The 51,085-nt window shown below is 42.2% G+C and overlaps 1 protein-coding gene across 6 annotated transcripts; it reads right to left on the reverse strand.

Moving 5' to 3' along the window:
* Nucleotides 1-361: 361 nt before the first annotated feature.
* GSDME (gasdermin E) lies at nucleotides 362-50,025 on the reverse strand. 6 transcript variants are annotated; one of them, XM_075586789.1, is made up of 10 exons: nucleotides 49,914-50,025; nucleotides 46,888-47,122; nucleotides 45,789-45,981; nucleotides 17,581-17,752; nucleotides 15,751-15,871; nucleotides 10,886-11,074; nucleotides 8,208-8,335; nucleotides 7,417-7,612; nucleotides 3,738-3,811; nucleotides 362-2,193 (listed from the first exon to the last, which is right to left on the reverse strand). In XM_075586789.1, exons 2-10 carry the CDS (start codon nucleotides 47,102-47,104, stop codon nucleotides 1,960-1,962), a joined length of 1,524 nt encoding a protein of 507 aa, XP_075442904.1. In that variant the 5' UTR covers nucleotides 47,105-47,122; nucleotides 49,914-50,025; the 3' UTR covers nucleotides 362-1,959. The 6 variants fall into 6 exon arrangements, with proteins under 6 accessions (XP_075442904.1, XP_075442908.1, XP_075442905.1 ...); XM_075586793.1 differs by having other exon boundaries at nucleotides 49,905-49,991; XM_075586790.1 differs by having other exon boundaries at nucleotides 49,833-49,958.
* Nucleotides 50,026-51,085: the final 1,060 nt, after the last annotated feature.

Raw genomic sequence — 51,085 nt, forward strand, 5'->3', positions numbered from 1 at the left:
ACAGTGCAGGGTTCAAAGGATAACCCTGCTTGTGCACAGGTGGTTCAGCCAAAATTATTGGGGCACCTGTGCTGAGAATAGCCTCAAAACCTGCACTGTTAGTGATCCTTGAGGACTGGAGTTGGGAACTTCTGCAGTCTAGTGAACTTGGACTCTAACATCCTCAGCAAGAGAATAAAGTAAGCTGCATTGTCCTACCTGTCTTCACACACCCTGCTGCCAATTGCAGGAGAAAATACAAATATATCAGATTGAAGGCTAAAAACAACAGGCTCTTGCTTGTACACCGTGGAAATGACTCTAGGAAACAATATTAAATTGTATTATAAAATAATGAATATTTTTTTAATATGTAATATTGTTATATATTTTTTTTTTTTACAATTATTGCAATAAATGCAGAATAAAAACATCAGGATTCAAAAGCATAGCCAGTCTGTTCAGTGCTTAAAGGGACCTGTAATACACTACTCTAAACTGCATGGCAAGCTCTTCAGCAGTGATGTAGTTTATGCAACACACTACAGTAGGATTGCTTTATACTATGCATGTTCATTATGAGGGGGTCACAAACATGCCCTGCAGCTTTAAACTAATAAAGTATGGCGAATAGTGATTAATCATTTAAATACATACCCAAGCACAGACTTATTTATTAGGCTCTCCATTTACAAAGAGGCATATTAGTGATGCTTGGTGAATGTGCAACCCTTATAGAAAGGCTTTTATTACTATTAATTATTCAAATTCCCCCAAAGTCGTGCAGAAAACCTCTCCAAATAATTAGAGCTACATCTCTCTGAAGGGCTGTGCTTACTGAATATTTTTAATACCTTTAGATAGTTTGTACTGGTGAGAACAGACAAACCCAGACATCTTTCCTATTTGTGAGAAGCTAGCACTTACAGGGAGAATCACAAAGTACCTTTTTAATGTAAGCCGTGGGTGACCCCTCATAGGCAATGATGTTTCTTTTAAAATGATTTTGTGCGTCTCTAGATAAATACAGATGTAGCCTGTTTAAATTTCCCAGTGGCCGAGATAGAGAAAGCATTTTGCCGCATATCATTCTGTTGTGTAATATTTCCGCAGCTTGCTAGGAGAGACTGCAGCTGAACGGGCTACAACTGCACATTTTCATGGCTTTTAACAGGGACATGACCCAGCGTACCGCAGTGGCGAGGCACTCTGACATTGCTGTGGGGCCTGCATCTTAATGAATTCATTTCTGCATGGATTAAATTAGAGCCGCCATACCCTACATACAAGAATTGTCCTGCTGCTCCCCTGCACTAGCTCAGTGGGAGAAGACAAGCTGCAGAACATGGTAGATGCGCACAGGTGCTGGGAGTTGCGCTGCCGCACTGATTTCTGGGGCTTGATTTCCACCCTGCATAGTGATTGGCAGTTTTTGGCAGCAACAATCACAGATTAGTTGGTGAAAATCTTGCCACATAAGTCTGTGCGTCAGCGAGACTTTGACGCGGTTCTTAAAGGGACCGACTGGGGGAGCTGGGTCACCTTGATGGATTTTATTTATTTTTATTTAAATCAAGCTTGATCTATGCCCTTGGCTTAAAAATTCATTACAAACATCAAGTTAAAGTACACAAAAAAGAAGAAAGTCTGAATTCTCATCTGTACATATGATCACTGTTCAATTTATCAATAAAACTGAAATAAAAAAAAACAATTAATCAACTCTCACCATGTTCCTCACATTAAAAAAAATGCATTTTGCAGAGCTGAAAAAAATAAGCTTTTAAACCTCTTTGCAGCTCAAGCAGATGTTTGTGAAACAAAATATAGCTGCAGTTGGTAACTTTATAAAATGTAGTAAGTGGTTTCTTCTTGTGTATTTTTTATACATTGTTCTAAGGCAAACTAGTACATCATCAAAATGCGATTCAATAACAACTGTATGGGACATGGTGCAGTATTAACAATAAACGTAATAATTCACATCTTTAGGTTCTTTAATGCATGGAAACCTGATATTGCAATGTACAGAATGTGTGGTAGAAAGCCAGGCTCCTTGGTAGTTGCTGCTTTTAGGGTGTGTTCATTCATTTCAAGATTCATGTTTGATGAGGAAAACAGCCTTTGTACAATCTGAAATCTTCCTTGGTCGATAAAATCAGACAGCGACGGGTCTGTCCTTGAACAAAGTCCTTCGTCTGATGCGATGTTTGGCTTAATTAAAACAAAGAGCAGAGCAATACACCATTAATATCTCAGGAGCCTCAAGGTTATGATTTATTGCTTTAAACAAGTACATTTTATAATGCTTTGCAGAAGCATAGTCACACAGCCTGTAAAGTCCAGTTTTTGTTGGATCTAAATAATTAGATGTGCTGATACAGCTGAAAGTGACCATTTGCTATTAGTTCTATGTTTATGTACAGTTTGCAAAAGAGTTCAAAAAATTCAGAATGATAAAAAGGTCAGATGTTAAAAAGAAAATCATGTTAATTCTGAGTGCTTAACTCTAATCACTGGCCAGACAAGTGGGCATAGACATACTGTACCTTTACATGCTTCAATGCTGCTATAACACAGTGGGTAACAACAGGTTAAAGATTAATGGAATTAGTTATGGAATGTTCACATTTACATGTCACCTTTGCACAGAGTCCCCGATGAGTCACCATAAAATGACACACACACACAAAAAAAATGTCTTGCAACTTAAATAAAGCATCTCATTAACAGCATAAATGTGTGGTGTGCAAGACTTCTGTTTTCAATCTGCACTCCAGTAGTGGCTATCTCCAGGGTCCATGAATGAGAAGGTCATATACCAGAAGAACAGCAAGTTCAGTGATTGTAAAATATTTTTTACACTTTGCATCTCGTTAAATACCTTATTGATACCATTTAAATTGTGACCTTTTTACATTCAGAACCAATATAAGAAAATATAAATGATTAGTGGAATATTATTTCTAATAGCCATCCTGTGAAAATAATACATTTCGTTAACCTATACATTGAAACATCTGTATTGCATCAAATATATTTTTGGTTGATATTTATCTAGCCCCCTTCTGGGGACAACTAATTCTATAAGGGGTTAACCACCTTAATGGTTTAGCTGTGTGGGCTCATTCAGATTACTCCTCTCTCCATCATGTGATGTAGGATGACTATGCAGAAGGGATGCCACTCTCTTGTAGGTCTTGTGACCCGTGATGTCAATGTAGGGAGTATAGAAGGTATATATAGCTCCACCCAATGTTCTAGAAACAGGTTCTTCAGAGTTCTGACTGGGATCCTCACTGTGAGTCCTGTAAATAGGTTTGTGTGTATAGTTCCGTGTATAAAGAATTGTCCTGTCACCCTTTGTTGTTTCCAGTTAGGAAACGTACCCTTAAAGAGGCAATCCAAGCCATTTCTCTCTCCCTCTCCCCATTCCCCCTTTTCATTACAGGATTGAAGCAGCCTCTGAAGCGGAACCCCAATCATTTCAGCTCTGGGAACCCCCCGGAGGTACTTTCCTCTTTAGGGGGTGCTGGTAGCCATTCCAGGGTTCAATATATGGCTGCTTTTCAAAGCTCCCGGGTCCTGCATGCTAATAAGAAGCAGTGACGTAATCTGGTTTTACTTTAATGGCGCAGACGAGCGCAATTTAAAATGAGAGATTTCTCTGCTGCAACTTTGCACCACAAAAGTGGTTTGCAAAGCTTGCTACATAGGCCCCAATAAGTGATGAATGATCATCTTAGTAAATTACTTACCAAGGCACACAGCCCAGGCAACAGCTGAAGTTCACAGCAAGTCCCAAGTATCGCCAAACAGGAGTCTGACATCTCTGTGGAACAAACAATGCTATCAGTTTACATAAAGCAGTTCGTATTAAGATACAGTAAAGGTGATTTGGTGCTCAAGCATGGAATCCCATTATTCTGAGTATATGAGGGGGACACTTCTGGGACATGAGATATAAAACCTTTAAAGAGCTCCAGTTGCCCTGAAGGCAGGGGTAAATGCACAAAGACACCCCCCCCTAACCTCATTGGGCTGGCCCCAGGTAAGTACTCACGATTGTGTCACCAGTAGTCTTTCTCAATCTGCGTGCAGTTGCCAGTAGGGAGAAATCCAGTGCAAATGGGTTGGTGCAACGCACAGCAAAAAAAGGGGGTGATGGCAGGTCTGGCAAAAATATTTCTTTATTGGGTGGACATAAAAACAGAAGGCTGCAACCTTCTACGCGTTTTTGTCTGCACGAAACGCGTAGAAGGTTGCAGCCTTCTGTTTTTATGTCCACCCAATAAAGAAATATTTTTGCCAGACCTGCCATCACCCCCTTTTTTTGCTGTGCGTTGCACCAACCCATTTGCATCGTATTAAGATACAGCCTGACTTCGCACAGATCAATGCTAATTGAAGGCGTTAATATTTTTTTTTTTTCTTTTAGATGGGCAGTTTCTGGCTTTCTGAAGTAATTTTCTCTTAGTTAGAATTCCTAACTCATGTACATGCGGACATCACTGGAGACCTTTTTAAAGAGGCAATTCAAGAGACACTTCATATATTAACCATATTTCCTCGATTCTAAGACGCAACTTTTTTCGATTTTCACGTCTGAAATCGGGGTGCGTCTTAGAATCAAAATGCTTAAAAAATATTTTTTTTTTAAAACACTTTGATTCTAAGTGTTTGCTAGGGGGCACTAACCCCCTCCTTCTCACTTACATGTTTCAGGAGAGGTCCCATGTCAGCGGAGGATGAAGCCGGCAGCGGCAGGACAGGTCCCACGTCTGCAGAGGATTTAAGTTGGGCTGCGCGTATAATGCCCGCGACGGGTGATGTCACCCGTTGCCATTAGCGAAAGTTATATTTCGCTTTCCGGCGGCGTCGCAGGCTTACTTGCATTTCAGTGGTTCAAGGGCTGTCACATGAGGCGACAGCCCATGAAAAATCAAATATTGCCAGCTTCCAAAATTCGACGCTCCTTCGCTCCGTCGAATTGTCCCTGTCGCGCTTACTATAAGCGCACGCAGCGGTGCCAATGCATTTGGTTTTGGGCGACGTCGCCCGTCGCTGGCACTATACGCACGGCCTTAGACATCGGGAGGAGCGGCAGGAGAAGACCATCATAGCATGAGACCTGAGCAGAAGGAGAGCGGGAAGTTGACCGGTGTCTGACTTCCGGTGTTACAGCGCGCTCCTCCCCAGCCGTTCCCCTATGCCGCTCTCCTGCTCAGGTCTCATGCTATGATGGTCTTCTCCTGCCGCTGCTGCTGCCGCCACCCCGCCATCTATCTTCCTCTGACATAGGACCTCTCCTGAAACATGGTAAGTGAGAAGTAATTTTCCTCGATTGTAAGTGCCAAATCGATGATGTGTCTTACAAGTCGAGGAAATACGATATATATTTGTTTGTGCTAATATATGCAGCCTTTCATTACCTTTATTGAAAACTAATTACCTAAGCTGACGATCGATCAGCAAAGATCCTGCTTCCCAGGGTTCACTAAATGGCTGCCTTTCAGTTTCACTAAAGCAGCTACAATGTATTTTTAGATTACGAACATAATATCTATGGTTACAGTTTGCTGTTAAAACTGATGGGAATATTGGCAACAAATTATCACAAACAGGAAATTGTTGCAAAGATCTTGCAGTGCTCGGGAGGTTGGCTAAAACCCGCTATAGAAAACACACACACACACACACACACACACACACACACACACACACACACACACACACACGGTTAATTTAAAAAAATGAAATATGATCTAAAACTACAAAATTCATTTATTTAATAATTAAAAAATCATATATGATATTGCAGGAATCACTCCCGACATGTTGTACTTAAGAGTTCTGCAAACCAAAATACAAAAAAATGGCACAATGATACTGAAAACAGAGTTGAACCCTTTCAATGCCAGATGAGCTTGCATCACTGTGCAAATCAGCATGGAAAGATAGCAGAGATATCTATTATTGCATTGAGAATGATATACTCCTACCAGCACTGCAATGTTTTTATGCTTTCACTAAAAACAATAAAACTGTAACAGACAGATATTTTAATAGTTTTTCTTACCAACCAGAGGGGGCAAAAAACCCATCATTAAGGACATTAAAACCAGGGGTATATATGTCCTAAATTTACATTTTCTTTTACACAAATGTGACTTCAAAGACTACAGCGTCTTCGAATGCATTAGAACAGTAGGACTCCTGAATCTCCCACTCATACTGTGCAACTGAAATACTATATTGCCCGTTTGTGCCTCCAATTTCCCCTCTGTAAACAACACTACACACCTTGTTGTGTAGTGTACAAGGGATATGAAAAGGGGACATCAAAAGCAAGGCCACAGTCAGATCGTGCAAGAATAAGGGCACTGAACTGTGCTAGAACAGGGGTGGCCAACTCCAGTCCTCAAGGGCCACCAACTGGTCAAGTTTTCAGGATATTCCTGCTTCAGCACAGGCGGCTCAGTTGAAGATATTCCTGCTTCAGCACAGGTGGCTCAGTTGAAGTTGTGCTGAAGCAAAATGAGCCGTTGGTGGCCCTGGAGGACTGGAGTTGGCTAATCCTGTTCGCAAAGATCAATATGGCAGAGCCCACCAGCTGCTTTTTCTGGCTCTTCTGTTTTGTATCTTATCCGGTTCAGTAGATACACCTGTAGCTTTCTGTTTTCTGCAAGTGCAACCGGTTACCAAAAAAATCTGATTGATCTGTGTAGGAAGGGCTGTAAAGGTGCTCTGTGGTTTTATCTTTCATATGAAAGTATTATTTTACTGTACAGTAAATACTACGATAATTAGCTAATTGAGCAATCCCATTTCTCAACATATTTTGAAGTTAAATAAAGTAAAAGTGCTCAGCCCTGCAACACTCCCAGTTCCATTTTCACAGTTTGTCTTGAAATTGCATTATTTCAGCAATTCACACTGATACTGCCACAGGGGCCTGCAACACATTACTTTGCTGTGGCAACCAATATTTCACCTACAAAACCTACTCGTACTAAAAAAGCTCTCAGTGAAATGGACTGTACCCTGTAAGTAGGAAAATATCCTACCGATTGTCATTAGATTTTTGATCAATGTTTATTATCCCTTACGTTTGCCATACAGATTTTTTTTCAAAGTCACATTTCAGGAAAATATCTGCATGGAGAAAGACATCTCACTGCTGACTAATATCGCAGACAAAATACAGTAGTTGCCCTGTGGGATATACAGTAAACATAAAGCAGAAGTGGGTTTTTTTCTGTGCATGGAGTGGTTTAGACACCAATTAACATCCTGCCAACTTCAGCAGAAAAGAACATATAAAAATGGTTTGTGACTTAATCCAAAACGTTGGGCTGCAAAACAAAAAAAAAAACATTTTGTAAATCAGCTATTTAGCAGGGGGCTTACAGTACAGGACAATTTGCGGTCATTTACCATCCAGAGCGCTGGTGAGAAAGTGTAAGGCCACGAGAAGATCCGTTATAGCTTGATGTTTCTGATCGAGAAGCTTTTCATTTTCCATGTGATATCCGATAAGATGCAGAATGTCCTGTGCTCTCCTTTTCTGAGGAGGCTTTAACTCATCCAAGACTGTCAGATGGGGCTTGTGTGCTGAGCAGATCTCTTCTAACTACCAGAGGCAAGAGTGAAAAATAATCATGTACTGATCATTAGTCTGTGCCGAGGGGAGGGGGGAGTCTTACATCTAAGCTCGGTGTACAGATACGTCTCTGCTTGACAGAGCAGAAGAGTAAAATTAGCTATTTTTTTACATAGAACGAAAGCAATGATAACTGGGAAGGCATTCATTATGCCCCTGAGCAAGTTAAAGCAACATTAGAGTCTATAACATAAAATTCTATTTTGTTGGTCCTGTTATCAAACTCAAGTAAAAATGTGTAATCTCTGCACTATATTCCTATGCAGATAGTGAGACTTGTGATTTCAAGTGCTAAGTACAAACCAAATTTATAGATAACTATTCTGGTTTCAAGTCTTGCAGGCCCCCCTAGGTGCAAATGAGTTACCATTGTTGGGGGTGCTTATACAGTAGTAGGGGGGAGTGCGGGGGGTTATTTTGGTAGTGTTACTTGCATTGCCCATATTCTAGATGTGTGCTGCATGGAGAGCCACAGAGCTATCACACTTTATAGCTTAGGAGACCATTATCTGCTAAGCATGTTTCATTTCAGTTGCCTGGGATATTCAAGGTTGAGTGCTCTTACCACATTTTGTAGCTGAGCAACGGTTTGCCCATCAAATAAGATTTCACATAGTAGTTCATACAAATGTAGACGCTGGACTTCAGGTAGCTTCTCCCACGCTGAAAAATGTTTCTTAAGCTCCAGTATATCTTTCAAAGGGAAAGGAAAAACGGTTATTGATTTATACCCAAATCCATCACCCATAAGTGTTTTTAAATATTTTTGTAATCCGTTTGTAAACATGGGCAGCTCTGACTCGGGACAAGTTTGATTTTCTTCTGGCTACTCCCTTTTGTCTGATATCACCAGTGTTCAAAAAGAGTTTGCACAGGCAAAACTTATTTCTCCCTTGCTTTTCTTGGCTCTCTGATATGGACGGCAGGGATATGGGTAGAGAAAACACTTGATTGACAAACACTCCCATTCAAAGTCCCCCAATGGGGGAAAAAATAAATCGGCCTCATCTTTGATTTAGGCAGGTTTAGATTTGTTTTGAAAAAAGTCAACACGATTTTCTAAATCTTTGCAAAAGGTTGTTTTCTGGACAGCATCAGGAAAGTGTCTCGTGTAATAACACCCCTTAGTAGTGATGGGCGAACCAGTCAAAATCCGTTCCCCAGACCGTTTAGACCAAATCCGTCCTCCGCCACCAAAATCAGTGCCTGGATTGGCTACTAAAAAAGACGAGTGGATTCATTCAAATCTATCAATGAACACAATTCAGATGGATTTTTAAGACTCTGAACTCTCATTGAATCTGAAATATGACACCCAATTGTTAAAATATCCGCAAGATAGTGACTCAATTTAGTAGAGACACCCGGCTGGGAGATATGCTAATTATTGGCCAGTAATGCCCCGATCTTCAGGTATTCTTACTTAATTATTGCTACTATTAATAAAGAAAAATACAGGGCAATATGAAATAAGATCTGGGGTACTGCCTTGGCCTTAACTCAAAAAGACATCCATGCATTTAATGGAGGTGTAATTAATTCAAATTTGAATTATTAAGTGACATCAGGGGCCCAATACATTAGCGTTCCCTCAAGCATTGAGGAGGTTAACAATGCAAGAATGTAGATTTCATCCACAACATAGACTCTCTTTTTGCAGAATGGGAAGTAAACCCTTGTTAAATGAATGCCTGCCTGTAGTTTGTTTTTCCAAAGTACGCTGGTTACCATTCCAGCTGAATGCCTGGTACTGTACAAAGCGTTTTTTAGCCTGTAAATATGATGTGCTGATCAAAAAAGATTTCTAAAAGCTGTGAAAGGGGATGTAGGACTATTTCCACCGTCCCTAAATGTATGCCAGGTTTAATTGGTTTTAAGCAGGAATTCCATTCCCTTATTTAGATCAATTCTCCATTAACCAATTTGAGTTAAAGGGTCAATGCTAATGGCAGTGACATGTATGTGGGGTTATTGATTTGGGTACAAAAGGCATCAAACACCAAGCTGAGACTTGGGAGGGTTTGGTTTCCTCTGGCTGCTTTCTTGTGTCTGTTTAACAAGAGTTTGCCCAAGGTAAAGCTTCCCTCTCTTCCTCTGCCCTTATCTTGATTGGCTCTCTGATAATAACAGGGGGGGTTAGGGGCAGCAGCAGATTCCAAGATCCGCCGCCCCTAAGCACATACATGTGGCGGCCGTCTCCTTGCTGCCGCCCTCCTCCCAAATCGCAGTGTCACCAACACAGAGTGCCATGGTAATGCGACGTCATGACGCTATGGCAACGAGGCGCCTTGTCACATCGGTGACATTGTGGCGTCATTTGGGTGCTACAATTCGGGAGGAGGGCAGCAGCAAGGAGGCGGCCTTCCCATCAGGTCTGTTAGGCCTGGGAGCGCGGCAAATGTATATGGGAGCAGACATTTTTGCCGCCCTAGGGCAGGGCCTAACAGGCCTAATGGGAAATCTGCCACTGGATAGGGTCATTGACAACCTCATTCCCCCCCCCCCCCCACTCCCCAATTCAAGTGCCCCATAGAAATGCAATTTGTAAAAAATAAATTTCCTGAGATACAAAGCAGCCAACATATTTGCTTTTAGCATGGTTAGATTATTTTAAAGTGTCAATCCCATGTAGCAGGTAAAAAAAGAACCGCACACAACATAGAAACGTTCAAAGTACTTCAATCTTTCCAACTACAGTATCTTTAGAAATGATAAAATAAGCATAAAGTAAGCATACTCAAGCTTCATCACACTGATGTAGGTTTAAAAAAAATATTCATAAAAAAGATACACTTTTGTACAGTCATTGATTTTTATAAACAGGACATTCTGCTTTTATTGTACTTGTTTATTAAGAGCCCCCCTTCTATACACACACACACACACACACACACACACACACACTGCATCCCTCCCTATATACACGCACACACACACACACACACCAGCTCCCCTCAATACACAGAAACGCACACACACACCTGTGCAGAGATCTCTGCAGGCAGGGAGGGGGAGGAGTCAGTGCCGGGCAGCTGCCTCTTATCTAATCATCTCTCCTGTCTGAGAGCTGCTATGACAAGTGAAAGCTGATTGATTGGAAATGAAAACTTGGCAAGTTACCGAATACAGAAGAATTTACAATGCATCTGATCTCAGACGCACTATTAGAGAGGGTTGGGGTTTCGCAGAATTTCCAAATCAACCAAAAAAAAGGGTTGGAACCCACCGGTTTAGATGATATACCTTGCTTTAAGAAACACAATGAGACATTACTAGGAACAACTTTTCTATCCACAGACATGTGTCCGACACCGTCCACAACATCCCAGTGGTACACCGATGGCGTGTCATAAAGACGTGGCGCGGGATGCCGATTCCGTTCTGCGGTCTCTTTTTCAAATCCGCCTTGTTTTTCAGGCAACAAACAGAATTCTAATGAGAAAAAACCATTAATAAAAATTAACAAGAGTCAATATTATGTAACCCTCCCTGCCCGGCTTCCTGGGGAGATTACATCAGTGTGATTTGTATATGGTTACTCCGCATGGATTACCTTGAGTCAGGGTTCTGGAATTCAGGCAGCTTGGCCATGAGGCCACATCAGAAGTGCTCGTAAGAAAATCCAAAAATCGGAAGATTGACTCTCCTGGGAATCTGAGATTCCCATTTTGCTGAAGTGTTTCTTCAGGGTGAGCTTCCTTATATATTTTTTGTAAATCCAGATATAAATCAAAATCCTCAGGAGAAGATGAAGGACAAAATGTCAGACCTTTCCCCAACAAACTCATATGGTGAGATGTGAGTTGTTTGTCTGACAGATTGTACATCCCATTGGACGTCAAGATATCCAGGTCTGGGAAAACCTTCTGGAGAGAGGACTTTCTCCCTCCTTGTTCTCCTCGTCTTGATAACTTATTTTTCGCCTTGTGGGTGTTTCCTGGAAATGAAGGGGAGGGATGATCTGTCCTCCATTCCAGATTTTTTGTTCTCGGGACCCAACGATCCTGAAATTTGGGCTCCTTCCTTCTAGCCCATCTCAAGCGTTGGCTCCAGAGAACAAGACTCTAGGGCTAAAAATCTATTAAACACAGATATCTCATTTTTCGTTGCAGTATCCCTCTGTGGTTTTGTACCTGTGTTAGCAACAGCAAAGTTCTTACTATTTGAAGAGGATTTAGAATACAGTAAGTATTCTTGCCTATAGAGTTCTTAGTCAGGGCATTGCTGATTCATGGAGAAACGTCCTGGGACCTTTCTCCATTCATTAGCACCCCTTGGTGACTTAGCATTGGTATCAAACCTGACTTTATTTTGTAATTGACCTATAATTTGTTTTTTCTTGTTTCTGAATATTGATGTGTCTATTGATCTCCCATTCCCTATGGCGATTCAACAAATACTCTACTTTATCTCAAACTTTTTGTTCTTAATATTCATAATATGAGTTTCATATATACTGTACTATACTATACTATACTATACTATACTATACTATACCATACATTCTGCATCAGTCTGTATGGAAGTGGCAGTTCCCAAACAGGCCAAAAGTACTGGATCATGTAAGAAATACCTACCAGGATATCCACTGGGGCCTAGATTAAATCGGATTAATACGAATTATGATCCCGAAGCAACAAGGGGGGCCAGGTCCCACACCTATGTAGAGCAACTAAGCAACTCCATTCGGGTGTTAAGAACGAGCACTGATTCATGCATGTCCGATATAAAATACAGTGCAACGTTGTCACTATGTGTATGAGTGGCCCCTCTGTTTGGGAACACAAATAAATGACGACAGTTGTACTGCTACCTCAAGGGCCAGCCGCCTGAATCCAGCACCCTGAGTCAAGGTAAACCATGTTGAGCTGTCAACCTTTGCACCACGATGTAAGCTCCCATGGAACCGAACAGGGCGGGTTACAACATACTTATTTGTTTACAGCATTGAAACTGGCAGGTACCCTGGTGACGAATCACATTATATTTTTGCTCCGGGACCCCCCAGTTCCCGAGGTACGTACCACTTTAGTTTACGGTATTCTCCTTCCCTCTTGGGAATTCAATACAGCGGCAAAATCTCAAGGGCCAACAGTAAACCGCAATGCCACCTGCTGCCGGCTTCCTATTGGACGGCCGTGTAAATGTCCATGGAGAACACCAGTAACTAAACTGGTAAGTATTTCGGAAACTTAAATGTGTTTCAATGCCGTAAAAAAAATATATATATATAATAATAATAATAAATCTTTAATCAGTGTATGTATTGGCGAAAAGCAGGCTATACCCCAAACATTTATTCTCGTTTCTTTTTTTTGTTCTTACAATTCTTTTAAAATTTAAAAAAAACTGCTTATAAAGCATTTTATATGAACATTTAAAAAAACCAGTAGAACAGGGAGCAGCCATTCTGCAATTTTAGTGATGGTGCAGGAAGTTCCAGGTACAATAGAGATCAATGTAATTTAACATTACGTTTAACTCTCCATAGAGTGCTGCCAGATAATTAAGATGCATTGCATCTTCCTGCCAAAATGCTTAGAACACTGGTAATCTATCACTGCTAAAGAAAGTCAGTCAGTCTTAAATGAAGACTTTATATTAAAATCACACCTTTTTAAACATCCTGCTGTTACCAATTGGTCCCTGTCACACTCAACGTTATAAATAACAACAAGGAATGTGACAGCAGAGACGCAGTGCTACAGTATGATAATAGCAGCTCACAGAGCAAAAACTAGGGACTCCATTGCCTGGCATCATTATCTGATTTTATTGATACAGTATGTAGGCTTTTCATGATACATTAAGCACACACAGTTATTACCTTACATGAAAAGATTTCAATTATAGTTTTTTTTAAATTTTTAATTAGGGTATAGCCTGCTTTTAAAGTGCAATACTGTATAAGTGGTGACAGAATTCTAGAACGCAGAAGAGCATCATCTCTCTTTGCAGAAAGGGTGATGGTGTAATTCCAGGTTTAGAAATGCTGCGTACAGTACAATTATACTCAACCCCTCATTTTATACTGTACAGTGACAGGTATAGAAGCTGGAAATATTACATTTCACATTTTACTGTGTAGCCCACTTGAGCAGAGTAGCGGTGTCTCTTTCCCAACACTCTTGTCAATATCTGTGTGCAGAGAATTTATTTTTCGTGTATAGTATTGACATTTGACCCCCTTCATTTTCCTCCGGGTCTGCAGCATGGAAAGGGTCTGGCAATTGGTACTTGTACAGATAACGCAACACTACAAAACACACTATCATTATAGAACGTAGAATCCTTATTTTGGGTAGTAAGGAAGAGAAGGTGTTCATGGTTTGCCTTTTCTTTTCAGGCGACTTAAAATTGTAGATTTTATTTAATAGGATCTAGTTAAAAACGCTTTTGGCAGGCAAATGGGACCACTAACCATTCTGCAAAAGAGACTTATCTGGAAGTCCTTTATTGGTAGCTAAGGCAGGATGGCTGGGAATGCAAATCAAGTGATGCAAGCTGCTTTTTTCACTTGCAGGGAAAATGACAGAGGAATTCCCTAATGGTTTAGTGGGAGATGTGTCCATCATCTTGATGATACCCTCACTAAAACACAAAGTAGAGTATATGGGAGAAAAATAGAGGCCATATAATATGCATACTATCAGCAACCTCTTCCTCATCTAACACGAAGACACAGGAGGCATCTTGGAGGAACATTAGTGCTTTAAAAAATAAATGTGTGTGTGTGTGTGTGCGTGTGTGTGTGTGTGTGTGCCGATCACGTCCATTTTAAAGTGAAATTTCTTTGTCTTTTGTCACAGAAACTGTATTTGTGATGGTGATGTTTTTAATTAATAATCAAAACACATTCAGTGCCAAAACGCAAAGAAGTTTGACTAAGAACGCGTGTTTTAGATATTTGCACTTCTATATTTATAGTAACTGTGAATTCCGTGTGTGTGTGTTATTGTCTGTTCCTGCCCTCCCCTTTCTCTCCTGACCTTCTCTCTCCTCCCCTCGGCGGAGGTGCGAACACGGGGGGGGTCTGTCTGAGTCTCTTCTCCCCCCTCTCCCCCCCCCCCCCACCCCCCTGTCCGAGTCCCCCGCCCAGAGCAGCCTTCACTCTCTCCCCCAGCGGAGCTGCGTCCTACTGATGGCGCCTTCTTTCGGAGCCAGCCCCCCCCCCCTGGCAGAGGTAAACAGGGGTGTTTGGCAGCTCACTGGGATGCATCGTATTGGGAAGGGATTGAAAGGTACTGTCTGTGGTATGTGTAAAAAGTAAGAATGTCAATGCTGCAGCAATGTCCACGTGGATGTAAATCGGGGCTGAACAGTTAGTAGAAAGTTCTGATTTGTTGTAAATGTTTGCCCTCTTTCCTGGAAGCTTTTATTCGCTCAAACAGGCAGGCAGCCTGGGCTATAATAAGATGGCAGCTACGCAGCTTGTGGGACCACGGCGAGTGATGCACGGATATATTCGTAACAGCATCCCCTGCTCCAGCGTGGCCAAACATGGATGTGGCTATTTTCTACTCCTGCTGGTGGAAGCTGGCAACACTGATGTTGCCGACGGGCTCTTCCGCCAGCAGTGACCTCACTTCCGTCACCACTGACTTCCGTCTCCATCAACTCCATTCGCTGCCACTGAATTTTACTCATGTGGTAGGTGTTGCTAAAGAAGTTTCCCTTCAAAAATGTATAAGAATGTAAACAGTCTCAAGAGCGGCTTGCACAATATATATTGTTTAAGAGGTGGAAAATCTCTACATCACCTCAAAACAATACAGGTTTGTCAGCTACCTGTCCCTACTTACTGTGGTGACTATGGGTTATATGAATTTTAAATGCACAAATAGGACCGCAATATCTACATTGGCAATATTCATTTCAATACATTTGTTACAAAAACACAGTCTGTACAACATGTTGGTAGTTGTACACAGTATGAGTCACAACAAGTATGAGTACAAAGTACCAACAAGATTTCTTCATGGATGTCAATGTGTACAGAGATGTTAAATCCTCACTCGTGTGTACGGCAACTTACCAGGTGACATTACTCTCGTTGATCTTTTGAAAAGGTATAAAAATAATAAAGAAACGTGCGACATTTTACTCACCAAAGTGACCATCGCGTTTTACGTACAGTTCCACAACACCGTAAGCAATAGCAGTTGGAGGAGGGATTTCCAGCACGGTGTTTTCGTCTTTAATGAAGTTTCCATTTTCACTAACTGACACCTGAGAGAAATTGTTGAGTTTTGATGATTTCTTTTTATTCTGTTCAGTGACATTAAAGCAGCAAAACATGTGAACTCTTACAGGGTTTAAAAAAATAATAATATTAGTTCTGTAGTATTAAATACAGTATATAAAAAAATTATTTATTGAACTCTTAACGCCATTTTAATGAGTTTTAATATACTAAACATTCTTTGATTTCTATAGCAGTTTTTAACCCACTTCCCAAGCAGTGCAAGATCTTTGCAACACTTTCCTATTTTTTGACAATTTGTTGCCAATATTCCCAGCCGTAAACTGTACCAATAAAGGTTACCTTAGTAATATATGGATACATTGTAGCTGCTGAGTTACACTGACTGAAGGATTGATTTAAAAGGAAAGGCAGCCATTTTGTTAGGGACACCATCAGGATTTTTACAGAATTATAACAGGAGCAACAAACGATTGTCACATGCTTTACATATAAAAATAATAAGAAAAAAATATAGGAGGAAAGTAGTATTGTTGCTTTAAATATACAGTATATATGTAAAGCCAAAAGCATACATCCCAAATCTACACAACTTCTAAAAGGCAAAATTCTCCGGAGCGGAATCATGTTAAGTTCAGCTCCGGGACCCCCTACTTCTGAAGATACTTACCCGTGAATTAGGTGCTGGTAGCTTCTCTCCTTAGCTACCACAGATCACAATATGTCCTCTGTTCAGGAATCTCAGGCCCTGCGGGCCAATAGGAAGCCGTGACATCATCAACGTGGCTTCCTATTGGCGCATGTGACACGGGAGTTTCACTGTGTGTATGTGTGTTGGGGGGCTGTAGTGTCTGTGTAGAAGGGAGGGAGGGGCTGTAGTGGTATGTGTGAGGGTGGGTGTATAGAGGGAGGTTGCAGAGTGTGTGTGTGTATATATAGAGGGAGGTTGCAGAGCGTGTGTGTGTATAGAGGGAGGTTGCAGAGCGTGTGTGTGTATAAAGGGGGGTTGCAGAGCGTGTGTGTGTGTGTGTGTGGCTTTAGTGTATTTACAATTTGTGTACAGTAAAATAACAAGAAAATGTAGAATATCATGTTCATAAAAACCTACATAAAACTAAACAAAAATGCCTATATTATTTATGGGGGGGGGGAGCCTACATTTGGCCTATAATAGTAATATTCCCCTCAGAACAGGGCATTTCTGGCCAATAAAATTAGCTTTAGAAAATGTAACCCCCTCTATTACTATAATTTTGATATTTTTTTCTTATATAGCTCTGCAGCATACGTAGCTCTGTACACAGATTTTTACAGGCATGAGTTCTTGTTCTGTAGAGTCTAATTTTAGGTGCCTAGAGCACACGGAGATGAACCGGACGCTGGAGTTCAAAGTGGAGTCTCCCACTTACAGTAACTCAATAGAGAAGCCACACAGGTACAGTATTAGTTGCAGCCCAAACATTTTTGCTCTGTATTTATTCCAAGTGTGTGCCCTCTCCATTGACTTACTATATACTAGCTACAATGACCCAGGTTTGAAACACAGGACCCGAGGTAGCACAGAGCACCCGGGTAACTAAAGAATGGTTGTGAGTTCTGGCGTGCCACTATAAACCCCTCTCGTTGATTACAGAGCAGTGACATTATGAATGAGCGGTTTTATCAGTGTAACCAGTTATTCTTGGTACATACATTGAGTTAGTGATCGCTCTGCATGATTGGATCGCCTCCTTACCTTCACCATTTTGGCTTTGATGCCAATTTTACCGCCGTACTTTTCTCCTGTTTGAGTGTGCTCTGCAATTACACATTTTTGTGTGGTCACGATCTTTTCTTTCAGGATACAGAGTACATCATTTTTTCTCTCGTGCAGCTGTTGTATAAATGGATGGTCCAAGTTTATCGCCCTTTAAATAAAGAGGGGGAACAATATTTATGAAAAAAAAAATGTTCTTTATGAAGACAAGCCCTTTGCTTGCAGAGGAGACCACAGCATGTTGCTACATCACGTATTATTATTCATGCAGTGGCTGGTTAGTACCGATGTAGCCAACATTATTGCAGCCCATGGCACTCTGCAGCAGGACATACACAACACATGGCACTCTGCAGCAGGACATACACAACACATGGCACTCTGCAGCAGGACATACACAACACATGGCACTCTGCAGCAGGACATACACAACACATGGCACTCTGCAGCAGGACATACACAACACATGACTGGGACAAGTGGCTTGCAAGGGGCGAGGCTATTGTGTTATTTAACCTGCGGACTGTGTCATGGGTTAAAGAGCGTTGGCTACATATGTACTGTAGGTCACATTTGATTCCAATACATGTTACAATATTACTGTTTGTCATTAAGAACAGTATTATTTATTTCATATTAGGCCTTTATAAGTGCAACCAGAGCAGCCCTAGCTGTGAAAAGCAGCCCAAGATTCAAAGTGGCCCAGTTTTAAGTGGCATGGTCGAGTTTAACAGGGAGTTCAGCAGGAGGGAAACAAGGGGACTACAGAACACCTACGGACCCTCAATCCTGGATGTGAACTATGCTGGAAAGGTGGACATTTTCTATCCCAGAACACACATCTCAGCACTAAACTACTGCTGCCATGATGCTGCTACTATTTATATTTGCTCTGACCTCGCTTCTTTTCAAAGTACACATTTCTTTCTATTAGCCCCATGTCTCCAACTCTATTCATATATCTCCATCTTCTTTACCCCTCAATAAAAAACACCCACACAAATCCTCTATTCACACTCTCTATCTACTCCTTCCTGCTGCTGGGGATCTCCCCTAAGCCTGAAGCCAGACATACACACCTGATCTCACCTACGCCTCCCTGCCATCTCTTCCCCTGTAAATGGTGTTAACCTTTTCATTTAACACCCATCTACAGCACTTATTCCCTCACCTGCTGTCTCTGTAAGTTTCCCCTCAAACCTCTTAGATTGTAAGCTCTTCGGGGCAGGGATTTCCTTTCCCCTTGTCTGATTTTTGCTGCACTTATTGTATTTTTAAAATTCCCTGTACTGTATTCTTTGTGAAGTGCTGAGTACACTTTTGGCGCTATATAAATAAAGACATACAATACAATATAATAAATGTGTCAGACTTTTGTATACATTTTGGCACTCTGTATTAGATCCCATTTTACTCTTTTGAAGAACAAAAATGTAATAGCATTTTCAGGTTTCATGGTACAATTTTGTTGTGTTTGATGTTCATATTGTATTGCCAGCAGCTTCTGAAAATTACTAAAAAGCAAAAAAAAAGTGCCCCCACTGGTGGCAGATGGGATGCACTACACCAGACAAAAATGATCACAATCGCTTGAATTTGGTATGAACTCCAAACCGTTTGTGGCGTTTCTTTTAGGCTTTCCTCAAGAAAAGATTTAGACTGGAAGTTATGATTGGTCTTTAAATAGTCTGAAGAACATATGTGATACAAAAACATCAAGATACACATCTTATACAAATTATTTTAAAAGCACTTAACATAGTACAGTATTACACAAAGAAACTCCATTTACATTCTCCATTGAGACCATATTTATGGAATGCACATAACTCCTGCATCCAATATATCTCCTGGTGTCACCGCTTTTTAGATCTATAAGAGGTTAAAAGATTGCATGGGACACTTCTTCACATGTTCTTACTACTTCAGGGCCAATTGAGCAGCAGAACCTTTAAGAATGAGTTTGTTTTTGTACTAACATGAATTAGGAGGGGGCTGTGAATTACAATGGTATGATTCAGTGGGCCAATCGAGTGCTACTTACAAAGACCGGCCTTTATATCCCTTAACTAAAAGGAATGCTCTGCAATGAACTACAATCGCACAAGGGCGTAATGCGTATTTTTTTCTCTCCATTATTGTGTAGGACGAACAGAATGATCACTGCTAAATCTATTGTGAACCCAAACCAGAGTGATCAACAGTCCAGTCTGTGTTTGTGCTCTGTTTGCACTGTACTCCTGAAAATGGAATAATGGAGATTTAAAAAAAAAAAAAATAAGTAAATGAATTCTTTCACGACTGCTACACAACAAGCAAGTTATTCATTAGAGACAAATGTTAAACACTATGATTTGCAGCCACTGGATGAAAAGCCGATTTAAGCATACTTGCATAATAATAATAATAATACAGTAATATGCAGCACATAGAATTTGGCAGGCACAATGTTTCCCTGTGTAGAGAAGATGGTGGAAGCAGCACTTGTAGGTAGTCTTGTATATATAGATACAGGAACGCGTTTCCTTGTCCCAAAGATCTTAATCTATTTTTCGTTCCCGAGGCACATGGCGATAACGTGATTTACACAATAGAGATGACACAGACATGCATTAGTATAGCATTGGGCCCTTAAACTTTTTTTTTTTTTTTTTACTTTAACAATTTTTTTTTTTGAGAAATAAAAATCCTGCATTAGAGAATGTATATTATTTAAACACTATAACAAGAGAAACTTCATTATATCATAATAATTTTACATGACACCTTTGAGAAGATATTTTAGTAGTGCCACAGCATAACAATGACATACTGTAGTTGTTACAGAAGAAATTAAGTCTTGTAAAAAGTCTACCTTAACACTAAAATGTGTATTTTAAAATTGGTGTAAGGTGAACAGTGTCTATGTCACTTTAACAAATCATAAAAAGACTTGCCCAGTTAAATGGATAACAGTGTAATAAAGGGATATCACTATCTCAATGGTCATAGGTAGGCTGAGGTAGGTTAAGAAAACTTTGCCATTATAATTTGTGATCAGTGAATTTGTTCTCATTATGCCTTGTAGGTTAAATCTTTCTTAGTAATCTATGTTAAAACAACTAAAAGGACAATGCTTCTATGTCCCTAGATCCAGAGAAGGTCTTCAATAGGGTAGAATAGTCCTATCTTTCTTCCACAGTCATGGCCTTTGGTATAAGGGGGAATTTTCAAAATCCCCCCCCCAACCCCCCTACCCCCCTACAAAAACATTTTGTCACCCACGCCGCCTCGCCACTATTTACAAAGAGCCCTTACCAGCACGCCACACACTGCTGCCATCACCCGTCAGGGTTTCAAATTAAGGTTTAAAGTCAGTTTAAAGTCAGGGTTTAATCAAAAGCTTCTGATGACAACGGCAGTCTGCAATAATTAAAAACAATGCAGATTATTCCATTGACAAACTGCCCCCGACGGTTACATAACATGCGCTGACTTACGCCGCCGCCGATAATTTTAGTTCGCCATGCTACTGCCACGAATTTTCTGGTGACGCACAACTCTAGGGCTAAAATGTAGGGAAGGGAAGAGAAAATGATGGATTTTGGACGAATGTTTTCAGCTATGCAAAAAATAAAACTAGGAGGCAAGGCCGACCCCATTGGACCTGTTCTGCAATTAAAATGGATTCTCCCAAAAATCTTATATCTGTTCAGAACTCTCCACATTCAGGTCAGACGACAGGATTTAGAGGTATACAGGAGCGAAGAGGTGCGCTCTACACTGGTTAATAGTGAACCGTGTGAATATATTCTTAAATTCTTAATGAAATTCAAGTGAATAAATCAATAAGTGAAACACAAACTCTAAATGTGTAAATCAATATACGTGATAATTCACTAGTGCATACAATGTAATGCAATATTTGTGAAAAACAAGTGAAAACAGTGAAAAGGATCTGAAAATAAATAATAACAATATATTCATGTACTCGAAACCCTGGAACAAGTTATGTTTCAAATATCCTCCACAGTCAATATCAAAAAGAAGCAGGGGAGCGGGGGATGCATCACCAAAGGAGAAAAAGAGAACTGACAGTATTGCAGGGTAAATTGGACTTGGAGATAGGCGAAACCTCCAATGTTGATACTCACAAATTTAAGGAGTAAAAAGGGTATATCCCAAAACGGTAGCAAACGTGGGTGGATGTGCACTCGATCCAGCAGGACCCAGGGAAAGAAGGACCAGGATTGTACTTAAAATCAATTCATCAATGAAATAGACCACCTGAAATGAAGGCTTACATCAGGGTAGTCTGTTTAAAACATTGTACGATAACAAGAAGATACCACCGTGACTCCCGGGTGTTGGGCGAGTCGTGCTCTCACCCACTCCAAGTCTCCACCACATCCGCTGTCGTCACTTCTGGGTTCCAAGTTCCGGTAGCCCGATGACGCGGATGGTGCTTCTTCCAGCACCGGTCCTCCGTTCTGAGCTTCGCTGCTGCACCAGATGTCGGACTCAGCACGTGTCGCTGTAGTATAACTCCTGACAAAGCGATACTACAGCAAAACGCGCTGAGATTTATTTGGAATAATCACAAACCCAGAATGTCTTGATCTTAGTCGCAAAGGCAGCCTCGCAATTCCTAGCGTCTCTGAATATTACAGAGCTGCACAGATTGCCCCTCTAGCACTCTAACCCAAACTCTGTCCGCTGGGTGAGCATTGAAAATCAGTTTACCAAGCCATGCCCTTTGGACTACTTAATGTGGATTCTAAGTAAACTTAGGGTATTTAATGAGATTATCCTCTTATCTACTTTCTTATCACTTAAGATTTGGGATTCTACTGGATGGATAAAAGGCCTGAGGTCTCCTAACACCACTATGGTACTCCTATTCAACAACCTTATATTTGACCTTGGGTTACTAGGTAAAGATTTGGAATGGTGGCTCACTAATGACATTAGAAGACTTAAGGATATACAGATGCAGCAGCCATTATTCGAACATTTCACGCGGTGTACACCTCGGAATACCCATGTCATGGCGCATGATTTCTTCCAACCGTACCGCGTGTTGACTCGTTTTTATCGAGTGTAGAAAATTGCATTTTAGTGTTCTGGTTTTTAAATACTTCCAAATTGACACAGTAGCACAGTAACTGTACATATTACAATTCATTCATTTCTGCCACGGATACGCGAAGAATTGCACCCAAAGAAATCGGGATCCATGAAATTCAAACAAATCAACCGCGGGAAACACAGGCGTGAATACCGCGTGGAATACAGCAGAGCACACGAAAACGGCCCCGTGAAATGTTCGAATAACGGCCGCTGCAGCGGGTATTACAAGACGGACTGATCAGACCATTCGCTTTCCTGAAAGAATTTTTTTTAAATCCAACTCTGAAATTTACAGTATTTCTCCATATCAGGCATTTCACTCAAAATTCTTTCCCAAAAGGTTTAGCGTATTCTAGTACATACTTTGAATTCATTTGCAGAGGGCGGCAATGTCGCGAGTTCCCCACCAGCAGGGGAATCCTCGCGAGCCGGTCCCGGTCCCCACTGGCGGCACAGCTGACTACACGCTGTCGCGCGTCAGCCGCTGGAGACACCAGAGAATGGTGTTTTTTTGCTTTGACGCGTGACGTGTGTGGCTGTGAGCCAATGGGGAGGGGAGGCTTCGGGAGGAAGAGAGCCTTCGGGGAGCGGGGAGGAGTGTGGAGTGAAAGCAGGTGAGTGCCTGTCTGTGTGTGTGTCTGAGTGCGTGCCTGTCTGTGTGTGTATGTGTCTGAGTGCGTGAGTGCCTGTCTGTGTGTGTGTGTGCCCGAGTGCCTGCCTCTGTCTGTGTGTGTGTGTGTGTGTGTGTGTATGAGTGCGTGAGTGCCTGCCTGTGTGTGCGCGCGTGTGTGTGTATGAGTGCGTGAGTGCCTGCCTGTGTGTGTGTGTGTGCGCGTGTATGAATGAGTGCCTGCGTGTGTGTGTTTAAACTTACCTTCCAGCTCCAGCCCGAGTCCGTGGAGGGAGGGGGGGGGAGAGTAGCGGGTCCCTCCGCTCAAGCCACGCCCCCCCTCCCTGTCAAACCTCCCACCTCCCGCCCACCTCCCGATCAAACCTCCCACCTCCCGCCCACCTCCCGCTCCGGCTCCCGCTCCCTACAGACCGCAGATCGCGGTCTGTGTATCTCAGCGCACCGCCTGTCAGCAGCGCAGGTGCGCTGACTCTGGGAGCGGGGCCTTAGCCTAAGAGCCTTATATTGTTTGCTTATCAGGAACTGTTACCAGAAGCCAAAGAAGCTGACCCATTATGTCAGGCAATGGGAAAATGATTTGGGCAAGCCAACAGACCCAGAGATCTGGAACGACATACAGTATGGGAGGCCACGGCCTCAATTTTCACAGATATTCTAATAAAAAAATAAAATAAAAAAAAAGAATAGTTACAAGTTATTATACCTTTGGTACTTAACCCCTGCTAAACTCAATAAGATATATGGTCAGACATCACCTATGTGCATCAGAGATTGCGGTTAACTCTTCACTTTCTTACATATATGGTGGACATGTCCCATGATTAAGAGGCTCTGGAGACAGATCTATGATATAAGTAGTAACATATTAGGGCTTTCACGGATGCAAGATCCATGGATAGCGCTATGAAAGCAAATCTAGGGTATCCCATATAGAGAGTGTAAACTCATCCATCATATATTTTCAGCCACCAGGTGTAGAATAGCAGCCTCATAGAAAAAAGTAGCACCCTGTCTTCAGATGTTATCAGTAAAATATGGAGATTTTAAATTACAAGAAATTAGCTGCTTGTCTCAAGGATTCCTAGCAGTCTGGGAACCGTGGAAGAGTGCAATGAACATAGCTGATTCAGATACTAGTCTACTCATGATCTAAGTGAACAGGCTACTAGGAGAATATCAAATGCATTACAGGTTTTAATGGGGTATCCTCTGCAAGTATGAGACTATGTACCCCAGATACTTAACTATGAGCCTCCACTTCTTTTCTGGACCAATTCCCCTCCCCCCCTTTATTTTCTGTGCCCCCCCCCCCTTTCGCAATAAAATAAAAAGTTTATATAAAAATTAAAAATAACTAAAAGGAATATGCGCACGTACATGTCATTGAAGAAGAAGCCTGGTCTCCAGTCTAATTATTCTGTGTTCGGTGACCATCTGGGCAAATCAAAAATACTGCAAGTGCCAACAAAAAGTGCATAGTCTTTATAGTGGTGCAAGGTCTAAAAGCATCAAGTGGGGCTTGTATTTACCATGGAAATCAAAAGCTAAAATAATGAAACAAAACACACACACCTGATTTAGCTTAATCTTTTGGCCAAAACATGTTAAGCCTGCAACCATATCAAGGTAAACCCTTTCAGCAGGTACCTATACATATTAGAAGAAAAACATATAGAAATGAACTAAATACTGTGTCAGATTGGGTGTGCATTGGGGCTTTGTTACTGCATTTTTATTGCATATTTGTGGTCACTTTCCCAGTAGTACTCCAGTTGATACAATGAAATACAGTATATAATACTGTGGGACTGGGGTTTAAGCTTGCCAAGATTGTGTATACATGTATGTGTGTATGTATATCTTTTTTTATACAGCTCCATCCATGTACATACTGTAGCGTTTCGCAGCAGTAATACACGTGACAATAACATAACACATACTGTAATGGGAATAAGTGCTTCCGACATGCAAGTAAAAACAGGAAAAGGAGTGCCTGCTCCGAAGAGCTTACAATCTAATACATGATTAAGAGCACACCATTCCGCAGTTATTAACATCAGAAATAGCTGATGCTATAGTGAGCAGTTGCTTGAGGCATATGGCTGATGCCCACACAATGACAACAGACTAATATTTACACTGGGCATATTTCCATTGCTGTAGTGTCCAAACGTGTTATTCATTCACTCTGGTAAACAACCACGCTTCTAAACTGAGCAGAAAAGAACAATTCCTAAAAGGCAATCCTTCATTTTCTTCAGAACATTTAAATCACTATTAAAAATAACCAACTATCCTTAAATGTATTAAAAACAGCATCCCCCCCCCCGCCTAAGAAGCCTATACAAGTTTAACTCATAAATGTTAGTACAGTATCTTTAGCATGTTGTTTTTTGTTGTTGGTTTTTTTCCCCCTCCATTTTACAATGTTCAAAAGCACGCTTTTCTTAAAGCAGCAGTCCAAGCTGCTGTTTCCGCCCCCCCCCCCCTCCCACTTTAATATGTACATCAATACAATCCACACAATGATAGGTAATTAGCCAAGTTGCCGATCGATCAAGATTCGGCTCGGGGGTTCACTAAATGACTGCATCTTTGGTCCTCTTGTCCTGCACTGAACGTTCTGTGGGGAAGATCATGTGTCCAGGCAGTCACTAGATACAATTAGTGCACTGCTAGAGAGAGGGTAGGACTCAAAAAGGGGTGTGCCAGAGCCCGTTTCAGAAGAAGGGAATTGGACTTTGCAAATGGTTGATATAGAAACAAAAAAGGATTCTTACATTATACAGCTGAACCCGCTACAATGCGGATCCGCTTATAACGCAGTGTAATCGTGGCTCCTGTTTGGGGGGGGGAGGGGGTGTGGATGTGCAAACTTTAATAACACATCACGGTATCTTCACCCTATTAGGTGAAGTTTCATTGCATCATAGACGGGCAAAACAAAGTAAATGGATTGGTGTGATTGTAACACTTGTTTACCACAAGGTGGAGTGATACAATTGTATTCTATCTACCTGCATCTCCCACTGTTATAGTGCGTAGATTCAAGCATAAGTGTTAGACACTGGAAAGAAAGAGCCCTAATCGATGCACACTACTCTACTAATGAAAATAAATAAATTTTATTGGAAAGAACTTAACTACAAAAAATAGGACGATTAAAACCTAAATAGGAGCGCTATGATGTAAAGTGAACCTGCCCTGTGTAAGTCATAGTCCTCATACGTATAGTGGTATTAGCCATAGTTATATTCCACGGTCTCAACTAGTGGCTGTCTTAAATGGCCCACAACTTAGTTTAGCTTGCTTATAGATAATTGTTTATATTAATAAGTAAAGGTAAGTTGACTCATGGTAATATATGTGTCATTCTTGTAGCCCAATTCTCAGTGTAAGGAGTAGAAGAAGGCACGTCAGCCGTGCATAAAGTATCACTGCCTATTTAGACCCTTAAGGTTTTCTCAAAGACCCAAGCTTATGCTTGTCTTAGTCCCAAATACAAGGGTTAAGAAACAACCATAACTGCTTGATTGTAACCATAATTGCTTGATTGTAACCAGTATATTGAGTCCTAAAGAAATTTTTCTAAAGATGAACACAGCTTATCAGGTAAGTTCTAGAGCTGGTTAAGTGAGTGCTCAAAGGTCTGTACTCACGATGTGAGTGCTAATAACCATCCAGACCACATGAGATTTCATCTGAGCACTGCCCTGTATGAGTCAAAGCCCCCATGTTTGTAGCGATTTTAGTAATAATCATAATACAGTATTCTGTCTCAACTAGTGGTTGTCTTGCATGGTCCCTGACACACACACTGTCACACAACCTCTGCTGGGGGGTGGGGTGGGGGAAGAGTAGAGAAGGGAGCTGGTTCCTGGCCGGGTGACTCGCACACAGACAGCCGACATCCCAGCTTCTCCAGGCTGCATGAGATCCTCCCCCCTACCCCCTGCTTTCGCAGACTCACCAGCTTCTCCTGCACAACACACAGATCAGCTTCTCCGGGAATGTCCTGCTTTGGGGTGCCACTGCAACGCCCGGTCCAGGGAGAGCTATCCCAACTCTCCCCCTCCGACGGATGTGGAACCCTTGATCTCGGTGGCCATTTTCTTTCTTTCCAGATTGGTTGCTGCTGGGTAATGCAGCCAATCCGGATAGAGGAAATTGCCCACCCCCTCTAGCTGCTGCCCTACTTTTCTCCTGCTCTGGGAGATCAGGGAAATCCAATGGCAAGTTTGACCCTCTCACGGAAGCCCAGGGTGCCATGGAACCCCAGTTGGGAAACGCTGCACTAGACTATAATACACTTTCACTGTCAGTAGAGGAAGTGAAAGGTTTAGGTCAATATTTATTAAGTAGTCTTCTGCCATACCTTTCATGGCTAAAAGAAACCGGACACACTGACTTGATTGGCGTTATTCAAGATGATCATCCGTCGCCCACATTCAATAAATGTCGCTTCAAAAAACGCCTTATCTTCTCATGTTGTCTTTATTTGGCTGAGAAAAATAGTAGCACAACATTTCGGGGGTCAGTATCTCTTCATCAGGTGCACATAGTGAATAGTAACATGGGAGAAAATGAAGGGGCCAATAGGAACCCCTCTGCCTCAAGAGTTGGATGATGACGCCACCCACACTTTGCATAATGTATAAGTCCCATGATTTACATATTACATAAACATAAAATTCAATGAAATGACAAATTCATTCTAATAATAAAAATCAGATACACATTACAATCTCTAATATGATCAGTGATAAATACGCAATAGATACTACTATCATTCAGTATAACATGGTAAATACAGGTAAACCCCGTTATAACGCGCCTCGTTATACCGCGATTCGGTTATAACGCGGTTTTCCCGTGGCTCCCGTTTTTTTTGCACACTGCACACTGCACACACACTGCTCACACTGCACACACTGCTCATTGCTCACACTGCACACACACTGCTCATTGCTCACACTGCACACACACTGCTCATTGCTCACACTGCACATACACTGCTCATTGCTCACACTGCACACACTGACACACTGCTCACACTGCACACACACTGCTCATTGCTCACACTGCACACACTGACACACTGCTCATTGCTCATTGCTCACACTGCACACACTGACACACTGCTCATTGCTCACACTGCACACTGCTCACACACACACACACACACACACACACCCTCCCAATACACATATACATAAATCAGCCTTGCGCTGCGTGCCGGTGGGGGTGGTGCTGCGGTGGACGGGGGTGATGGCTGCGGGAGCCCCCGATGCTGCGGGGGCTGGTGGGATGGCCCGGTGCAGCGCGGGGGGGCAGGTAGGTGGGAGTAGGTTAGCGGTACGGCCCGGGGCGGGGGGTGGGACGTCATTGTGTTGTGGGGGGGTGGCGGGGCCCTGCGCTGCACTGCGCTGCGGCGGAGTGGCAGGACGACCCTGCGCTACGGCGGGGCGAGGGGGCCCGGTCCTGCGAGGGGGGGTGATGGTGCTGGGGGAGGGGAGGTGACGGTGCTGGGGATGGGGGGGTTGGTGCTGCGGGGGTCCAGGCGGCTGATCACCTGTTCCCCGGGCCTCCCTCTCGCGCCGAGCTGATGACTTCCGGCAGACCGGCACTGTCGATAGGGAGACCAGTGCCGGTGCAGTTTTTTTTTTTTTTTAACATATACTGTACTGTATTAAATTAACGGGCACGGCCCTTTGCCCTGGGAGGGAGAGGGAAGGGGCTGGGAGGGAGAGGGAGGGGGTTGGGAGGGAGAGGGAGGGAGGAGGCATGTGGCCCGCATGTAGGGCTTCCGGACACCTCTTCCTTCCTTCCCTCCACACTCCCTCCCGAACAGGCGCGCGGTGGCCATTTTTTTTTAAATTAGCGCGACCCGTTACTAACGCGGTGGTCTCGGGGTGGATCCGAGGACTGCGTTATAACGGGGTTTACCTGTATTAAGGCTAATAGCCATACATCTAATTCCTAACTACACTGACAGAGAACATGTGGGGGAACGAATGTTTATAGTCCACCTCTACAAATTCTTCACAGTGTAGCAATCCTGAAAACGGAATACCATCCCTAATAAAAGTAATGATACTGATCTTATATATAGAGCAAGTAGTCCTACCATATTATGGTTGCAATTCTATAGGGCAGGGGTGCGCAAACTTTGTCTGCGCCCCTCTGCCTGCTCTGCCCCCCCTGCTCGTGCCCCCACCCCATTACCATTTCTCTGGCGTCATCTGACATCATGTTGCCATTTGACCCTACGTTGCCATGGCAGCTGGAGACAAGGTAAGGGACATACAGAGGCCTCGAGCGCTCTCCCGGTATTTAAATTTAAATGTAGTGAGGAAGAGCGTCCGGCCTCTATAAGCGCCGCACCCCCCCAGAAAATGTTGCACCCCCCTGCTATTGGGAATAGACCTAAAGTTCAAAAGACAGTCCCACATTAACCAGCAACATTTAAATCTCTCAGCATGAGATACAATGAAACACTGAACCCCAAAGAGAAAGCTATGATCCAATAGTTGTTCTGTAACAAAAGCTGTGCCAATAAATCACATACTGTAAACTGAAACTTCCAATCGTAATAAGTACTACATATCGTCATACATAACATATCTACTCAACAATTACATCTGAACTAAGTACCTTTCGATAAATGTAATATTTGGCGTTCACATAACTCAATGTGAACAACATCTATGTGATAGTAACAATTACACAATTATTGTACAACAATTTTAATTTTTTAAAGGAAACACCCATGCAGACAGGAAATTGGGGGAATAAGTCTACATTTTTCTTAGAAAAATAAAACTTTTTAAACATCATTTTAAAAATGAGAGAAATTATATTGAGCACAAGCAAAATTGTACTAGTCTTTGATGTGAGCAAATCAATAGACCTAGAGAGCACAGATTATAGGAGGAAGCAAATGTGACTGCTACGTGGTGACAGACCGCTCAGCCAAAAGTATATAATGGCTAGTTGCAAAGGGGAAGGTTAGAATAAACACATTGAAAGTGACCAAGAGGTCACAAAAGATCCCTATAACAATGCACTCGTTGGTCAAAAATAGAAAGGATAGTATATGTAACGAGATACTAATATCCGCGTGGATGGCTGAGCCTTTGTTTGTCTGTGGGTTATCCATTATACCCAGCCATCCACGGGGATATTAGTATCTCGTTACATATACTATCCTTTCTATTTTTGACCAACGAGTGCATTGTTATAGGAAGCAAATGTGAACCAGGAACACAGAAGCAATTACAGCTGTAACTTAGCGGAATTTATTCAAAGTTTGCATGCCCTCCCTAGCTATGTCTGAGGTAGCACTAAATGCGCCTTTTGTACGGGGTCCAGTAAGTTTTCTTAACAGGTATCTGTAATAATTTGGGACTGCCAGGAACCCTAGTGCTGGTGTTTACTGTCCGTGCAGCATTACATACAGTGTTTGCAACCTAGCAATAGCTGTGATGCCTGTCATCTTCATTATCGAAATATGTGCATTAGGGATCCTGGCACACATCCAGCCTGCATCAAGATATATTGCCGACTTATATCCCCAAACCGGAGAAGCTGGGTCACATACTCCAAAGTGACTGTTTTTCATTTACATTTTACCATTCACGGTCATTAAATCCTTTGCCGTTAGTGCTATAGGGCTTTACTAGCACTGAAAAAAGGATAAAATGACAGAGGCAAAAAAAAAGTCTTGTTTGAAGCATCAGTTTCCTGTGCTTGGTTATATATACAGTGTTATTGTTTTGCACTGACAAGTAATAAGGGTCCAGAAAACAGGACCTCTTCAGCCATAACCCCTCGAGCACTAGAGATGCCATCAATGCACTGCTGGCACAAAAGGGGTTAAAACCAAGAGACCCCAATAATGTCTTCTTTCCTTGAACATTAAAAATGTCTTCTGCCAATGTCATACTAGCGATTCAGTGATTGACTACCACAGCCAATACCCATTGTTTTGTGCTTGACCCAGTGGCGTAGCTAGACATGAGTGGGCCCCCGGGCAAATATTTTTTCAGGGCCCCATTAAAAATCAACGTATTCTGTAGATTCAAAATTAAATATACTGCACATAAATATAGATTAAATATAGATTACTCATGTACTCAGCATTTATTTTTAAGTCAGACGTTCCGTTTCCTCACTTTTCGCTCAGCAAACACGCCAATGATGTGATCCATATCGTTTCTTAGAAGACACTCCATCATTCTCAATAGGAGAGTAAACTCAATCCACTTAGTCTTTCCTGTCCCATGATACTTCTCAAATAACCCTTAATAAGTTTTAGTTTGGAAAATGCACGTTCTGCACTTGCAACAGTGACTGGTATCGTTAGAAATAACATGAATACCGTTCAAAGGTCGGGAAAACTGGGCGATAGCGCCGCATTTTAAAATTAGTAGAAGATTGCTAAACTTTCAACTGTAAAGAACGTAGCTAATGCCACTTTTTAAACAAGATCGAAATGAAATCAGCTGAACTGCCAATTGGTCAGTTAGATCTCTACTGTACTTTCCCACTATCTTTTTGGCTCCATTCTCTAATTGTTCATCTGATTCACCAGCAATTGTTTATGATTGTAAAACACTAAAATGTGTCGACAACTTCCTTTAAACCCTTCAAACTTTCAATAAGTTTTTGAACAACAATGTCAAGACATCTATAAAAGACATTAATTCTGAACCTTCTATCAGCATCCAGCCCCAACTCGCCGTCACACTCAAATTAGGCATTTTGTCAAACGTCCGCGAATAATTCTAAATTCCGGTTCAATCCCCCATTTATCATATAAATTTATAGCAGATTGTTTAAATTAGCTAAAGTCATTCCTAAATGATTTTAGCTCCATGTACGCATTCTTGGAGATTTTGCTTGCTTTGGAGAGATCGGCATCTTTTGCTTGTAACATTTTAGATACTGCGTTCAAGTAGTGAAGTATTTTTGATTGTACCACAACAAGAAGTGCAAACTCAAAAGCTTCCAGTATTTTCTTAAGCGACTTTTCTTCATGTATTTCATCGTTAGAATTACTTGTGAGAATGATTTTAGCCAGAGCTTTAAGTATTGCAGAGTATTTGTATCTTATTGCAAGTAGTGAATCGTGTCTTGATGTCCATCTGGTTGGACAGAGTCTTTTTAAGCTATAATTCTTTTCTGGGCTTATGAAAGATTCAAGTAAGGTCCATCTCCTGAAACTTTGTCAAAAATAAACGTAAATTCGCTCCATATTTCTGTAAAACGAGGACATTTCGGGTATGCCAAGAGCCGAATCATTAAGGACAAGATTTAAATTATGTGATGCACGATAAACAAATTGCGCATTTTTCTCCTTACCCCAAATTCTGGCGTGAACTCCAGAATAAACCCCACTCATAACCGCTGCTCCATCGTAGGTTTGCCCTCGACATTTCACTAAATCCAGACCCTTACTATCGATAGAAATAGAACAGGATAATTGTGATGCATCAGAATTGGTCAAAATTCCTCCATGACATGTATAAATAATACTGGATAACATTAGAAAGTCCATGAGTAATATGGCAATTTATCAGGTAAGGGCTAGGAGTCTAGTGGGGTCCACTTGACCTCCACAACTGAAACCCCATAACAGCCCCCCCTAGTAACCAATAAGAAATAAACAGAGGCACCGGTAACCATATGAATATATGTGGGGGCACTAGGGCCCTTTACCTTAGTGCTTGCAGGACTTCTAGATATCCAGGGCGTGCAGTTCATCCAGGTGAGTAGCCAGCAAGAGGAGAGGTGAAGATGTGTAGCACTGCCGCAGTTTCCAACTCCCAGTGAGACCGGAAAAAATGATAAGGTAAGCACTCAAATGAGCAACAGGTCAGGTTTTATTGCAGGGTGGTGCAGCAAAAAGGACAGCAGAGCAACACGAACGCACCTACGCGTTTCGTGCACTAGGCACTTTATCAAGTGTAAAGAACCCTTTCCTGATGGCAAAATCATCTTTCTTCCAATCTCAAGGGATGACACGGTGTCATTTGTACTATCCTAGGGATGAATAGTTTCCTCAAAAATTACTTTGATTAACCATGAATAGATTTATCAATTGTTACATGCCCTTTTAGACGTCTTTTCTAATGTAAACAAATCAAATTTAGCTAGACATTCCTCAGAGCTTCAACCGCCTTTATACATTTGGTGGCTCTTCTCTGCAGTTTTTTCCAGGGTCCTAATGTCTTTATAATGGTGTTAATTGTCCTTTTATGTTGGGTTTCTTACAGATTGAGTGGTGCCCAAAACTGTACTCTAGTAAGACACCTTGAATACAAAGGATTTATACATTGACAATTATTCTGTCTTCCTTTCCATACACAAAACGTTTTATTCATGATAATATCCTATTAGACTTTGCAGCTACTGCCTGACATTGAGCCCTATTGCTAAAAATAATGCTGTCTACAAACATTTTTCCCATCAAGAATTGACCTTATTTTGTTCCATTTAATGTCTTACATTTATCTGTATTAAATCTCATCTGCCATTTACCTGCCCAAAAGTCCAGTCTGTCCAAGTATTTCTGTAAAGAAATTGCATCCTGCTCTAATTTTACTACCTTACATACAGTATAGTAACTGTGATAGCCAAGATGGAAATGTGTGCTCTATATGACAAACTCCAGGTCATTAATACACAAATGAAGAAGCAGTGGTCCCAGTACTGATCCATGAGTTACTCCATTTACAACTTTAGTCTAAATCTGAAAATATTTCATTTATGACAACTCTCTGCTATCTATCCTTCAATTAGTTTTCAAAGCATGTGATAATATTGTCACCCAGACCACTTTTCTGGTTTGTATACAAACCTTGTGTGACACCATATCAAAAGCCTTTGGAAAATCTAAGTAGACTAAATTCCTACTTGCTTACACACAGAAACTAATAAAGAAACTAGCCAAGCTAACGTAAACCGTCTTTGTAAGAATCTCACACAAAACATGGGACATTGTGAAGTGTTTTGGAGATGTATAGGCAGATTACATACATGGGGCAAACAGATTTGCTCATGTTATTTTCTGAGCGGAGAGAGGTGGAAGGGGGGAGAGAGAGAAGGGAAGGGGGGGAGGGAGAGAATGGAGGGAGACACCCAGATACAGACACACATACACAAAGCCTCGATCCAGCCAATGACACGCCAACTCCCTTCATAGCCACGGCCCACGCTCCTGCTCTAAAATTATTGCAGGACAGCCGCACGCATGAGTGCGGTGAGCGCCAGCGGGGACTCAGCCTAAGGCTATGAATGAAGTTAGGTCCTTAAGATACTAGGCTTTAGATGTAACCCATTCAGGTTAATCCACAATAATAAAAACCTAAATAATAATAGCAAGTTTCAAAGTCATGTACACTATTTGGTGTAAAAAAAAAAAAAAAAAATAATTGCACATTTTTGGATCAACCCCCGCCTTGAACAAAATGAATGATAATGTTTTTGTCACGTGGTGCTCACCACAAACAAGACGAGACCCCAGGTACTGAGGTGGGAATAGATATAACGCATCCGACAGGCACGGGGGTACGTCTGGAGTATGGATAGTCCAGATTGTCGGGTCCAGAGTGGAAATGTTAGAGTCGTCATATATACTTGCCAAGGTCAGGGTAGGAGAAGTCTGCAAAGTAGTGGGTACTAGTAGCCGAGGTCGGAGCTGGAGATGTTAGAGTGGTCGTGGTCCAAATGCCGAGGTCAGGGTAGGAGAGTTGCGGAGGGTCGAGGATAGCCGAGGTCAGTAGTCCAGAGAAGCGGTAGTCCAAAGGCAAGCCAGGTCGGTACACAGGAGCAGGACAAGATAGGAAGTCTGAAACACAGGAGAGGTAAGCACAGGGAACAAGAATCTATGCTCAGCCAAAGTGCCAGTGGCACAGCCAAGCATATATAGACAGGACTGTCCAATCCCATGGAGGGGTGGAGCAGAGGAGCGGTCTCAGTGGAGGCAGCGATAGGAGCAGGAGGCAGGCTAAGGTGGTGGAGTTGATTAAGTTCTGTTGTCACGGAGCTCGGGTGCGTCACGTGCGTGCGTCGCGTTCGATGACGGGTGGCACGATGCGGAGGCTACCCCTGCGGCGTCTGGAGACGTCGGAACAGCGCACATGCGTGCCGTCCTGACAAGAGAAGTCCTGCGCGTGCGTGGGAGCGCGCGTGGCTCTGGGATCCTCACAGTTTTTCAGAGCAACATGATTTTACAAAACTGTTCATTGAAAAGAAATAACCTCAAAACTTTAAATTCCTGTTCAAATACTAAATACAGATGCAGCCACCAGTATCCGACCAATTGCCTGGGAAAATACTGGGGCTATATCTCACAGTAAATGCTGCAACATTTCTGTTAGATTCTGCAGCCAGACTAATGGTCCATCGGATTAACACAGCGGGGGTCCCTGCAGTCCCATTCAGTTTGAATATGTATAATCAAACTATTGCAATCCTTGCTCCGTTTGATGGATGGTAAAATCAATTAATTATACAGGTAACAGCTAGAAAACAGTGTATAACCATTTAAGTTGCCTCCTGAAAATGTATTTTTTTTTGGGGGGGGGGTCTAAGACAATTACAGAATACAAGACATGATTTTATGGATATTTGTATTAGGCCTGAATAAACAGAACGAGAAAGTGAAATGCCACCTCGAAAAAGGTCAAAACTTATTGATCTTAAAGCAGCAGTTCAAACTACCGTTTAGAAATGTTTTTTTTTTATTCAATTTACACACTGACAAGTGATTAGCTAAATTGCCGATTGATAGGCGAAGATTCGGCTCGGGGGTTCACTAAATGGCAGTCAGTGCAGCCAAAGAGGACAAAAGAGGCAAAGTTCTGTGTGGAAGATCATGTGACTAGGCAGTCGGTAGATACAATTGGTGCACTGCTAGAGTGGGCAGGGCTCAAAAAGGGGTGTGCCAGAGCCCGTTTCAGAAGAGGAAGGGGATGTGACTTTGTAAATGGTTGCTATAGAAACAAAAAATGCTTGTTACATTATAATACATTAAAAATGTCTTTTTTTAATGCTACAAGTATTTTTTCATAGCACAGAACTGATTAATACTGTATAATAATAAAAAAATAAAAACACGAAGGATATTGCTTGAACTGCAGCTTTAAAATTAAATATTCCAAGAGGTTTACTGTATTTGAAAGTCTGATTGCAAAACAAATTTCCCGAGAATATAAAAACCCCCAAAATAACAGGGTTTTAAAGCACACAGACCTTGGGCGGAAACGGCAGCAATCTGGCAGGAAATAAATCCAGAAATCTCTGAATAGCAACAGGATAAATACAATATCACTTTCAAAAGCATGCGAAGACTTGCATCATCACAACAAACAAAAAAATAATAATAATAGATTTTAGTTTAGTCTTAGTTTATCAATTCTCAATCTATTTTTTTCTAGAAATACAGGACTCTTGAAATTAGAGGTTCGTTTGGAAATATTGCCATTGGGTCATAGAAATACCCGACACTTCTAAGTTAAATCCGGGAATTGACAGAACTTGACATACTTAATTGTCTGCAATCTTTTCAATGCTATAATTTATAGTGACATACAATATATCCTAGGGATGGTGAGGAGGATAAGAACTGTGCCTTTTTTGATTGCAATCTTTGATGTCATAGATGTTTCTTTTCTTCTGGGGGAGGAGGAGCGCAGATGTGCTCAGTGGTATATGTGAATAAAAATAAAAGCAAATATAGTGCAGGAGGTTGATAATGGTTATTTATCACTCTGTTAGCTTTAAGTAGTTGCACTCACAAAACTTCTTGTAATAGTAAGTATGTCAGAGATTCTTCTCTCTGACTGGAGCCCTTGTGATGAATAAATACAATAGATCTCAGGATATCCCTCAGTTGGTATATAAGGTCGACATGAAAAAGAAAAAAGCCACAATAGTGCATACTATTTGACCAAATATATTCAATAAAATGTGTCAAGAGCAGTTAAACTCACATTTCCAATAAAATAAACAGGCGTTGGAGAGAACTGCCGAACATGGAAGGACCCCGTCGGTATACAGCTTCTCTGCGTCTTACACTCTGATTTCCGCATACGTCACTTCCGTGGCAGCGTCACAGGTAAGGGCGAAAGCGCGGTCTGCCTATGGAATCAACTCCGATTTGCCAGTCCTTCAGTTCTCCAGCAACCCTAACTCTACGCGTTTCGCTGGTGCTTCGTCAGGAGTTATCAGAACAGTCCTATTTGAGGAAGTTGAGCCGCTAACTACACTTTGTATATTTAATACTTATTTTACCACTGGTTGGGGCAAATGGAGACAGATATTGGTCCGGGCGATATCGGTCTTCCCGGTCCTCCTTTCATGATGCAGTGTCATGACATCATGTGACGTTGCATTGTTATGGTGATGCATCACCAGGTGATCTGATGTCGGGTCACCAGGACAATGCAACGCTGCAGGAGGAGATGCCACTCCGGTAAGAGACACTTGCAGAGGTCCCATGCTCTTCCCTGAAAATCAGTTTGATTGTTGTGGGGAAGAGCGCGGAGCATCTGTAACCACCATCAAGCCCCCCTTACACTATTCACACCCCAAACAATCTTACCTGCTTGGGGTGAGGTCTCGTCAGTGCTGCTCCGGTCCTGCGCCAGTCCAGGGACTCCGCAGCTCCCTCCAGTTGGGCGGAAGTTGTAACTATGTCAGGGTCTCCTAGACATCCTGCCTAGCCATAGTTCTTTCCTTGTCCACCGGGTGTGCTGCTGCTTTCTGTCTGCTCTGGGGTTCTTCTGTCTTCTTGTTGCTCCTCTCTGTCTTATAGTTCTGCTTCCTGTTAGTACCGTTGCCTTTGTTTTGGTGTCAGACTCCTTATGCCCATGCTTCTGCTGCAGCTCCTGTTCCTGTACATGTTCTGTGTTTGGAGTCCTGTACCTTTATTAAAGGCCCTTGCTAGTGTATCTGGCTTGTCCCTGATCCCTGGTCTCAGTCCCAGCTCCCCTACCCAGTTCCTGTCACCGAACCTCTGCGTGTGCCACGACTATACTGCTTGCTGCCTGCCATCGACCCCAGGGCTGTCTTAACAGCATTATAGGCCCCCAAGCAAAGCAGTGCACTGGGCCCTGCCACCTCTCCGCTACAAGTCGTAATTTTTCTCCTTCTACCGAGTTAGCGGGAGATTTGAATGTTGTGGCGGGTGATCGGAAAATTAGTGTTAAATTCTGGTCTGTGCATAGATTAGCATGGGACCCCTATGCTCGTGGGGCCCCCAGGCAACTGCTCAGCGTGCCCATGTGTTAAGACGGTACTGATCGACCCTTGCATGCCCACGACGATCCGGCTTGCCGCCTGCCACCGACCCCTGCTTGCCCACGACGATCCTGCTTGCCACCTGCCACCGACCCGTTTGCCCACGACGATCCGACTTGCTGCTTACCACCGACCTCAGCCCGTTACCCCAAGAATCTTTGCCTGCTCCCGCTGTTCCGGCTACCGAGGTCCTACCCGCCACAGGCGTCTCCCGTGACAAACTAACTTCCAGCACCGCCAGGAGGAGGGAGAGGAGGCAGTGTCCGTCTGGCTGCATGGGGAACAGCTGGGATAGTTGTCCTATCCCTAGCCGCACTGGCCCACCAGGGCAAGCCCGAATGCCCAATACAATCTAAGAGACACATGTGAGAGACAAATAGATAGCTAGATATACACTGTAGGTGTATTTAATAGTCAAGGGGGCTCCGGCCCATGGACCCAACATTTCCCAGCAGCCCAATCTGCCCCTGATCTAAATCACATGTCCATCTATCAAACTTATTCAAAGACTCAGGTTGTTCATACAACCACAAGTCAGGGATAATGTTATGCGTCTATGACATGCATCTCAATAGCATAATCACATTGGGCATTGCGGGCTGGGCAACGACTCATGTTCATGTTTCATCCATACAGTAGATTAATACAGTCTAGACAACATACTACAGAGATTTAATGTGTATGTAACAAACAGATTACTATGATTTTACAACAGGATTTTTTTTTATGTGAAGATTATCCCTTTTTAAGATTAGAAATAAAAGCTATGTTTAATATTACCACATGAACCAAAACAATAGCTTGTAATGGAAAGATATTGACTTTCATCAGTGAGACTCCATTGAAGTCGGAGGTTAACTCAATATCTATGAGAGTCACAGAAAGTCAGTGATAGTTGACAGGTCAGCATTGAACCTTCTCTGCTCCTACTTGTTTCTCTGACGGGGAAGGATTGTGCATAGATGGATAATGATGTCATAGTGGGGACACTCTTCGATCAATAGATCTCCTGTTTTTTAGTTTTTTGTTTTTACAAAAAGTTTCATTATTCTAGAAGTACCTGTTAGGTTTTATAAAAAATATAGGTTAAATAACATTCAGATCTGTATGATAGCTCCCCATAAAGCAGTATGTATATCATTATCTATACAGCACCGTCTATGTACATAGCGCCTCCCAGCAGCAATACACGTGACATAATATAACACATAATGGGAATAAGCGCTTCAGGCATAAAGGTAACATTAGGAAAAGGAATCTCTGCCCCGAAGATCTTACAATCTAAGTTTAAGGCAACATGATATCCATCAATAGCTGCGTAACCATACTGTAACAATCATTAGAACTTTTTTATAATCACCTTAAATTGCCAATCACATATCTTGGGTATTTTGAGTGCCTGTTGAGGTTTTCAACATAGCCTGGCCAACTACGTAAGAATAATTGATGAGGATTATTTCTGTCACCTGATGCTCTAATACACAGTAATCTGAAGTCCAGAATTTACAAACAGCAGATTTAGCTGGTTCACAAATCTCTCCTTTTTTTAAACACACACACACACACACACACACACACACACACACACACACGATGATCATATACTACACAGTGAAACCCTCCAGTAGTTGCCCATTGTGAATAAATATTGATGTAAAATAATATTCCAACATTGTGAATTCACAAAGTAGCAAGTTTACTTACTAAAGTAATTAAACAAAAGCAGAATGTGTTGTACTTCTTATGCTGATCCGAGCTAAACTTTTAAGCCCTGGCTTGGAAAAGCTATTAAGCCCTTGTGCTGCCAGAGGGGACAGCAACGCAGTGCGAGCCTCGCAGGCAGCAAAGGGGTTAAAATATAAAATGTATTATAGTGCAGAGTAAATGAGTACTTCAGTATTAGGTGATATCAATTGTTAGTCTAAATAAAAAAGGTATTTTAAGACAAGCTTTCAAGAGTTATATTCTATTGCTCAGGTCAGCAATACTGATTTACAAAGATTCAAGGAGTGTAACACAGATGTTAAAAAAAGAGAGCGTGAACAGTCTAAGGGGCCTATTCTAGTAGCTTAAATAAGTGACTTAGAAAAATGTGGCCTCTTCTCGAACAAGTTTTTAAAGTGTACGGTAGCTATTCGGAAAGCTTTGATTACATGCCAAACGCACTCGAGAAGTGCTTCTCCCTGATCGGTAGTGCTCCCGCACAGATAAACCGTGCGGGAGCTCAAACTCGCATTTCTTGTGAAATCGAGCTACCTAATAGCTCCGAGATGCACATCGCTGCTGCAACTCGCAGGTTCTGATCTCGCCACCCGATGGGATCCGCGATGTGACTCTGAAGAAACATTTCTTTTTACCGCATCCGATTGAAGCCAGGGGTCTCCGGAGCTGATACCCATTAATACCGGCTCCTGAAATCCCCTGCTTCAATACTGTGTTATTAAAATCAAATAAAAACAGCACCATCGCCTGTAAGACCTGTCCAAGGAGATGCAGCAGTAGAATCCTACCTCACGGTTTCTGACTTGCGATAACACAAATGTCTGACCATTCGGTAGGGCCATGCAAAGCTGTTCGATTTGGCAGTGATTTTATCAAAGCTACTAGAATAAGCCCCTAAGACAGGAGATGTGGAGAATTAATTGCAGAGTGTAAATAAAGAAAGACAGGGCAGTAAATGTATGGACCATATATCCATCAGCAGTGTGAAGGGGGGAGAAGGGTTTGGAATGAAAATTAAAGAGATAGTGAGAAACACTACATAAAATTCTGATGTGTAAGAAACCCCATATCGGCATTGAGTCCTCTTGTTTTAGTGTCAAAAAGCATTATCATTCTTAGTTCAAATGTTTTCCGTTCGAGAGTGCTTTTAAACATTCCTTTGAGAATGTTGATGTTTAAATGATTCATGGAATGAACTGGATTTGAGAAGTGGTGTCCCACTGGAGTGGGATTTTATTATTTATAACAACATTTATATAGCACCTGTAAGGCGCTGTACATTAGTTAGTAAAACAAAAAGGTGTGGTATAGATTTTATTTTAGAGTCATTGTTAAGATTTCATTGTGGTCAGGGTATGGGTTAAATGCATTGAGAGCTTGCTTGGTTGGTGGACAGGGCTTGGGGTCAGGTCTCTGGATTTAGTCTCGCTGTGGCATGGTGATGGGTCTGACAGTGGCGACGATTGGATCAGTGAGTATGGATCAATATACTGCAAGTAGAAATATAGGATAAAGTATCTGTCGTCTAAATTTAGCATACTGCACCGACACACTTTATTCGAGCAAATACCCAGTATGTACCTGGCAGATACCTGGAATGAGCCGCTCCTCACCTCTGACAAGCCCCGTTGCGTTTGCCTTCCCAGCCTGGGTTCATGCCTGGCTGACGAGCGGCTAATCTGTTAAATGATAATGATTAGGATTTAATAGGCTGCAATGCTTCGCGTGTCTACCAGATGGCATAAATTCATGAATTGTAATGCAGTGTATATATATATATATATATATATATATATATATATATATATATATATATATATATATATATATATATATATATATATATATATATATACTGTGCAGTATTGCAGCCAGCGGGAATAAAATGCTTCAATCCCTGCCTGGAAAATAACGCAATGCACTCGGGCAGAAAACAGTCACAAACCTCAATACACCCGGGTATACCCGAATTCGTGGGACTAGCCGAGCTCGAATAAAGTGTGTCGCCAGTGTAGGTTGAACTTGATAGACGCATGTCTTTTTTCAACCTCATCTACTATGTAACATATTGGGTTTATGACAGGTCAAGACTTTTCCTGTGTGTCTGTGCAGACCTACAAAGAGGACTTAATTGGGGGAGAGGGGGGGGAGGGGCCATCACTGATGGCCCACTAAATATGAAATATATGTTGTTTAGAAGGCAATAAACGATAACCAGATACTATTCTGTCAGCCTCAAAGAAAACTAAATGTTCTTGAATGATTACTGGTGCATCCCAGAGAGAGAGGTGGCACACAGGCCACTCCTTGTTGGGTGAATTTATTTAAAAAAAAAAAAAATAGACTATCCGGTGATCACCTCGATTTCTAAAAGTACAACGTTCAGATATGTGTAATCGTTGCAAAAAGATGCATGCACGGAGGCCAGACACAGAGGTCTAGAAGGTAGCCATGGACAGATTTCCATGTGTCACTCAAATTTAGGAACAAGATGGTGATTATTAGTCTGGTCCATCATAAAATCGCCTGAATCTATTGATAGGACTCACGGTGTTTAAGTATTAGAGAAATTAAGTTATGAGTATAAAACAGTCAACCTAGCAGCTGATTTACAACAGCTGGGGGTGGGATTATGTGGTTTCAATGGGAAGAGAATGGCATATAGGGCTTACTCTAGAGCAGTGGTGCGCAAACTGGGGGGCGCGCAATATTATTTAGTGGGGGCGCATGTTGCATGCGGCGAAGCCTGGGGGCGGGCAGAGCTGTGCACGGACGGCCAAGCAGCTCCAAGCTCCGTGCTGCTGTTTCTCTGGTGCCTGCTTCTCTGTGCTTGCTGCGGGGGCGGGGCTTTCCCTGCACACAGACAACTCCTGTTGTCCTGTGTGCAGTAGCTACTGGGATCGGAGCAGAAGCATGCATGTACTTCCCGCCCCCCAACCCCCGCCCCAGCAGACAGCAGTTCTCCAGTGCTCCTGACAATCAGTGTTCCTGACAATTTGTGAGCTTGCTATACCCGAGTCCTGCTTTATATCATATTGATCCTTAGGCTGTGTTCTGTCTCCCAATGCTGATCGATCACTTTGGGTATCTATGTGGTAGCCTCTGAAAGCCACAGGTGAAAGTGTGTGTGTGTGTTGTGTCTGTGTTGGTTGTAATTGAGTGTGTGTTGTGTGTCTGTGTTGTGATAGGAGTGTGTGTTGTGATAGGAGTGTGTGTGCTTTGTGTGTTGTGATTGAATGCAGCAGTGCGCAAACTGGGGTGTGAGCCCCCTTGGGGGGCGCAAGATTATTTAGGGGGGGCGCAGGTGGCGTGCGACAACCTGGTGTGCGCGGGCCAGCAGAGGCTGTGCGCAGGAGGGCGAAAAAAGCTGTGCGCGGGCAGACAAGAAGCTGTGCACGGGTGGGCAGCCGAAGATGTGCGCAGACGGCCGAACAGGATAGTGCAGGTGGAGGCCACGTGATGGTGTGTGTGCACGCGCAGGGGCTTCGGAGGTACGGGGGAAGAGCACGCCTCAGTGCTGTGATGTCAAACGCCCCTCCTTCCGGTGTCTGCCCTACAATAGCGCTGTGTTCCTGCTTTCCTCCGCTGCCAACCTGGTTCGCTGCAATCCTCTGCAAGTGAAAGGCTAGGCTGCCACTATATCAATCATACTATGAATGTACAGAAATAATAAAAAAAAAAGTGAACACACAACATTGAAAACGGGGGGGAAAAAAAATAATACATAATACTGTAGGTAGGAGTTTGGATGACACTGGGGACAGCAAGCCAAAGAGAAGGGAGAATAAAAAGGCAAATGAGAGAAGGGGAAAAAAAAGGAAGGGAAGGAAAAATAAAGGGGGGTGGGCAGGGGGCAGAGAGAGGGAAGGGAGGTAGCAAAGGGGTGGATGAATCCCCCCCCCCCCCCAAAGGATTGCCTTTGTGCACGTACGCTCTCCCAAGCTTGGCGCTTGGGAAGACAAACAAAATTGACTTTGAAGCGAGCTCAGCAGCAGTCAATGCACACACACACACACACACACACACACACACACACACAGCCCCAATCAACGCGCCCCTCCTCTCGCTCGTGCTTGCAAAATTATGCAGGATACCCTGTGCGCTCATGCTTGGAGAGTTGGTAATGACACCGCTCTCAGCAGCAGCGTGGACGCAGCCTAATTTTGCAAGCGCACGCTGTTGAAATTTAGATATATTTGTATTTACTGTACATTGTATACCGTTTAATAAAAGTTTTTTTTTTTTCATGTGATTTTGATTACATCAGACAGGGGGAGGCGTACAGTTTGGATGAAAAGGGGGGGGCTCGGCCTAAAAAGTTTGCTCACCCCTGCTCTAGAATAATGAAATCAGAATTCAACAGGTGTGTTTTGGACCAACCACATGATTTTTCATATTTCTATGTCAGGGACCTCTCTAGGGGGCAAAAACCTATGATATATGGTAATGTAATGTATAGGGATTTCTGTTTTATCCTATTTTAAGACACGGTTTTGCATTTACTGTAATTGTATTTCTATCTAATCTTTTTCTGTAATCTGAAGCACATTTGCGTAATGATTGCAATTGAGTAAGGGGTTAATATTTAAACTCATTGAAAGTACCTTGCGTAGGAGAAAGGCGAGTTGGCTAGAGTAGCTGTATGTATTAACCCCGGTTGCATATCTAAGTCACTTGCGTGCCATTTGTGACAGATGATATATGGGGACGGATTGAGGGGAGATATTGTTCATTTGAGGGACCTTAGCGAAGTTGAAGTGGGCCAGCTTGCAAGCTGTGTATTAACTCTTGTTACGTGTTCACAGGTGTTCCGTACGTGACAAAGAGCATACTTTGATTTCTATAGCAGATTTTAACCCACCTGCCAAGCAGTGCAAGACCTTTGCAACACTTTCCTGTTTGTGATCATTTGTTGCCAATGTTCCCAGCAGTTTGAGCTACAAACTGTAACAATAGGTAATGTTACATTAGTAATATCGGGATACTTTGTAGCTGCCGAGTTAAACGGACCGAAGGATTGATTGAAACTGAAAGGCGGCCATTTTGTTAGGCACACAATCAGGATTTTGACAGATTTAGAACAGGAGCATCAAACGATTTCCAGCTTAGATAAGAATGCAGAATTATACAAATAAATAAATAAATAAAAAAATTTAAAAAAACACGGGGGGGGGGTGTGTTTGGGGAGGAAACCAGGATTGCTGCTTGAATGTGTATATAAAACTCAAAAATCTAAAGCCCTTATTGAATGTGCTGCAAAGCTATTTCTCCTTGTCCCTCGTAGTAAGTGTAAAGCATCCAAAATATTTATTAAAAAAAAAAAACAACACCTGCTTCACAGCACATTCAATAAGACATGAATAAAAGGAACATAAGACACTAAAATACGTCCATAGAGAATGGTAAGAAATAACAATACCTTTCTTGTACATCTTTCATGAGAAGCTGCATATCAACCTCTTGTTTTCGGAGGTCCCCAAAAGAAGACTGGCTTTCTACATATCCAACCCCAGCGGCATTCATATGGAGAGTCCCAACATCAGCGTCCATGTTCCCCTGTATAACGTCACCCCACACTCCCTCATATTTGACAAATTCAGACTCCACTACAACTGAAGGAAGAAAAAAAAATTGCATATTAGGGAAGTATACAAAAAAAAAACACCCAAAAAATTGTTTATTTATTGTTGTTGCCAACTTAATGGATTTAAATGGCAAACCCAGGCAGAATAAGAAATACTGTATTTACAGAGCACACAGCACTTTTTAGAGCCCCTGAAAAAAAAAAAAAAAAACTTGAATCTTTCCAAAAACAAAATACAAGAGATCGTAGCACTGACAATGAACGTGAGTGACCATATTAATCACACAAGCATATAAACGTTCATTCACGTGTGTGTGTTTGCGTGTATGACTTGACAAGCTTTTGGGAGCTACTGTAACCATTTCCTTTTTGTTTTATAAGTCAGAGATGATCTCTGATCTGATGGTAGGATCATTCCTGTTAGCCTATTTATGAAAAATAGTTATCCCAAACAAGTGACATGTTCACACATCCCTAAAATGCAGTAAGCAAAAGAAGAAAAGAAAAATCATAAACATAACCCCAAGTGGGAGAAAATCTACAAGCATCTAAAATGAGATGTTGCATTGATTTTGTATAGCAATATGTTGTCCTTATTCATTCTGTCCCTGTTTTCTTTCCTGTTTGCGGAACTTATAGTGGAAGACATTTCAGATCACTCACCATTGGAAATCAATGAGTGAGGCACCTCTATCATAAGTGGGAGTTTCCATATAAATACTGTATGAGAGCTTCCGTATGTCCTCTGAACAAGTTTAGGGAATCTAGTCTCACCTCAGACCTTGTACAATTCAACTCCCATAATTAGCTGTGCAAAGGTCCTGAAAAAAAGCCCTGGTCATATTTTAAAGATTAGTAACAGAGCACAGTTAGTAAAGATTGTATGTGTTATTGATATAATCTGCAGTATATTAATGACTTGTGTAATCCCTACCCGGTTTGACAGGTTTCTCTTCAGTGAGAACATCACTCAGCATGCATGTCAATGATGAAAAGTGGTACTTTGGTTTCTGCCAGCACCAGAATCGCTTCTTCTTTGCCACCACGCTAAGAAGGTTGACTTTATCGGCATCATTCAGACTCGCCACGGATATCAAATCACCCCCGGCATCAATATCTCTCAGGAAATTCCTTGTTGCTTTTGCAAACATCGTTGATCATCTGATATCCTAAAAAAGAAGTATACATTTTAGAGTAAATACCAGGATATTGGTATTGGTAGCTGTTACACATACATTGAGGCTACTATGCTAATGTACTTGACAAACTTATATTGGTGCCTGGGCATCTCAAAGTAATTCACGGTGTGTAATGGTCTACACTATATAGGGGAGATGTGGGGCCCACTGCCCGACTATCTGCTACAAGGTGAAGAGATTTATTGCAGATTACAGATCTGCGTACTCGTCAGCATTATGAAACTATAACTATTGTAAATACTGTGTTCCAAAAACATTGCACTCTAACAAAGTCTATTCCCGAAGCTCTGCTATTATTTACCAAGCGTTAACCATGGTTAATGCATTTACATAGCAGTTAAAATTGCTACCAATTTCTGAAACTGGCAAATAAAACTCAGACCTGGGCGAAGGTACCTATAGTGGCCAAAGATAACCTCTTGATAACAGACACGAGAGTCACATGGAAAATACTGAGGAGACAGTTTGGAGAATCCTACACATGTTCAGAATTGTATTAGGAGAGAGAAATATTCCCTTGTAGCTGCACTCAGAAAAAACACCCTGCACATTTAAAACTTGAACTTTATTGGGTGTATATATTTGAAATAAATGGGTCCTGAATGCAACGAAAAAAACTCCACATAAAAACAATTAAAAATGAACAGAGGTAGGTGTGTGCATAGGAGTGATGCCGATGTTTGAATATTAGCCACACAATAGCACCATCGTTTATCAACTGTAATAAATGTTTTATTGTGGTTCCAGGTGAGGCGGAAGATATCAGAAAGTCAGACACCTAATGGTGGGGTGAGATAGGCTAATAATGAGATCTCAGAGGGTCTAGTTAACGGTATCACCTGCCTAATTAAATACAGGGTTACTTAACCACCCACAATACTAGTTTATGGGATGGTAGAAATATACACACAAGTGGGTATAGCTGGAGAGTATGTATACAGACTTGCACAGACCTAAAAACTAAATCAGCTGTTTGAAAGGCAATCCAATCTACTACACTACAGTATATACAGCCATATACATAGGGATTGCCATTCAGAACTGAAACACACACACATATTTTTTAAAGTATTATTTTTGTTTAGTTCTGTGATTTCAACCTTCTAAGAACCGTAGAACCATTTAAAAATGTATTTTGATTCCGGGTATTTTAGACAAGTTAGTCCTCTTGTAGAAAATTAAAATATAGATAATGGCTAATGATAATGTAGCCCTCCTCAATCTTGAAAACGGACACAAATGCAATTTTGGAGAGCAAACAATATTGCCCCATTTGTGTCGATGTATGATTTTGAGAGACATCATGAGAAAGGGAAGAGTGAAATAACACATATGATAGTAGCGTGTATGAAATGCAGTATCACTGAACGCCATTTCCTTACCGTTTACGTTACTAGAGCAAAAACAATCATCCAGTTGTGCGTTATTGTAAATTTACACTGTCAAATGTAGGAAAGTACATTGTATGCTGATGCAGTGTGTTAAAGCAAACATTTATTTGCATCGCCACAATAAAGTGTGTGACATTTAATAAATATACCCGCCCCTTTCTTTGTACCTTATGTAATTAAAATATTATCAATGTGCTATTTTTTAAAAATGGTCCTTTAATTGACTCAAGAGCTGTGACCTGTTCATCAACAGGATTGTGTTTAGACACTATAGGGCAGATACACTAAGGTGCAATGCATTGGAACGCACACTGATCTGGCATTAAGGGCCTTTCAAGTTAATAGCAGTTAATGCTGGATCGGCAGCAATACCCCACCTTTTACCTTCGTAAATCCCAGCCTGTGGCACCTGTTGAATATGCTGTGAAACTGCCTCCAGGATGACAGGAGTTTAGCTCCAATTAGAATGGGACTAAAATTCTTCTCCAGCACAGCGAAGATAAAAAATCACAGAATATTGAATGAGATCTTGTATTTATGGCATAAAACAAAAGTTCATTAAAAAAAAAAAAAAAAAATCCCTTCTATCAAATATGACACTTTTGTCACCGCACGCAACATGCAGCCTCTGACTTATAGAAAACTTTACACCCAGGGAGGGGGTGGGAACAGGGCTGGACCTGGACTAACACAAGTGAAAGAGGGGAGGCTTCTTCTGCATCTGTAAGTGAATACAGTTACTGAGCACAGAGATAGTTCAGTCTAGACAATCACTTTAAAACATTAGTAATAATAAAGCCACTTAACCTGGGCAGGCTAACTTGAGCCAGCAATATATTACAGGTAGATTATAGGGCTTGCTCTAAAAATGTCACCAGTGAAACTTATTGAAAAGAAAAACAGCTTTGTACATTTTTTTTCGTGACATTTATTCAGGTGAATGGAGGTCATCATTGTTAACTGCGCGTTACCACACTTCTCACCATATTCAATTGGGGGTGTAACCCCTTGAGTGCCAGTAGGGCCAGCAAATGCCTTGTTAAAAACTAATTAAAAGTTATAGCAAACCACTACAAAAAAAAATGTTTATGAAGCAACTGCATTACAGCCACATGTGCAACGTTTTTTGCTGCCATGGAGTTCATTTCAGCCCCTCTCTTTCCTTACCTGGCTCCCCCCTGTGACCTGTAGGAAGATCACTGCACACACACACTGCTAGCTGCTAAAGTGACATCTCATCCCGAGCACCCAAACAATACAAAGCAACCTGAGACCAGGCACAACCTCACCCCAGTCCTGAGCCCGTGTCTTTCACTCCAGCACAGAACTCCCCAGCAGCTGCTTTACCCCGCAGTCCTGACCTGTCTCACCTCAGAGCTCCACTTCTGGGACACAGTGAGCACAGGAGACAAGACTCTCTTCTGTCACTCTTTGCTTTCTTTTTCACTCTCCTCCGCCCCTGGCTGGTCTTGCAGCCTCTCAGTGGTTGGGAGCTCTGCAGAGCTGTGCTCTGATTGGACATATGAGCTGTCTTTTAAAACCAAGGGGGTTGGAAGCAGTTCGCTACATTACCACACATTCAATAAATTGCGGTGAGTAAAAAAAAAGTGACAAAACCCTCCACCTTACAGTGTGCAGCAAATAAAAAGATCACTTGTGAGCACATTCACATGACCTGTCTGAGACGTGAATGTACTCACAAGAGATATTTTGATTTGCTCGATATTAACAATAAATTAATTTATGGGTTTTATTATTAGCAGTTATTTGCAAAGCGCCAAAATATTACGCAGCGCGGTACAATGGGGGTACAGAGTGATATAAATGACATAATGTAGCCAAGACCCCTCTTACCACCGGTGCGGGGGGAGCTGCCGGACTTCCGGGTTGCCGCCGGAGCTCTGCGCCGTGCCGGGAGGTGGGGGTGGCCATGTTGAGTTTCGCGCATGTGCAGAGGCATAGGAGTGCAGTGGCCATCTTAGGTGGCTCTGCAAGATGCAGCGCGGGACTACAAGTCCCAGGAGCCTCTGGGGGGAGGAAAACCCATGGGGGCCATTGTAGCCAATACGGCTTGCGCAGGGAGGGGAAGCAGGATATCCTTCACGGCGGAGGACATGCACGCCAGTCGGACATAGGGCAGCAAGAGGGTAGGTAGTGTCCAGGAAGCAGTGCTTCACTGGACTAGGCCTAGTCTTGCCCCTTAGGCCCCGGCTAGGCCCTGAGTCATCCTAGCTGAGTATTGTAAGGAAGGCCCCAGATAGAGACGCATCCCCATTAGTACATAGAGGTGATCGGACGGCCACGCGGTGTATTGTGGTCTGGGACCAGGCCACAGGGCCACAGAGACATTGTGTGAGACCCTCCAGCTGGAGCTCGCACCTCACACAGCGGATCGGGATTCATTAGTAGAGAGGGGATTGTTGGATGCCCCAAATCGTGGGACCTGACTGATCCTTTGACCAACAGCGGTACCTGGGTACAGGAGTGTCCAGGGAGGTATATAAGTGCACCCACGATCCACATAAGGGTAGCGCTACCTCAT

The sequence above is a fragment of the Ascaphus truei genome, chromosome 2 (genome assembly GCF_040206685.1).
Source record: "Ascaphus truei isolate aAscTru1 chromosome 2, aAscTru1.hap1, whole genome shotgun sequence".
Taxonomy (NCBI): domain Eukaryota; kingdom Metazoa; phylum Chordata; class Amphibia; order Anura; family Ascaphidae; genus Ascaphus; species Ascaphus truei.

Coding starts and splice junctions, on each gene's coding strand:
- GSDME (XM_075586789.1), bottom strand. CDS start 47,104: ATGTTTGCAAAAGCAACAAGGAATTTCCTGAGAGATATTGATGCCGGG. Junction 7,613..8,207: donor TTGCTCAGCTACAAAATGTG/GTAAGAGCACTC, acceptor TGCCTCTGGTAG/TTAGAAGAGATCTGCTCAGC. Junction 3,812..7,416: donor TCTCACCAGCGCTCTGGATG/GTAAATGACCGC, acceptor TTTGTTCCACAG/AGATGTCAGACTCCTGTTTG.